The sequence below is a fragment of the Rissa tridactyla genome, chromosome 9 (genome assembly GCF_028500815.1).
Source record: "Rissa tridactyla isolate bRisTri1 chromosome 9, bRisTri1.patW.cur.20221130, whole genome shotgun sequence".
Taxonomy (NCBI): Eukaryota; Metazoa; Chordata; class Aves; order Charadriiformes; family Laridae; genus Rissa; species Rissa tridactyla.
The window spans coordinates 12,814,070-12,886,158 of record NC_071474.1 but is presented as its reverse complement, the minus strand read 5'-3'; the positions used below and the strand labels follow the sequence as shown (position 1 = coordinate 12,886,158).

General features: G+C 40.2%; 2 protein-coding genes across 2 annotated transcripts; one reads left to right on the top strand and one right to left on the bottom strand.

The window, feature by feature from the left end:
* The first annotated feature begins 42,220 nt into the window (after positions 1-42,220).
* Positions 42,221-50,778, top strand: SLC24A5 (solute carrier family 24 member 5). Its single transcript, XM_054214185.1, has 9 exons — positions 42,221-42,338; positions 42,620-42,799; positions 44,197-44,280; positions 44,372-44,475; positions 44,794-44,894; positions 45,679-45,962; positions 46,669-46,875; positions 49,799-49,900; positions 50,456-50,778. The coding sequence occupies exons 1-9, from the start codon at positions 42,221-42,223 to the stop codon at positions 50,776-50,778; spliced, it is 1,503 nt and encodes a 500-aa protein (XP_054070160.1).
* Positions 44,557-71,658, bottom strand: MYEF2 (myelin expression factor 2). Its single transcript, XM_054214186.1, has 17 exons — positions 71,379-71,658; positions 67,068-67,297; positions 65,786-65,838; positions 64,505-64,512; positions 64,315-64,408; positions 63,246-63,437; positions 62,412-62,565; positions 61,189-61,238; positions 61,037-61,100; positions 60,766-60,867; positions 60,514-60,564; positions 60,372-60,440; positions 59,978-60,076; positions 56,853-56,924; positions 55,603-55,811; positions 55,441-55,492; positions 44,557-51,658 (listed from the first exon to the last, which is right to left on the bottom strand). The coding sequence occupies exons 1-17, from the start codon at positions 71,573-71,575 to the stop codon at positions 51,495-51,497; spliced, it is 1,860 nt and encodes a 619-aa protein (XP_054070161.1). The 5' UTR covers positions 71,576-71,658; the 3' UTR covers positions 44,557-51,494.
* Between the last annotated feature and the right edge of the window lie 431 nt (positions 71,659-72,089).

Genomic DNA, 72,089 nt, shown 5'->3' with positions numbered 1-72,089 from the left:
TGATGGGTGAACTCTGAATTGAGTGAAGCTGCCAGTTATACTGGCATGAAGTCTAAGAAGATTCAGGCTTGATTTGTAGAAATATAACACCCTAAAATTTAGGATAACAAATTCTGCCTTTGAAAAAAATCAGTGATAATTTTCTTAATTTAATCTCACCTGTACTGTGTTGGAACAAAACAGCAGTTTGTACATCAGCAATGCTGAAAACAGCTTACAGATATGGGTAAGAAAATTCCTTCTTGGATGCTGTTCTCCTCATCTTGTCCAGCTGAGCAGAGCTGGAAAGTAGCTTTGCAAATGAAATGCAAGAAAGTGAATTGATTCATCTCAGCAAATATAAAAATACAACACTATTACATTGGTCAGATTTTCCCCCATATGCAACAAGCAATACATTCTATTTTCAATCTAGAGGATTTATTTCCAATTATGGAAAACAAAATGAAAAATACAGGCCCTGATATTGCAAGCAGCTCTATGCAGACAGACCACTGTGTCTGCATGAGTCTCCTGCCAGAATTACAGTCAAAAAGTGTGACAGAAAGAGTAAAACCAGCTTCAACTTATTCTCGGTCTGAGCTGGGATGCCTGGGAGAAGACCATCGCAAAAGACATCCCTGCAAATTCACCTAGGTTTAGATCTGCAGCAAAACAAAACAACCCTCTGCAAAAACACAGCCCCTCCCCACTCCCGCAAAGAAAGAGATTTTCTTTTGCTCCCATTTCTACACACACCACATATTCAGACAGACATAAGAATTCATCACTGCTCCAATTCATTGCTGTACATCACTGAGTGCTTTCATCCTTCATAATCAATTGTAGAAAGAAAACATCCTTGTTTGTCTCTTATGGTACCCAGTGTAGCCAAAAATCAATTCCTCTTGATCCCAGCAGCCAGTCAGTATGTGATCTAAAGCTCCAAAGAGCTTAACCACTTTTGCCTTTTAAGTTCAGTGAGAGACACTAGAATATCAAAACTTCTTTATTCTGTCTATCATTTGGTATCATTTAATAAAATGGGACCATCTAAGTGTTGTTATTGTACTAAAAGATGGCATCAGCATTTTTCCATGCAGTGATGTCCCATCACAAGAGCTTACCACTCATCCTCAACTGAGCAGCAAGCTGGATGCTTGATCATGACTGTCCAGACTCCTCCTTACAGTTTGGCATCTTCTGAAGTACAACAGAGACTGACACTTAAAATCAGAAAACCTCCATTCATCCAAACTTCAGAAGTGCAGTTAGGAAGCCTCAGCAGATAGTGAAGTTATTTAGAGAAGCAAAACCCAATCCAACCCTAACCTTCATGGAAGTAAGAGGCCGCTGGAGTTGGGCAAGATCTACATGCAGAGACAGCCCTGGACTTCCAAGTACTGCAACAGCCCATAACACACACTAACACACAGCATTAAGCTCGCATCTGTGGGGAGATGCACAGAGGTACGCATGCCAAAATTGCCAGGCAGGAGCTAGCTTGGCTGTGAAAATTACTGAGATGCATTCAGGGAGGCTGCACCCAAGCTAAACTGCTCAGAGCTACTTGTGCTTTCCTTGGACAGTCTACACAGATGCCAAGGAATCTGCTGCTGATGCTCAAGAGTCAGGTCTTTAGTAACTAGAAAGTACAGGAAGCGATGCTATCTTGATTTAGATTGCTTCAATATTTAATCAGTACCGATTGGCCTTAAAAGTCTCATAGACAAGTAGCCAGAATCTGAAAGCTTTGGATTTTAAGATCTGGATGCAGCTGATGATGAGGAAAGTATTCCTACATTCTTTTTCTTCATACTATCAGCCACTAAATTTGAGTATTCCTTGCCACCCACACACAATGGGTTTCCTCTCATCCGTCCCCACTGTACAATTGGATCAAAGATGACTTATCTGAATTATCTCACAATTGTAATGGGGAATCTCTCTGTTCTGTATGTGCATTTTGCAGTGTGACTCCAAGTTTTCAGTAAGTTTGTCCACAATGCCCATGTCAGTCGATAAATGATTGAGTGCTTGGGGGAGAGGGAGTGGCATGAAGAGGAAGACTTACTGCTTTAATACTGGGGTTATGTCTTGAGGCTTATATTAGCAGAAAGATCTTTCATTTTGGCAATATGAACAAAGTTAAAACGCTACCTTGCCACATTTTTCAGTGGCCATACTAACACAGAAGATGAAGTCACAGCAACACAGAGCACCTCTGCAGCAGTAAAAGTTCAACTGTATTATTCACTTCATGGTTCTATCAGTTAAATGGGGTAAACCAGGCCCTAATCTGCCCTTGGGTAAAAGGTGGAGAAGTGATACTGAGAAGTCCCCAGTTGGATATAACAGGTCCCCAGGGAAAGTCATCTGAGTCTTATCTTTAACTCGGTTGAACCATAAAATGGGATGAAAGCAGAACTGAACAGAAGACAGATTCTGTATCTAAGCTGCTTGTTATGAAATTCTGTTACAAAACTTTAATATCAATTTGTGTGTCAATATTTTGCAAAATAAAAGGAGCTAGGAGGAGGCAAAAAATGCAACTCAAATGGGATCAGAGAAAAACAGCTGCTAAAAATGAGATATTCTTCACTCACTTGTTTCCACAGACCAAATTTCATTAAAGATTTTTGAAAAATTTTGATTTTAAAAATCAAGCTCAGGTATATCATTATCAGTAACTTTACACTGATTAAAATCCGACTGATGCTAGGAAAGAAAAATAATTTTACACAACTTTCATAATCTGCTTGCATGAATCTGCTCAAGGTCTGGAGTGCAGGCTCTTATACATGTATCTTCTCGCATACAATTTTCTTGTCGGGGATCCAGTGGCATGGTCTAGTACTGTCCCAGGTGCTCTCCCATGCAGCTTAGATCTTGGCTAGATCTTGCAGGTTAGGTCAAGATATGCTACGTCTCCCTCTATCTAAGAGGTAGAGTTGGGGGTTTTTTGATGAAAGCTCAATAGTGGCTTCCTTGCCCACTGCCCTTACACCATCCACTAAGTAATCTTCTTCTCAAATGTGCCTAAGTGAAGTCAACTTGCATAAAGAACTTAAATTAAATGAAGCCATGTAGTCTAGAATTTTTAATATCATTACTTCAGAGCTCCACAATAAGGACTTAAGTCTAGACATGTATTTAAAAACACCCCCAAGGGCATAGCATTTCAAAAGGACAAAATCTGAAAGCAGTACTTGAGACACTTACAGAATGCACTTTCCCCAATTATCCCTTTGAGGCAATAACTGATGGTGCTCTAATGAAGACTACTACTTTGTTGACAAATTATCTGTATATTGTACAAGCCACATGAAGTTTTTGACTTTTTCTTCATACTGTTGAAAAGAAAACCTCTTCTGATGCACAAAAATGAGAACCAGAAGAATAAGCTACTACAAACTCTGTCAATAAATACACACTTTGAGAAATGGCTTCCTAGTTTATGGCAGATTTATAGTTCTTATCTCAAGTTTCCAAAGTTCAGCTGAATCTCCAATACAGAGAATTTCAATGTATCAGTAAATCTTTTAAGCCATGAAGAAAACTCACTCAAAGAAGCAATGTCCCTTATCAGTTGGAGAAGTGATAAATCTGAAATAATATATAATTCATGATGACACATATCAAGACATTACAGCAAACACTGACACAAGAGCTATTTATGGCATTGCTTTGCTAAGTGTATTCCCTATAGAACCATCTCCTCTCTTATTCTGAACCAAACACCTGCTTTGATAATGCACATCTCTTCAGCGCTGGGAAAAAAAGCAAATCTAATTCAGCAACCATTTCTCATGATAGAAAACTAGTGGCCCTCAGCCAGCAACATATAAAAAGTAAATGAAAATTTAAGCGCAGATCAAAAAGAAATGTGACACAGGATGGTTACTTTAAAAAAATTTATGACCTCAGACATCAAGCTATCCATTGTCTAATACATGCTAATATGAATGCTAAACTGTCCTTGGCTGGGGATCAAAGTTTTAGTTTGGTTCCCTCACAACAGCTTCCTCAATCTTCAGGGTTTGATACATACTTGGATTCCTGATCTCTGGAGAAATGAAGAGTCTTCTCAGATCTTTCTGATATGGTCCAGGGAGTTAAGGGTCACAGACGTCCTATTCAGGAAGTATTTACATTGCCACCCTGAAATTTGGAACCTGGAAATGCTCTGCAAATATTAACTAGGACTTGAAGCATCCTTGGGAGCAAGGCCACTACCAGACAAATTTGAGAAGTGCATTAAAATTTAGTGACTGCAGGTGACATGACTGGCGTAACGTATCAAGTGAGTCAGTATCACAATCCTTGAATAGTATAAATAGCTTTTGAATAGTTAAAATATCAGTCAATAAAACTACCAGAGATAATACAGTTTGAAAAAAAAGCATAGGTATATATTTGGAAAAAAAAAAAAAAAGAGAAACTATTTCCCTGCCAAGGCCATTACTGCAGTTCACCTTTGAATTAAAAGTAAAGTCATAAAAAAACAAAAGTAGCTTTGCTTGCACAGATGTGTCCTGAAGAACCCTGCAGGATAGATGCCATTTTCTCAAGACACAGAACAGGGAAACATATATTCCCCTAATCCTCCCAACACCATCAAACCTTGCCTCAGGCATTAGCCAAACAACATACAAGGGCTGGCAAATCAGAGTTAAACTAAGAAGAAACCAAAAGTTGGCACAGATGTTGCACAGGAGTTTCACACTATTTCACCAATAATGGCTTTCCCTCTCATCTTTTTAGGCAAGTCATACAGAATAATAAAATTCCAAATGTTAGTATCTTTGGTCTAAATAGAGAAAACCCACTGAACAGCTGCAGATGTGCTCCTTACAAAGCCTGTTCAGACCAACCTGTGAGACACCAGGACATTAGAAGAACAGACAGGGCATTTACAGACTAGACAGGATTACATTTTAGTGAAATGGCTTCCAATACATATTTTTAAAGGACAAAGAAAGTGCCAGGATGGGAGGTGCAGCAGGAACCACTGGTATGTCTACAAACAGGAGTGGAACAATAATCTTATGCATACATACATTTTATATATACATATATGCACACACATATATACTTGCCCAGTTTAGTTAGGTTAAGGGCTGATTGAATCTGACAGTGCTTCTCATCCCTTCCACCTCACCCACCCCCACCAAAAAAAAAGCATAAAATGATGATTCCCCAAAGACACGCTGCAAACACAACAAGCGGTCCAGCAATTCACCATGCCTCGTTCTATGTCAGACTGCCACTGTGAAGGTGAATTTTCTCCCTTCTTCTTCCTAAAGGCACATGTAAAACAGTTTAATTCAGAAATCTGCACTCACTGAGCATTTCTGTTCCCCGGTGCCCTGGGTTGCCTTGATTGCCTTATGCAGTGAGGAATCAAAAGCTCTGTGACATCCACTGTAATCCAGTCCAGTTTCCCCTTAAGCTTAGTGAAAGTTTGGTCATTTCTGGCAGGCTCTTGTGAAACACCTCCTCTGGCTAGCATGGGCCGCATTGATTTTTTTTTTCTATAATTAAAAAAAAAAAATGAAATTGACAATTCTTTGTCATCCTAATAGATCAACCTGCAGTTCTGGGGACATGCAGAGAAGAATCTCAGCACGAAGTTTTGGTCATGATATGGAAAACCAAACCAAAACCAATACATGTCACTACAGTAAGAAACACCCTGAATCTTGTTAGGGCAACATAACCAGACAACCCCATTCTCCTTTTTGATACTACAAAATGAAGCCAGACATGAAGGGTCCTTACCAGAGAAGATGGATGTTCTGACATTCACAGGTACTCAGGTTCAAGCCTCTGTTCCATCAAGAGGTGAGGTGGCAGAAGCCAAGCCACTACTCAGACCATGCAATGAAGGTTTCTCACTCAACCTTCCACCTGGGACCACCAGACCTTGGCTCCCCAGTCTGTTACTTGCCTGCAGACAGTCTAGGACTGGCAGTTTCAATCACCAACTGCTTTCCTATATTTAAATTCCATATTAATTGGCATACCTAAACTAGACATAGCTATTAGGTGACCCAATCATGGCCCTCAACCACTCAAGTGATCCTGTTTTCCGTCTTTATAATGGCCTCAGAGACAAATGGTACAAACAGTCCATTAGTAAGTGTGCATCATTTAGATTCTGTGATAATGGAGGTTGTATAATAAAGCTAAGATAAGAAGAGGCTAAGACATATGGCAGCAATGAAACTGCCTACCTCATTCAGAAACAGAAAAATCTCTCAGCTAAGTACATCAGATAACTCTCACTAAAACAAAAACATTTTCCAATGCAATTTTAACAGTAGATTGCAACTCATCCACTTCGATTTCCAGGTGTTCATAGTTTTAAACTGGCACAAAATTACCTGTATCAGTATGACCCACTCTACTTCTGTCAATGAACCATGAATAAAAGGGAACTTTAAACTGTAAAACCAAAAACCAGACCAGTAAAACTTGTGCGAACCAGCCCATAACCAACCTTAGAGATGAAGGAGAGGAACCCGCCCACATCTCCAGCTAATCTTAACCTATCCCTGGAGAAATTCACCTTATCGCCTTCTTCCTTAGTCAGCTGAACAATAAAAGAAAATAAACTTGCTCCTGAATAAAATGTATTCTGTATTCAAGCTGCTTTATATCATATTAGGAATTTTAAATATGAAACTATGCATCAGCATATTACAGAATAAAAGGAGCTAGAAAATGAGGAAGAAATATTCATCTGGCACCTATAGGAACAGAGGATCAAGTGACAGATGGAAAGGGGAATCAACTCCAAACACTGGATAACCTTGTCTGTCACTAGCCTCAGAAGCACAACCTGTAATTAAAGGGTTCTGAGCGGAAAAAAAAAAAAAAAAAATTGCACTAACAAATACAGTTTCATTGGCAGCAATAATTTCAAGACACAAACATCTAATTTTAGTGGTCCTGTTCCTTGGATGCATTATTCTATTCCTTCGACCTCTTTTCTTCCAGAATAAGCAGAGTCCAGAGAATCACCCCATAAATTACTGTTGTTATTGAGAGAAAAAAAAGATTGCAACTATTCTCTTGTCTGTCAGCAATAGAGGACTGACTTCTTACATATGTGGATGTGTCTAGTTTACTCAGTATGTATTCATGGATTGAAAGTTTGAGATCTTTATTTTATAAACCAGTTAAATATCATAAAGAATAATTACTTAATGCTTTACTTTTAAAGAATACTTTCCTTTTAAGGTTATGACAACAAATGACCTTTCCAGGATCTCTAAGGAAAACTAGCAAGTGCTGGAAAGGACGTTTCTCTGACAGCTCTCACCACTGTGTTTATGACTGAAAGATCATCCTTTCATGCAAAGCGTCAGGTAAGAACAGCTTGACGAGGGGACACATGAAGTGTTGTCCACTAGTGCTTTTGAAAAGACAGAGAGGTTTCATAAGACAGTAACATTATTGAGTTTCAAACTGGATGTTTTAAGGACTTTGTCAAGAGATAGAATTCCCCATCTCTTTTCTCTCAAAAAAACCCAACACACAAAAACTTCATAATAATTTGGTTAAAATGAAAGAACATCACCACTGAAATTGCTATGACAGATTTGAAATATAATGCTCTAAACCAGCTTAATTTTCAGCAAACATTGTGCAGATGCTACATAGATGACACATTCCTTACGCCATCATAAAAATGATAAAAGACCCACAATGGAGGTATTCAAACAAACAATAACAAGAGATCACCTTCACTAAAGACTAGAAGAGACCTTCTTTTTTGGACAGTTATTTACATGCAAGCGGATGAACTAAGAACTAATCTGATATGAAATAGTTTTGAGATAAGTACCACACTAAACAGCACAAAGACATTCAAGACATTTTCCTAAAGCATCACTAACGTGGGATGCTTCTCTTTCTTATTGACTTGCTTGTCCCTCTGATATAATAGAAGCTCACTAATTCACACTAACGACTGGGAGGCTGATCGCAAATTACCAGACCTTGCAAATTAGCAAGTAAGCAAACAAACACTATTAAAAAGCCCAGTCAAGGGTATCACAGCACATCATTTACTTTGTTCATATATTTTTCAAAAGTGTAATTTAGACTCCTAACACCCCACAGCATGCCAGTGAGAGCAGTGGGCAGAACAAGCACAAAAGCCCCCCACCATCAACGTCTGTTTATTGGTTTTTGCAACGTTTTCCACTCAACCTGTTTGAAGAGCTAAGGCTGTGATTCTAGGGACATTCAGGAGAATAAAATCATGGTGGTACCACTATTGTTTTCTGGAATGTGCACATACACGGTACGGCCACACTGAACATCTGCAGATGAGTCAGGTGCCCTGTTCAACCAACAGCAATCATTGTTTGCCACAAGCAATTAATTATTTGTAAAGCAGAAGTCACCACAAAGAGTTTAGACAAAACGATGTCAGTATAACTTATCTGTTGGTTAATTCTGATGGTGACTAAATCTAAAGAAAGATTTAAAGGCCATTTGCAGATAATCTGCAGCAGGATGAACAGGGTAGATTCATCGTATCAGTGTCTAGCTGCGTCTCTCCTGTTCTGATGGTTGTTTAACAGTAAAGGTAACTATGAACGGTCTTCTGCATGCAGTTATTAAGACTGCAGAGAACTGGGGCAATACAAGCAAGGGGGGTTGTGATACCTATCAAGTATGCTGTTTTACACAGCTGGAGGCATTTTCACAGTATGTGTTTTGTATCAAGGATTTAATCTTTACATTTAATTCAGGTAGTTTTGCTTATTTCTCCTCACAGCTCTCTGCTGGATTTTTTTAATAGTAAGAAGCTATGACATATGGTGTAATTTCTGGGTTGGTGTGTTTGTCAGCAAGATGGCTTGTACTGCTCAGCTCTGACTGCAGGCACATATATGCTGGCAGTGGGCTAAATATTTTAGCTGCATTAAGACACTGCCATAACACCTCAGGACAAACAGGAAATCTTTCGCCAGCTCTCCTGTAGATGGGATGAAGGAAGAAAGAGTGCCATTTCTTCTCTTTTGGTAAATCTAATGGCTACAATAGCCCTTTTAGACATCTATTCTACACCTGGATGCTGGAAATCAGGGTAGTATAGATCAGCCCAGCAAGCAGCAAAAAAGGTTCTTTGGATTGAGGACCTCTGAATTGCAAGTTGGCTCTTTAGAGGCACTCCCCTCAACTTGTATTAGAACCCAGGACTGAACCTCTCCCCTGCCCTGTTTTTTGCAGCTAATTTCTTGCACAGCAAATTACTATTCTGCACGCATCTTCTTTTGTGAATGGGCCACAGTAACCCTTCTGCTTTTCTCCACTTCCAGCATGGAGCACCTCACTTGAGGAATCCTACTGTGCACACTTCTGTTGTTCTGAACCTTTCTGTTCAGGGGCCCAGACCAAGACCCCAGCTGGTTTACAATTTCTTAGACCCTCCCAGGCAGGTGAGGAGCTTTCTTGTCTGCATTCCAGCTTCAGGAAAGGCAGCAAAAATAACTGAAGCCAAACTTTACTCCATTCTTTGCTGTCTCCCTCCTTGTTTCAGGGGTGTGTTTTTTGCCTCTTTGTATTCTCAACATGCTTTTTTTTACCTCTTTGACCATCTTTGGACCATTCCTCTCTTTTGACCTTCCCAGTGTAAAAGAAGATTTATTCTGTCGTCTTAGAGCTTTCACAACACTCATGCAACTCAGCCTTGCCTGCCCTCTATAGCCCCTATCAGAACAGGCAACTCCTTTCAGTCAACTTCCTACTGTTTGAGTTGACTTTTTAAGCTCAAGGGAGCCACTAGGAGGACTTACGAGCCTCAGGTCTCCTGGCCCTTCTTGACTCACGCTGCAATCCTCCACTAGTCCACTGCATAGATGCTAAATGTGCTTTAAGATCTATTTTTAGAAAAAAAAAAAAATTATGATAAGTGTTTTCCTTTGTGTCCTTTTCCTCCTCTTTAGATACTGCACTGCCTTTGGAGCACGTAACATTAAGATTCAAATTAAAGCATTTTAACACTGATTTGCACCACCTCCAGCAAAAAATAGCACCTGTAACCTGCCACACCACGTCCAAAAGCTAATAAATCTGGAATTTTTAGGACCTGGACTGAGGTCCATAAAACAGTATTAGGCATTGTCTCAAGTGAATAAAATGGGGGGTAGAGGTTAATCTGTCCATTAACCCAATCCAGTGAACTACTCTAAAATTCTGTCTTTTCCAAACTGATAGTATGGCTAGGATACAACTAACTGATATGGCACTAGAACTCCCAAGCAAAATTGCAACCCAGGAAGGTTTTCTTTATTTTTTCCTCTGGGTCTTAGTCTATAGTAAATTTTCTGCTGGATCAGAGTGGGCTGTTTGTAGCTAGAAAAGCTCTTCCCTAATTTCATTATCCATTAAGTTTGACCATATTTCCCCTACTCTGAAATAACTTACAACAAAGCAAAATTGGACAAATGCCAAGACGTATAAAACATTAGTGTTACTTTTGATGAAAATCTCTCCCAGTTCTGTCAAACCCAGAACTTCAGCATCCTTCCTGAGAGATTCTGGTGCGGATCCTCACTGTTTATGATGTGCTTATAGATATTTTTTTCTTATTGTTTAAGATTAAAATAAAATTGTCCTGAATAAGCTTTAGAATTCCGTCCTCTTTGTGAGGACTTGCAAAATAGCTGTAAAAAAAAAAAAAAAAAAGCAGCTAAGGGCAAATCCTGTACATTCTAAGACTTCTTAGGGGCCTTCTGTGCCCAAAGCCATCTGCCTTCAAAGATATTCCAGTGTGAAGCCCCTCTTCCCCGAGTATCTAGTGGCATACACTCAAAACGAGCTGCCACGTGCTTCCTATGACATCTCTTTTACACATTGCTATACAGTTGTCACTAAAGCCCTGCACACTTCCAAAACAAAACAGCCCTACATGATTCTGTCAAAGAAAGTCTCTTGCTATGATCTTCCAGAAAACATTTATGTCTCCTCTTTCCTGTTATTTGGTCCTGCAATTCACTGCATTTTTACATCACCAGCAATACCACAAGGTACCAAAGTTGAACGCAGCTTTCAGGGTGAAAGTATTCTCTTGCTTATTTCTCTTGTTTATATTTTGGTCACCTTAAAAAGAAAAGCCAAGAGGCCTCCTCTTTTCCTGCACCTCTCCTACGACATACAGTCACATTGCAGGGGCCCACGTGGGGAGTCGGCAGAAGGAGATTCCTAACCCACATGACACTTCATTCTCTGCAACTTCACTTAGATGTGAAACCTGGTTTTGGTCTTCCTCAAACTTTTAAATCTGCAAGCTTCTAGGCTTTCTTATTCCTCAGAAGCCTGACACATGTCAACAGGTGAACTGTGTTTTCTTCTTAAAATGCACCCAGGGACTCTACCTGTCAGCAAGAACTTTAGTAAAGAAATAGTATTCTTACCTCCCCTATACCTCCCCTATACTTCCTACCTCCCCACGGCCCTCTGAATGACCATTGTGGTTTTGTGCAGCTGTAAGGAGAAACCAGAACCTCTGGGAACTATGATAATATAAATTAATAACATCATCTATTTACTGTTCACAACATTTACACATATATACTATTATTATTATTATTATTAAAAGTAAAATCCAGATAGGGATTCCACCTTATAAAGGGAAATCTAAATTACAAGCAGCAGTTATGAACTTTGTGATCAATAGGTAAAATGGCAAAGACATGCATTTCTGGAGAAAGTGTTAAAATTAGCATGGTATATCATTGCAATTTAATTGGGCCAGATCCTTGGCCCAGTACAGCTGTACTGACTTAAATTAGTCTGTGGAAATGGGCATAGCTTCAGTTATTCCAATGCCAGAAGGGGTCCCTTATACGTGTCTAAGTCAGTTCTTTTTTATGACACATGCTTGAGGAGAATACCTATTAATTCCTTCATCAAGCCCAATAAAACGTTCTTCTTATACTATCCTAGAATCTGGCTCACGTGTAAGAGGTACTAAAATCTGGTAAAGCAAAAAGCTGATGCACTTTCCCAGTTTATATAGTGCGCTGCTCATGGTGTTGAACACTGGTATCACAGAAGGCAAAAGAGACAGTGACGGCTCCCAGCCTTTTCTCTTGAAACGGTCCCTGTGATAGTCACACACCTTCTGCCAGCCAGTCCTGAAGAGAGAAAACAGCAGTCCGCTACAAAAGGAGTCCCGACTGAACGAACCATGACTTCATCTCACCCCGCGAGCTGCCCAGCAGCAGCGTAGCTGTTGTGCAATTGTCTAGATTGCTTCTTAGGGGATGCCTGTAATAGATATTCTTTTTTAGCCATTTCTGCAAAAGTCTCAGGCTTTGTAACACAGCTGGACTTGCTTTGAGAGCTGGCTATTGATATTCCCTTGGAAGAAGCTGTGCTGCAAAGGGAGGCTCAGGATGCATGGCATCTTCTAGTCCCTCAGCACTACAGGCAAGGCAGGAACAACTGGGGTGCAGAGGGCACAATTTCGTTCAGCTCATACAGTAAATTGAGTCAGGTTTAAGGAGTGGGGTGGTTATTTTTGGAGCAGATGCTAGGATGATAGTGTAGGTCCTGCCTGTATGTTAAAGTCTGACCTATGGGTCTATCTTTGCAGGAGTATATTCATCTGACGTGATAACAATACTGAAGTCAACCAGGGAAAGTTTTTTAAATATATATTGGATTCCTGATATCCTTGAGGAAATTATTTTGACCTTATATTGCTGAAAGTTCTCCCACAGTTATAGTGCCAGAGCTCCTTTGTGGTATATAAGTTTATTAAAAAAAATGCCTGTTGCAGATTTTCTGATCAGAACCTAGTAATGCAAGTCAGAGGCTTCTGTTCAGCTGATTCAGTGATAGCTCTCTTCAGTAGGGAGAAATTACTTTTGTGTAAGAAGCAATACCCAGCTTGTTTCAAACCTCAGCCTCTGGCAAATCTGTCATAGCAGGAGACATTCCCTGTTTCTTTGACAGATTGGCCTGCGGCTGAAAGTTAATCTAACATGTCAGAAAAAGTATACAGAAGGTAAAGAAAAAAGCCAAAGCTAACCCTCAGCATTTTACATCAGGGCATATTTGAAAGAAATGCTCTTTTATAGACAGTAAAAATATTGCTCTAAGTCTTCAAATTAAAAGAAAAAGGTGACATAAAGATATGCTAGCAATAAAAAAATAAGGTTAAAGAATGAATGGACTGGAATCTGTACCTACACCAGGGATTAAAAATATACCACCAGCAGCTAAGATCCAACACTGCTCATTTTTGCTATTACAGATCAATTTTCTTTCTCCTCATCACTCCAAGTGCCAAATTAATAGCTGTCTTCAACTATCATGATGCAAAAAGCATGAATTTTGGTTACTACAACAATCCAGTAAAAATAAAAAATAATAATAAAAAAAAAATCACACATGCCACAGCTATCAATATGTAATTTTGTTGTCATGGTTCTATATATCACTTCACTCAGTAGCACAAATTTGCTTCAGTTTCTCTATTCTTTCTTGCTGATAAGGTCACTGAAGTCATACAAAGCATCATTCTTAGAGATGCACAAACATGTAAATACACCAAAGCTTTTGCTTTATACTGTACCCCAGATCTTAGACAAAGTAAATAGCATTGCTACTGGCTAGCGCTAGTCCTAGAAAGCCAAAGTGAGCCAGAACCACATTCTCTGTGGGAAATGTAGTTTTATCAAAAGTCTAAACATTTTGCAGGAATAGTTCAATGACTGAACTCCCTTGACGAGTACTGAAGCAAAAATTTTTTGTTATTTTGTTCCACTGATTTGATTTTTTCAGTTGTACCAGAACTGTAAGATTATATTTATGATTTTACATTAGTAAAACGAAAATACTGAATGTCTCAAAAATTACTTACCATTCAGTGAAAAACCTTAGAACTGGGGGGAGAGGGCTGGAGAGAGGGAAGGTCTGATATAGAATGAAAACACATTTAGCAGTGTGAGATTTTCCCAGGAGGCTGTATTTCCAGGCAGCAACATCTAGACCATTAAAACAGGATGAAATACTGCATACTTATTGCTATTCTAAAGATGTAAGGAAAATTTCATAAAAACTTCTCATGTTGCCAACTTTCTTAGGCAAAGCAACACTCCCAGTTCATCTGTAAAGTGTTTATATTAAATGGCTAAAACTTTGAGAAAGGAGTGTGATCATCTTTAATCTCCGTATCATTTTATAAGCTGAAAAGAATAGAAAGACTGAGGCAACACACCAACCAGTCTGAAAGTTGTGTGAATGCCCTTTCTCATTGCCACTTGAAGCATCATTTTCCACTTTTCAGGTTTTTAACTTCCTATTCCAAACCCTGACAGGTTTTCTCCTAATCCATTAATGCCAAAATAAGGGCAATTGTTAGAGCAAAGTGTGTTTTGTACCAGACGTCATTTGACGTAGTTCGGTTATTTTTCATTCCCCTGTGCGCTGCAATGGAAGGTGCAATGGAAGGTCAGCCCATCTCTGCAGCTCTGCTCCCTGCTGGACACTCCTGCACTCGCACAGCTATGGACAAAGCACAGTTCACATGCAATTTTTATTCTCAGCACAAATCATTATGCTGAAACAACAGAAGGAGCAGATCTGGAAGGAGGCAGAAGAGCCAAACCAGGAGATGAAGCAGCCGAGAAGGCAAAAGGCAGCAGAAGTACAGGGTCATCCAGAGGGGGAGGCACCAACTTAAGTCCCTTTACTGTTTTTTCCACCCGTGCACCTCCTGGCTTGGTGGTACTCTGAGTCCCTCCTGACCTCACGTGACAGAGTGGCTGCCTGCCCCACCACCTCTCCCTGCTCCTTAGTCCTAGGTGAAAGAAAAACTGGAAAATTAAGAAAGTGAGTCTAAAGCAAGAGTGATAGCAGAGTACTTTTGGCTCAGGCAAGCCTGGGAAGCCACTCCAGAACCCACAGAGATGGGAATCAGGCCAAGCTGGAAAAGGAGCAACACTCAGGACAAGCGTGTAACATCCCTCTTCAGCACCTTTCTCTTCCAGCCAGTTCTATCAATCACAGCACTTTCTGCCCTGCCACCTTCTCCTAGTGACTCTGCAACAGTGGATCAACTGGGCACCTCCCACTGTGTTCACGGATGTCAAATAAGGATGACAGTGGGGGCAAGGAGAAAGGAAGAAAGTTAAAACTGTTTGAGAAGCAAAGTCTTACTGGTTTCTACAATGACTAAATAAATTCTGAATTAAATGCTTTCTAAATAGTGCTTAAGCACATCTTCTGTATCTCTGCGGATGATTGCATGAATGGCTGAAAGCACCTTGAAAACATAAACCACAAAGCATTCTTCTTTTTATAACGTATGTTTTGAAAAATTGTCCAGGCTCATGTTAATCTAATAAATGGCAGCTTTCCAGCCTGATAGCTTCATAATGGGTATCTTGGCCTTTCAAGAGTCTTTTTTTTTAATCCCTCAGAGAGTATATATGTGCAATTGCATGTAAATTATCAGTCTCAGGAAGGAGGAGGTTCCAAATCATGCTTTGCTACTAGCAAGCTGGTTCTCCTAATGAGTGCACCAATCTTCATCCTTCCCATTATGATTTTTCAGGGGAGTATTTGTGACAGCAGGCATGAAGAATCACATCTGCTTTTGTGTGTATTTTGTTCCCCCAAAGTTTTTGGAGAAACTACAACATATTAAGAAAAAAAAAAGAAAAAGAAGTGAGATTTCTTCTTCAGATAAAAAGAGAGATATACAAGTACTAACAGTTACCCATCAATGTAGCTCCCATAATAGTCCATGCTTCAAGAGACAAAATTTCACAGACTTTAATAGTACAGAAAGTCAACTTCAGTTCTTCTTTTAGATGAGTTCTCCTGTGGTGCACTTGTAGCACTGGACTGACAGATGATTTGAATGAGCCTCTATCATAGAGATTAGGGATTCCTAAAACTTAATTTCATATGATTGATCAAAATAATCACTAAATACTCCATTCGTACTCCAAGCATGACAGTCAATAAATTTGACAGAGTCATCAGCAAGCAACAGGATCATATTATCAGCTAACCGTCACTGCCAAACTTCAGCATCACACAAGTGAAAATACAGGTGTTCCTATGGAGAGGACCAGACACTTCACACTAGGCAGAAGCCTTTGCTGGTCTGCACATGTATTCCTCACTGCTGCATACTGCAATAATCTAGGTGGAAGCCACTGCAGGGACAGGCATGAAAGTGGTGTGAAGAACAGGAGTTTGGTTTCATGAAGGGTTCTGAGCTTTCAAACCTTCGGCTTTCTGCCAAAACTGAATGGAAATTTATGGAACAGTTTCCCGTAAAATTATTACAACTCAATCTAAATGTCTGGTTTTCACTTCAGTTATATGCTGTACATGCACAAAAAAAAAAGCTTTAAAATGAAAAGCTGCTTCCAATTTAGAAGGAAGGAAAAAAAAAAGAAAGAAAGAGAGAGAAAAAAAAACCAACAAAAAAACTTTCAGTTCCCAAAAGGTGAAATGGGAATGACATCACCAGAATTTTTTCCAATTTTCTTCCAAAACAATGTCCCTAATCAACCTAATTTGGCAAGACATTTAATTCATAGGAAGTACTTACCCCAGGAAAACATGTTTCCATCAGAGTTTCGGACTATCTTTGGCAGGCCTACTACTCCCCAGAAAGAAGGGCCGATACAAACCTGTAATGAACACTGTGGCTGTTGGTTACTGGAGACAAGAAACCACGTGAGCTACATAAACCCAAACGAGCAAAAGAAATTAAAGTAAGACCCATCATGTAGAAGTTCAGTTAAGACACAATTGTTGGCACGCAGCCCTCCTGCTCCACAGGGAGCTTCCAAACACCAAATCAGAGGAAAAGAGAAGTTGTTGGCTAGGGAGCTACGCAGTATTCACAAATGCTGTAACACATGGGTGTCCCTCAAAGGACTAATGACTGAGTGCAACCTCAAAACCTAGTATCTTTGAGCCCTAATCTTCTACTTAGGAATGGACTACAGCCTCTGGCACTTTATGAACAAGCTGTTATCATTTTACACATCAGATATACAACAAGAACAATCTAGTTACTGTCTCCCACTTCTCCATGTGAGGCAAAGGGTCTAAAACAAACTTCATAAAGGTCCTTGTTCTTTTACTCAGAAATAGCAGCTTTCAGAAACTGCTGCCAGCTACAAAAGCTGGCATCAACAGAAGTAAAAAATGTTTCCCCTTAGGATACTGTTCCCAAACACTCTCAGCAAAAACCCTTTTCATCTAAAGGCTTCCTCTTGGGATGAACTAAGTCCAGAGCTTTGTCCACTGTAGGCTGGCATTTACAGCAAGAGCAGAGGAGCTCATATGACGAGTCATATGAGGAGAACAGGAGAACAGTTGCAGTGCTGTCAGCACAGCACATGTGATTTTGCATGTGTCTGAGTAGTAAGGTAGCAACGGATGTGAAGAAGAGATCACTGCAATGGGGAAAGGATCCTGCTTCTAGTCTGAATGCACAGAAGGTGTCACAATGCAGCTTGCCCTCTGTCTCGACACTCCTTGATTTTGGTTTCTAACATCACAGGCTAAATCAATTTCCTTCTTCTGGACCAGAGCTGGAAGAAAACGTTAAGTAAAATGTCTTTGTCATAAAGGATATTACTCCCCTGCAGTACCAGATGGGTCCACAGACATGCAATTTATCCAATATCAGGAGGTGAATATGGGGTTAGCAAAACCATTTTCTCACTACTCTCTTAAGCCTTTTTTGCTTTTGCTATCCCAGACTAAGGTTCATGATTTCAAGCTTTTCCCATATTGCAAGAATTAAAATCCTGAGCAAGTACACAGGACAGGAAGGGATGAACAACACATGCTGAAGAATATTAAACTGAATTAGCTTTCAAAATTGAATCATTAAACAGAGCCCCTCTGCAAACGCTCTCCATCAAAAGTAAGGTATTAACATACTTGCGAAGGGAACTCCATCAAATTATAACCATTTTAATTCTGTATAAGTAATTAACTAGATTTGCATGAGCTGAAAAGCCCATAACTAGCAGGGGCACCCAGAGGAAGTGGGGGAGGCTTCACTGCACTTAGGGAGGGACACTTCATTTAGGACACGGTATGGATCCACATGCAAGGGGTCTGCACCACTCAGAACCTGCCCAGAGGAATGCAGCAGCTTTAGGATCACAGCCATATGCCCCTAGAGAGAACAGAGCAGATGCTGACTGCAAACTGTCCCCTAAGACTCTGGTAGCCAGTGGCTTGGGCTGAAACAGGGAGTAGGCATGACTTCATCCAGGCATGGGGGGATTTTCACTCTCAATTGATACAGTAGACACAATTACTTTGCTTGAGTTTGTTTTGTTTTGTCTAACTCAAGGGCTTATTATTTTCCAGAACTTGCAGAAGACAGAATACCCATACGCGGGGAAGCATGACGTCTCAGCAGTATCAAAGAGCCTGCGCTCTCATCTGCACACAGGAGGAAACTGCACTGAATACTTGATGATATCAAGAACTGGAGAGAAAAAGAGGGAAGAGACTTTCCTTGGACGCCCACTACTGCAACAGGAATACCTCATCTATACTGCTTACATCAGCTCATCTTTCCGGCTCCTGAGAGCCAAGTAGCTTAACACCTTTCCCAAGCAGGAAGGTAACAGTCTTTGCTGTCTAGAGAGTCTAGAAAATTAAGGGGGTAAAGTAAAGCTATTCACTGGTTTGAAAACTGCCACACCTAGGGAAACACCAGCACAGATACTGTGGGGAGACACCACTGGGTCAAGCTTAGATTCCACCCACACCTCGGAAGGCGTTTCTGCATGTCTGAGGAGCAGATGTGTTGCTGTTAGAGAAAACACACATCCTGTGTGGGTAAATAGCACTCATCTGAATAAATTTCCTGCTCCTCATTGGCAGACAAAATGCATCTACCCCACTTATATCTTCACTGTTCTCCTGCCATTTCAGAAGAGCAGTAAAGATTTGGTGCACGCCCTGTTTAAGCCCCATTGTTTGCAAGTAATCAGAAGAACATCAGAAGTATCCTGACTAACCCAGTCCAGTTTTGCCCAGCCATTACATGACACTAATTAAATGCAGGGCCACATGCTTCAGCCTTCCCTCCCCCATCACAAACAAATATACTGCTCACACACAATAACATGATAAGGGGGAAGGACGGCAGAAAGGAGATAGCTAGGAGCAGGCTACCCCAGCTAAAAAACCACTTTTTTTGCCAACAGACCTCTTCCAAATTATCCTGGGAAGCTGGCCAGATTAATTACCCAGGTAGACCACACACAGCCCATAGGGTAATCAGCCTTTGCCTTGAAAAACTGACTTGAATTATGAAACACTCTCTTGAAAGCATTGTCAAAGGTGCCAGGCTTGAAAAATAATGCTGCACAACCCTACCTTCATTCAGTTGCTATGTTTTGAGTTGTAGTAATTTAGGATGCAGGCTAACCATGTTAGCAGACTGCTGTTGGAGGGGGAGTGCAGAGCTGTAGGAGGGGAATTACAAAACTCACCAGAACCTAGCCTGTTGGCTGGATGACTTCCAGAATACGGAGTCTGTTTTAATCACAGACACATGCATGCATTTTCCACCATACTTCGAATCTCCCTGCCAGGTCCACTTTTTATGAATGAGTAAGGTATTGAAAACAGCAGGAATCCTGCTTTCACAAGGTCCAGAAATGGGGGAATTCTTGTGAATCTCAAATCCTACCAGGTAAGAGAAGCCAAGGGACCACACAATGCACGCTAGAAGAGGACTGAGATTACTGTTAACTCAACAAGCTCCTGGGGAGACAGGATTTTGTCAGTCACACATTTCAGTGTTCATTTCTGGAAGCAGCCTTTGAATATCATGCAGAAAGGATTATAATTTGGCCGCAATGCAAAGATGTGCTTTCCTGGGGTGCCCAAAGTGCTAAATGACCTTGCAAGTATCTGAAGCAGCCCAGCTGTACTACCAGTGCCTCCCAAATGCCTTGCTATTGTAGCGAACCTGTGTCTTTACAGCCACACAGCCTACGGGCACCATATGATTTGGTATGGGTTGGAGCTTCTTTAAGGCGGACCTTGCCGTTCCAACCCTTTGTCCCTACAATATAGTTCACACCACATACATCCCTGCGTGAAATACATGGACGTGGATTAGATTGATCTAAAAGTGAATTGTTCTAAGGTGCTGTACTGTGAAACGGAGTGGCTGCATTCCCTTACACCAGCTCTGCTGCAGGAAGGGAACCTCTGGGAGAGGGACAGTAGCAAATCACTGGAGGACAATGACATCTAAATTGCTGCAGCTGTTTGTTCAGGCACAGAGAAGCCACAGCAGTCAGCCTTGTGTCAGCGAACAGCAATGGCTTTGATCACTCAGGAGTGGGCACTTCAGGCCACAGAGGGAGACTGAATCCAGCCATCCCAAGAAAGAGAAGTATTAAACAAAATCAGGGAATTTTAGGGTCCAAGAAGCAGGTTGGATGAGAGGATAAGACTTAGTCCAAGACTGTAACCTGCAAGTCTGCCATTAGTAAAAGGACTTCAGCATCTTCCAAGGTTGCCCTCTTAGACGTGGAAGAGGACTGCTGCTGGGGATATATGGACCGCTTCCCATCTTTATTTTCCGCACCTTTCAAGAATGTTTTCCCCCTGTCTATCTGAATTCATTTTCACCGAGTACTTGACAGTCTAGCATAAACTTGATATACTTAGTTTAGTTCTTGCTAATTACATAGCACCTCAGCAATTGATTGTACACTAGTCAAATAAATCCAGAAAAAAGTTATCTCAGTAAGAAATTGTTCACAGCAAACTAATTAGTAAAACTTTAGATCAATGTTTGTAAGACTTTTCCTATTGCTGCTGAAATTGCATGAAACTTAATTAAGACTATCTTGTTAAAAACTGAGCAAAATCCTCTGCCAGAAAAGAGGCTTGAAGGTGGGTGGAAGAAAGAACATGATATAGAGAAAGGCAGTACTGGCCTTTTGGCTACCTACCATGACAGAGTAGCAAGTGGTTCGGTGGAACAAATGCAAACTTCATAGGAAAAGGAAGTTTTGTTTTCTAATGACAAAACTTCTTCCCATGCCAGAAACATCCTCCAATAAATTCTTGCTTAATAAAACTGCAAATGCAGTGAAAGCCCCTAGTGTTTTCCTGACAGGGCAATAAAAGTCTTAAGTCATCAAGGAGAGTCACCAGAAAACAGCCATCACAGTGACTCTCAGCTGTCAGGACTTGAGTTAAAACAGCCCCCTTCCATCTCAGAACTTGAGTCAAGATTGACAAAAGCTGAACAAAAGGCTCAACAAATATAGCTCCTCTCTGGAATAAGGGGGAAGAAAACAAAACAAAACAAAACAAAGCAAGCCAAAAGTCACCAAGGTAAAAACCACAATAGAGAGGCCAAGCTAAGCAAAATGAGGCTCAACTTCAACCCTGACAACAGTCAGGCATGACCACTATCAACGCTACACACCTTGAACAATAACTGAAGCATTTGGCACCAACCCACCACTCAAGGAACCTGCTTTCACTGATCTTGAATGGAAGATTCCAGAAGCAATGAAAATAGGAGGTTCTTGAACTTCCAGCCACAGACAAGATGAAGAAACTCAGTAAAAGCACAAGTAAGTACAACAGTTCTAAAATAAGCTAAAGATATGGGAATACATAATTTGTTGTTGTTAAACATCCTTTTAAGAATATTATAAATCTTTATATTCAGAAGTCACCACCAAATAAAAGCCATTTTCTTTAAATACATATCTGTATCTATCTATCTATATATATAGGCAAATCTCTCTCTTTGATGTGGGATAATTTAGGAATAAGAAAGGCAGACATATATGCAAGAAATTTTAATAGAAAATGCACCTTAATATGACTAAGAAATACACAAAATCAGGACCTGGCTGTGCAACATACAGTTTTAGAGTTCCTCGCAAAGCTCTGAATGAGCTCAACCACCAACTCCTCTGCATCACATTGCAGGATTAAGACCTATTTTAAAAATCTCTAAACAAAACAGCCTGTAGTATAATCTCAACCAGAACCAAAATGCAACCAAATTTAGGTTTGAATAGTACAAGTATGTTTTTAGGCAGAAATAAAGGCGAGGCTCAGTTACTCATTCAGACATGAAATATATCACTACACATTAATGGTGGAATGAAGTGAAAACATATATCACCCCTGAGCTCTAGGATTGTAATCTCACAGTTAAAATCTGAATCCACATTTGTTGTTTAAAACCGTTGCTAATTCCACACTGTCTGGAGGAGTTAAAGCCATCGGAGCTGGTTTCAGAAATAGACACCAGCAGTAAGAACAAACCGTTCCCTAGACTGCTTAGTCACTGATAGCTAATCTCGTTTCCTATCTTTTTGCCTCCTCATTCTCTCAAATCTGCGCTTCAGAGGATGCAAATGAATCATTGAACGGGCTTCAGTACCGTTTTCTCCATATCACATTAAAACAGTGGTGTATCGTGACCTTAAAATGAAATGTTGTGCAACAGAAAAAGGATATTTATGCCCTATTACTACAACACTTTCTGTCCAGTTCAGAATTAATTTCCAAATATTAAAATATTTGATACAGCATTGGAGATTATTTGAGAAAAGGCAAAGACGTTTATGAAACATTGTAGATTCAATGGTGTTTTGAAACAAAATACAGTAAGTCCTTCTAAGTACATTACCGTGTGTTTATAGCACTCAGTATGTAGCATTTCAGAGGGACAATTCCAAACATGCAAGAGAAAACAGACCAGCATTTACATTGCTAGTTAACAAACTCAATACAAAGCATGCATGGGTTTTCCACTTAAAAGAAGCAAAGGATAAAATAAATAAATAAATAAATAAGCAAGCTAATAAATAATAATAAAAAAACCAAACAAACACCACAAAACTGAAACCACCACACACAACACACAAGGTTTAGAGCTACTTCTTCCTGCTTGGATACCCAAGTCTCCCAGACCACAGAGCAGTTCAGGGTTTTTCAAACTCAGGTAAGACCTTGTAAGAGACTGAGACTATTTCCTCAAACGTACACAACTGCTATGTAGATAACTAAGTGCACTGGTACCACTTTGGCCTTTTGTTAACTTTACAAAAGAAGGAACTTGTCCATATGTCTGCTGTAAATATTGACACAAGACACGCATTCTGCACATAACAGAACCCAACTAAGATCATTCTGTATTATGCAACTCACCAAACTGCACATACTTTCAAAGCAAAATTCTGAGAATACAATGTTTTTGATAAATTCAAAGATATCAACAGCCATTCAACTATTACAATTTATATTACAAGGGAAAAGAAATGCAAATAAAGCAAATGAATTACCTACCAATACTACTGACTGCTTCTGCCTTAAAAATGAATTCCCTTTAGGACCCAGAAAGGGTATTAGGCAAGTTCTGGCATGTATCCGCTGCTGCTGGCCAACTGGGAATTAGCAACACTTAGTAATCCACATCAAAAGCAGAATGGGGTTTTTTCCAAAGGTAAAGCCCACCGTTTAAACAAACTACAGTTACATTTTAGGTAACAGTACTGCCGCTGCTATTTGGGCTGTGAGTTTTTAATCAGTTCTTAGCCACTTACCTCTATAAGGAATCTATAAGGTGATAGCAAGCAATACTCTCCTGGAACATGTAATTAACAAAGCCCTGGTCCATCTAAATTACAAATACAGATTGTACAGAATAGAGAGTGAGAGTGCATGAGAGAGAGGGAGGGAGAGAGAGAGAATGAATTATAAATGCATCTAATTTGGCTATAATACAAGCTGCACACGTGGACAGAGAAGAGTCCATGGCCCACAGTGTGTAGGCTGTCACCAAATTGCATTTTGCTAATAATTCATGTCTGTAGCCAGCAAATTAAGCCAGTGATAGCTACCCAGGTAGCTATGCTGACTGTGTTTAGATATCAGTTAAACAGCTACAGCTTGTTTTTCTTAATATAGTTTCTTTTAAAATCTTGACAGCTGGCTGAATTCTCTAGTGGGTTTTAGCCAAATTATTGCAAGGTTTCAATTTTCATCTTAAACCCTGCAGATAGGTATGTAATCATATTGTGCTAATAAATAACCAGTGCTTTCAAGGTCAGCAGAGGAAAGAGATAAAAAAATTGTACAAATCAAAAACATAAAGAGTCTTAAGCAGACACAAGTTCTAATTTATTTCACATTGATGCTCAACACCGTTGGTCACATAAATGCTGCTTTGCTTTCATTTCTGCCATTCATTTTGATATCCTGAGGTATTGTCATCAGCAGGAGGAGAACATCAGTTGCGATGGAACATTTGCTTTCTGAAAGCTCTTAAATTCCCCAAATGTCCTCACTGTGTATCTGGGTATGCAATGGTAGAGATTATACTTGGAGCAAACAGAAACCTCAGAAAGACATGATCTCTTTTACATGCACAACCTTACTGTCTATTCAAACAAGCCAGTTACCTAAGAACAAAATATTTAAGAGTATCTGGTCTAGCAGGAGGTGTCCCTGCCCAGGGCAGGGGGGTTGGAACCAGATGATCTTTAAGGTCCCTTCCAACCCGAACCACTCTGTGATTCTGTGATCTGGCTGTGACTGTTTCTCTTTCAAACAGAGTATTATGGTAGTAAGTATCATTTACATGTGTAGATAAATTTCTAGATCCACAATGACCTAGAAACTTAAGTATTTTATTAACAGAGCAGATTATGTCTCTCCACAACTTGATACGACATCAGACATGGTTCTTTCTGCTGCAAACACACAGGACCTATCACTTCAGTTAAAGATGGATGTTCTCATAATGTCAGAGTCTGATACACACCTGTAGTATAAGATTCCATGCAACAGAGGATTCCCACACTGGTCAGCTTGTAAATCATATTATTGTCCAGACTCAAAAAAAAGGCTTTGCCATCTCTATTATTCCAATGTGGTTAAAAAGTCTGCGCTTTTTACTACTTAGGCAAAAAAATGGAATAACTTCAAATGTTCATAAGCACAGCTGCTGATTAATAACCACTCTGCTTGCACCTGAGATTTGTCTGCAGTTGGAAACTGCTCCCAAGCATCTGGATCTCTATTGGCTGCTTTGAGATTAGGAACTAAAGGTCGCCAGGATTTGGTTTGTAAAATTTTCTCTCATTAAATGTTTTAATTACATAGCATATCAAATTCAGTGCAGGAGAAGAAAATCAAAGTAAAATACTTGAATGCCCAAATCTGATCATCTTTTTTATTCACTATGTATATTCTATCTCTATAAAAAACGTACATCTGTAAGTGTCTGTATCTATATAGGTGTATTTATCATCAACATTGGTATGGAACTAAGAACTTATTTTTTTCCGTAAAACTGTTAACAATAATTAAATATCATTTGCAAACTGCATTTGTATGCACTCCAGTAGGGAACGCAGAATGAGGCAGCATGTGACAGCAGCAAGCTCTAGGGAGACAGGGTTACTCCACTAATAAATCCACCTGGACTTCAACAGATGCCATCTCCTGTCAAAGCTATTAGAAAACACTTGATCACTTGCTCCTGTTTTGTTTGTCATGTACAGCATAATCAAGAAAATTACTTCTCAAGTAACACTTATCTTTAGACATTACAATTTTCTACCCCTACACAGAACATTGACACTGTACTTGTTTTAAAGGCCATGGATATGGGAGGGAATTGCTAAACCCATCCAGCCAGGGATTAGCAGAGCCAATTAACTATGCCCCTGGGTCGCATCCAGCAATGGTGCATTTGTTTATCACGCTGCTCTCTGTGCTTTGCATGGTTGCGGTCTCCAGATAGCTGTGAAGTATCCACCTGCACACACATAGAGACTCACATAGCACATACCTGTGTAGCAGTTGTATGACAAAACACACAAGGAAACAGCGGGGTGAGCTGCCGAAAGGCAAGGAGAAAACAGATCTGCTCAGGAACAAACAAGATAATACACACGTGCTTGGAGCAAACACCAAAGGGCTACTACACAACGCCGCTTCAGAGACCCACTTCCCCCCATTCATGTGCAAAGTGAAGGCTGCTAATAGCACAAACCCTAGAAATCACAGCAGATGTAGAAGAGTCACAAGAAGTAGTATGAGTTATTATTTCTCCCCCTCCAAGTCATTGCAAATCTTCAATATAGAAAACTCTTTTCATCTCATGAACGTCAAAGTACACTAATTATGGTTACAGAAACATTCACCATACGCTGTTGCTTTACCTGTTGCAAGTCTCGACTCCCACCACTGGATTTTAAAGACATGCTTGGCCTGACTGCTCAACAAGATCTGGCTGAAGATCTTAACAACAGACTCATTCGGCATGAGTACCAGCTGAACAGAAATTGCAGCTACAGCACTCAGCCAAGCATGAGTCGTGCCCATCACACTGAGAGCTTGCTGCATTGAAAAAGACAAGACTGAAATAACCTTGGGCCTTTAAGACAACAAATACTAATCACCAGCTGACACCAGCAAGTCCTACTTTCTAGTAAAGTGCTTTCATTTTTGTACATGTCATCTCAAGAATCATCACATTTTTAATTGTTTCATACACTGCAATGATGGTGCCAAGGACCCTTATCTTGAACTTGTAAATCACTGGTCTTGCTATGCAATAACAACACGAGGAGACATTGCTAACCATGGCTAAACACTACTCACAGTAGTAAACAAATTTATTGAGAAAAAAGGAAACTGTAGAGTTTTACTGCTTCCATAATAATTTTCCATTATCTGATTCTTTCCTGTTTGACTGCACACACAACTGCCTATAAACATCAACAGGTAGTACATGACAATGACTTCGGGAGAGGGGGAAGTAACTTTCACTAATCTTCCCAACAGCTTTTAAAATTTTTCCCCTCAGTTTTGGATAATCTATGTGGACATAAGTTATTGGAAAACAGCTGTAGCCTTTAAACTCTCAAAATATAAACTGGTATGCGTTTCCTTATAGCAAAGGATACTACCTCCTTTAACTTGTTTTTAAACTAACATACATTGATGCCAGCAGATATTACAAAGAGGGCAGAAGATGCAGTCAGTAGCGTTAATGGGCATTAGGGAATTGTACAACATGAGGAAAGCACAAGTGCTCTATGATCAACAGTTTGTACCTAACCACAAACACCTGGATAAGAGATTCTCTCAACTCTGGAAAAAAAGATCACCAAAAAAAAAAACCAAACCCAGTAGAACAAACAAACAAACAAAAAGAACCCCAGCAAACAAACAAACAAAAAAACACCCACAAATCCAGCAAAGAACAGGGCAGCTGTTCTATATATGTACAAAGCTCAGCCTGTACAAAGGCATCAGAGGAAGGTGTCATCAAAAATACATAATCAGAACTGGAAGAGGGTGGTTGACCTGCATTGCACAGATGCGCTTGTTGTACAAGATGAAAACACTCACAGGACACTCTGAAAGAGCACACAGCTCACAGATGATACACTAAGGTCATCCACACCACTGGGAAAATTATTCCACGGTAGGTACCATTTCAGATTGATAACACAGCCAGTTATAAATATGTCTCAGAATTATCTTTTACTTCTCAATTACAATGCAAATAAAAATTTCAGTGTTTTCTAAGCCTATGACTGACACAGATTTCATGTGGGTCCAACACTCTACTAGACATGACAAAGTGGGAAATATCTGTATCACTTTACAAATATTTTGCATAGCTCTGCTTGACTGTTTGAGACAGATAGCTTGCTGTAGGTAAGATCAAAGAGGGGTGTAGGAGGAACCTGACAAGAAAAACTATGACCTAGATAAGGAGCATCCCAACAAACATTCAAACTACAACAGACAGGCTATTAGCTGCGAAGAAACAACTTGCCAGCAGCCAGCAGTTACATGGCTGCTTTTCCAAAGCTGAAGGAAGAGACACAAGATAAATAAACAAACAAACATAACAAAACATTGGTCTGTTAAAGGAAGGGATGAACAAGGCTGACACACTGGAACTTTCAGAGCATCCAGCAGTCAGCAACCAATCCAACCTGCAAGAGCTGGAGTCAGCTGGCATGCAAACTCCGCAAAGAAAGGTCAAAGATGCAGTAAATACAGAGGGCCCCTTCCTTTGTTTATGTTTTTACTATTGGGTGAAGAATTAAATTAATGGTTTAGGCTTTGTATGGATAAATTACTTTACTTACCCTACTGGGAACAACTGCTCTAAGCAACAGATTGCAACACACCTAGGCAGATGAGAAAGGTAGTCTTTGGTACAACACAGGAGCATATTAGCACTAGAGACAGCAACCGGGCTTGAGACCCAGAGGCAGTCCAGCCGTGCAGAGTTCAGCCACAGCCAGTTAATGTGAAATGCTGCCCTCATTTCACAGCCCTAATGTGAAATATGCCCACCAAGACTAGCCTGTGCAAGCCAGTCAACCCACAGCATGTCCCATGAGCCAGTCAGGAACCAAACCATGGTTTTAGACGCTCAGATGAGTCCTTGTAACTCTCTTCATATGAGCTGTCACAGAAAGGGGAGGGAAACATTAATCTCTTTTCTTACCCATTTCCAAGGAGATACAAGAAGCATACAAGCACTAACTGCTCTCTTCCCTACCTACCTAGTCCTGGTGGACAACAGGATGGCCATGAGCCAGCAATGTGCCCTCATGGCCAAGGCGGCCAATGGCATCCTGGGGTGCATCAAGAAGAGTGTGGCAAGCAGGTCCAGGGAGGTCGTGCTCCCACTCTACTCTGCCTTGGTGAGGCTGCACCTGGAGTACCGTGTCCAGTTCTGGGTTCCCAGTTCAAGAAGGACAGGGAACTGCTGGAGAGGGGACAGCAAAGGGCTACCAAGATGATTAGGGGATTGGAACACCTCTCTTATGGAGAAAGGCTGAAGGATTTGGGTCTCTTCAGCCTGGAGAAAAGACAACTGAGGGGGGATCTTAATCAATGCTTATAAATACTTAAAGGGTGGGTCTCAGGAGGGTGGGGCCAGGCTCTTTTCAGTGGTGCCTGGGGACAGGACAAGACGTAATGGGCACAAACTCGAGCATAGGAAGTTCCACCTAAACATGAGGAGGAACTTCTTTCCTTTGAGGGTGGCAGAGCCCTGGCACAGGCTGCCCAGAGAGGTGGTGGAGTCTCCTTCTCTGGAGACATTCAAAACCCACCTGGACATGTTCCTGTGCAGCCTGCTGTAGGTGACCCTGCTGTGGCAGGGGGTATGGACTAGATGATCTCCAGAGGTCCCTTCCAACCCTACCATTCCGTGATTCTGTGATTCTGCTTACCTTCTGCAATCATAAACACTTTATGCAATGACCACTTCATGCCTCCCTTGGCACAGAAGTAATGTGATGACTGTTATCTGACCAACAGGAGCAGTCAAACACATCCTAGAAACATCTAGAGTACTTCTCAATGCAGCGCAGATTGATGCTGCCCAGGGCAGTCAAATGTTTAGACAGTTTTATTTGTATGCAAGCTTGCATAATAGAAATTTTATAAAATGTTCTTTTTTTAAAAAAAAAAAAAAAATATATATACATATGAAGTTCTATTGGAATGTCCTTCCTTGTCATGTACCTCCCTTATCATGCTCTTTGCTGCTGGGCCCAGGGACAGAATGGTTCTGCTTTCCAGATTCCAATCTTGGTTTTCTCTGGATGGATATCAGAGTGAGCAGATTGACAAAGGACAACACAGTGAAACCCTCTTTTAGGAGGGATGAAGGTCAAAGTATTGCATGGCAGCAAGTTTTCTGCTCCGCCAGCAGTAGTAGAAACTCTGTGACATGTTCCGCATAGATAATGATTGCAGTTTATATTCATATACTCATATTTGCCAACACTGTCCTGGTAATATGATGAGCAACACATGCAGTTCCTCTCGATGAACTATGCTTTGAAAGTTGTCTTCTCTGAACAGCTGGAGGAATGCTGGTCTCCCAGTCCTCAGGCAGGCCATAAAACATAAGACTTACTGACAGCCTAAAAAAATCTCTGTTGCAGTACTTCACCACAGAGCCAGCTTCTTACAAGCCATTGCCAGCCCCATGTTGCAGGAAGATTTTTATGCTGTCAACTTAATAATGCAATAAAAGGCAGAGGAGAGCTTTAGTTGTAAGTACCAAAATATAAAATTCTACCACAGATAGTGCAGGGAAGATAAAGTCTCTTCCCACAGACTGGAAGTGACAGCTTTGCATTAGAAAGCAGCAGTAGATATTCAAAAGCTCCAGGAAAACCTGTAGTAAAGGCACCAAAAATCAAAGTGCAGCTGCTCTTTTTACTGTTTAAATCATTATATATTAGCAACAAATCTTGTTGTTGGCCAACACTCAGAAATGGCATATGGCCAATAAAAGGTTCAGTGGAGTTTTCCATCTGTCACTGAAATCAGCTATGGCTCCAGCTCATACATAGTAAGTTTAGTGTCATAATTATTTGTGTACTAGACGTCAACCATTCAGTCTAACATAATCATTCGACTACACGATTTGCTAAATATACTGCCCAAGCAAGGCACTACATAACCACATAACTGAAATGCATGAGATGTTATAGTATATAACACTAGCACTAACAAGAGATAAGCATGTGAATAGAGGGTGCTGTCTTGCCACAATAGGTTATGCAAATAGAAAGACACTAATGTATCTTCCTGATATGCAACAAAGACAGTAAGAGGCAACCATGCTCTTTTTAAAATCAAAGTCAATGCATGCAAGATAGCAAGGCAGTGAGTGGTCACTACATCTTTTTTTGTACCCCTGCTTGTTCATTACAATTACTAAGCATATGGATTTACTTTGCTGTCTTCACTGTCCTGCCAGCACAAGAAGGCTGACAGATTAAGCTTTAAACTATTTCGTTTCACTATAGATTCAGGAAATACCTTAGTAAGAGCACAGTCTGAGGTCTTTTAAAATTCTTTCTACAGCATTTTCCATTAGATTTTAGCACCTACGGAAACAACAATGATATTTTTTCTCCCTCCCTCCACAGCACTCTGGTGCTATGAATCCTGCACTGATAGGTCTTTAGGCTGTATTTAGATCTGGATTTTCCAGACACTGGGATTTATGTTTCAATCAGCCAAGAGTCACAGTCTGCTTGGCCCCAGATTTGGGCACAGGCACAAGCATATTTCTATTTTCTAGCTCACAGAAAAATGTGTAACATTCCCAAATGCAGAACTCTAACAAAGGGAGGGGGGGAAAGTGTTCTGAACTCTGTTAGAAGTTCAAAAGCAAGAACATTTTTGTTTGTGCAAGTTTGTAACAGTATTCTTTCTCTTCCCTAAGCCTCACTGCTCCACATCTGCTCCAAGAGAACTGCCAAAGTAGTTTAGAGCTACTGGATCTGACCTGTGGCTGGCTTTTAAGTTTTAGAACATGGGAAGCTGGGAGCACGGTAAAGAAGGATGCAGGAATTCACTGAAGATTTGTACAATATTTAATAATCCCTTTGTGGTTTGGACAGAGCTGGCACAACTTCACAGCAATAAGCTGATTTGCACAGAAATGGGCTCATGGCTCCAACAGATGACAGCAGTTCACAAGGATAATTTTTTATTGCAAACAAGGTCCTATCCGTAGTGCTGTAGAGGTCCGTAGAGCAGGGAGGAGAGTTTAAAACATATTATCTTTAAAAAACAAACAAACAAACAAACACAAACCACCTCAAATAATGACAGTAACTTAAGTGCTCACCTCAGATTCCTAAACATTAGTTATTTCGATTAGCAGTGGATCCCTAGAGTACCCAAGACATTCATGTGAAGACAGCAGACATAGCAGGACCTATTTCAGGGCAGCAGATGGAAAGCAGGTAGGAAACCCTCAAGTATCCAAAGGTCAAACACCCACAGCTATGTAGCTGGACTGTAGTCCATAACACATTCAAGTTCTTGGACAGCAGATATCCCATTAAGTAGATGCAGTATTCAATATCTAAAGGACAATTAAATTGAACATTTTTAAAACCTGTTTAAATTTGCATAATTATCTTTATTGCTTATGTAAAATTGAAAAAAAATATTTAAATCAGAAAGCATACGAAAAAAAGCATATCCAAGTAGAGCTTTTAGAAGCCTTGAATCTTATATTGCCAATTATTTGTCCTGTCTTGAAGGTTAGAGATTGTGCAAGGTATCTTACCAAGAGCATCAACTCATTAAAAAGGCAAGGAGATAAAACCAGAAAAAAAGTTCAAGGAAGTCCTTCAGGAGGAGACAGCTTTAAACAGATTCCAGAAAAGAACCGAAGACTACACAGTTTATGCTATAAGGACAGTGTCTCTCACCTTGAATTTGAGGGGTCTTCAAAACTAGGAACTGTTAAACTGAGTAGAAGAAACAGAGTGGGCACGCTCAATGGTCACTTAAAGAGCAAAGGGGAAAAAAGGAAAAAAAAAAAAAACCAGGCACTTTATTTACATAAAACATACCTAAATACACCACCACCACCCACAGAATCAAAACTAACATAGTAGGGAATTTAAAAAAAAAAAAAAAAAAAAAAAAAGGTAGCAGTTTCCACTACCAAGAAAATGACTGGTTCTGGGACAGCCAAATATTGCCAAATACTCTTCTACACTTCACTCGTTAGCAGAATTCATGTCAGTGTCCCTAAATTCCAAGGGAGCATAGATGTACACATTCAACTCTTCTCTAGGAGACACTGCTTCCTCCTTCATGTTGACCAGGGGATTGTATTTGATCTCTCAACATTTTCACGGGAAAACACAAGAACCCACCTAAAGCCACTCCTTGATTCCAAGTGATTTTGCCTTGGCTCCAGTGGGTGTAAACACCAGAAAAGCACAATGAGAGGCTCCACAAAATCTTAGCCCAGCCCAGCCCAAGCTCTTCAAACCTTCAAACACTGACAAATAAAAATGTATTTCCAGCTAATGGAAATTATATAGCTGGGGAAAGTGGAGGTAGTTCACAAAGCTGAAGCTGTCACCACTGCTTCTCCTCAAACAGAGGAGAAAATATGGTGAAAAAAACCTGTCCATTTAACAAATTTCTCAGTGTGGAAGATAAAATTCAGCAGCAACAGACTTGGGAAAGGAAAATACTATCCTTACATTTATAATCACCTCTGAACCAGCTATTCTTATTCCAGTTGAGAGCGCAGAGGGTCAGGAGTGGATGTAACAGATTAGAGCCAAAGCATCTGAAAGCAGATCCACTGGATTCACCAGTTGTCATCAACAGAGTGTCTATTCCATTTCTAGCTGACCCGCTTCCTTATTTCCCCACCTTTTTTTAATCCCTGCTGGTGGCTTCCAGCCTGTCATGCTGAATCAGCTATTCAGTCAGTCAAGCTCTAGCTAGGAAATCTTTGGCAGTGGACAGGAATGTCTAAAAATGATCCAGGAAAAGGTAAGATGGGAATTGTTTTTAAAAAATGTTTATCAGTGAACTAGGCAGTAATGAAACAGCTTTCTTGGAAAGAAGGAACAGCACAGCAGCTGAAGACCGCCCTGCGATTTCTATCCCCTGCTTACAAGGGGAATGGTCCATGGAAGAAGTCGTGTAAATTGCATAAACTGTGCGCATCATCTCCATGGTTGCTGATTAGGGTTATTAGTGACAACTGACCACAGCGAAATGATTTTTCTAGTGGCCAGGGAACAGATGCATAAGCTAGAAGATTTTAAAATGGGTGAGAAAACCCCAAATTATAGAGGGTTCATGATATGTGAGAATATGAGAAACCAGTTTTAGTGACATAAGGATATAATAATTGTTCTATCCTGAGGGGAAAAAGTTTCAGCTCTATCACGTCAGTTCCTCTGTCAGCACAACATGCTTCTTATGAAAGATACAGTGTTATCTATATATTCTGTGCTAGCAATTAAGACATCAATATGTTCATTTTTTAAGGTCTGATAAAAACTTAAAAGTTGCCTTAGAATATTAAAAACATTATGTTCCAGCATATACAGCAATGACAGAATTACTATTAAATGTGTGAGGTTTTAAATATTCTCCATTTCACTGGGGAGCTTTTTAAAGTTAACACTGTGAAGGAATAATCAGTAGTAACTCACCAGCAGTTTATGCGAGCTTGGGAGAAGCTAACTCCTCTGACAAAACACAAACTGCATTTCTGGTGATGAGATAGCTCATGAGGAAGCAGTGGGGGATTGCACCAAAGCTCTCTAAAGAGACACATTCTTAGAGTTTGCCGGAATGTTATGCTTCAGTTGTCTGCACTGCTCAGTTTGAGCAGTAATAGTTCTGTCATCTCTGCAACAGAACCAGGGAATTGATTTTGTTCCTTCATCCTCATGTAAAGTTTACAATGTTTCCAGAGGAAAGGCAGGAGTCTGCACACATGTATAACTTGCATGTTAGTCTGGATGTAATTTAAATGAACTCTACCCAAAGTATAAACTGAGAGAAACAATTTGTCAAGAAGTTCCAGCTGAATTTCAGCCAGTTTTCATAAACTCCGGGTTTATGGAGCTATCTCTCTAGACAATCTTTTTGGCATGCAGCCATCCAGCTATGTTTTATCATAAGTTTCTGCTCTTCAATTTGTTGCCCCCTTTCCCTCCCCGACTCCCTCAGTTGCAGAAGACACAACAGGCTTATGCTTCACAGTCTAGCCAGGCTGCCAAAAAGATCTCTGCTCCATCTCCCAAGAAAACTGTTCTCCACTCCCCTCTTTTTGCCTTCTCAGCAAAAGCCAAAAAGCAACCAATCTGTTTTTCCCTGCCGGCCTCACCCCTAAGGCTGCACAGGGGTGAGGGGAGAAAGTGAAAATTTCCAGGAGCACATCACAACATATATAAAGTAACAAAAGGTTTGCATCACAGATACTGCACCAAAACCTGAAAGTACTTTAAAATGCCAGGAGTCTCCTCTAGACTGACGGACAGTAACATAACCCAACCTATACAAGTAGTAATTTGCAACACACTGTCTTTTAGCAATCAATTTCTGAAACAGAGAAACATCCTCAAATCAACACCACCTATGACATTGTAAATAATGTTAGTACATGCTGATGTTATCTGGTGAAACAACTTGGTAGCCTGTAAGGTAGAATTAAATGTGTCTCTCCTCTAGTATGTCAATAATAATTATTTTTCTAATGCTTGTTCAGTTATAGGAATACATGAAAAGAAGCAATCACATTGGAGAAAACATGATTTGATGTTGTTTATATACAGACATTTATGTACTGAGAGTTTGTTTTATCTCCTGAGATATCACTGAGGTTACAGAACTTGCAGGCAATAACCGTAAGAATAATATTATAATCATAAGAATAATAATTTCCATTTTATTTATGTAGAATGTAAATTCCTAAGTACTTGCAAACTCAAGGTCAGCTGAAAGTTGCCAGAGCAGGTAGACTGTTTCATCAGCAACACAAGGAAAAACAGCAGCAAAACTTTAACAAACCCATCAGGCTCACTGAAACCTCAGAGGCTGTGACACATAGCCTTCAACACGCATCTTCACCTCCAAAACAGTTCAAGAAAAGTACACCGAAAGGATGGCAGGCAGCAGATGAAGCCAAGCCTCAAGACAGCCAGAGTGAGAGCTAAAATAAAAAGGCGTAGAAAACACAGACTTGAAAGAGTGGGAAAAACAAGCATATACTCCAGTGTAAGTACAAGCACAAGAGTTTGTTAAAGTGTCTGTGTCAACAGGAAGAGGAAAGAAAACAAGTGGAAGCAAAAGTCACTGAGAGAGACCAGAACTCCTTGGTGCACAAAACTGGCAGGAAATGACAAGCTTAGAAATTGCAGGCGAGGAAGCAGTTTGCTGCTCTTTGGTTCTGCTTTGTCTACAGAAGCAAGACCTTGCATATTTGCAAGGTGGGGGGAGGGGAGGGGGACGCGATACCAAACCAAAAAAACAAACCAAACCAAAACAAGCTTTTATGAAAGAAATATATGACTTACTCATTGCCAGTATCTACTCTCCCATATGTTTTGTGGTGTATTTACCTGCCCCGCTGATGTAACAGTGTATTAGAAATAGAAGAGGTGGCTGTGTATTTGGCCCATACACAAACTGCTGGAGGGATGGAATGGAGCAATCTCAAGTGATTATGGTGCAATGTTACTATTATCCATACGACTCCCCTCACAAACCTCAACATCTTGCTCCATTCTTTGGCTATCCTGCGTGCAAACACCTGACTGACATGCTTGAAGCATCCATTTACAGAACATCCACAGTTTTCTATCCTTTTTAGACTATGTGCAGCCTTTGGAGTTTCACAGCCTTAAGATGTTCTAAAGGCACTGGGTATATTGAGATACCAAATAAGAACTATACAAAGAAGCTTCTCTATAGCATTATTACTGGCTAGCAACAGGCCTGTTCTCCTGTTACATAGAGCTGTATTTATATATAGGCAGTATATACAGGTGTATCTATCCTTTGTGGTAAGATTTTCTGATATGATCAGTATAGATAGTCAACCACCACCAGACATTCAGTTTTGTGATACCACAAGCACTGATTTTTACAATACATTCCAATTGTCTTATAATGAGGACTTTTAACCAAAGAAAAGTAGTTAGCATGGAGGAGCATTCAAATACTACTGGAGAAGTTCTTTACTGACTTAAATCTTAAAATCATTTGATCTGGGACATGTTTCATTTTCAGTTTGAGAGATTCCTTCAGTGTCCTGACCAGATGATCAAACCACCCAGTGAGCAAGCTAAGGCCATGAAATAGAAATCCCCAGACACCCAAATGAACAGATTCAATCTTCCCCAACTACTAATAGTAGAGTCTCCTTTCAGCAGGCATTCACTTGAGAACAAGAAAGCAAAAAACCTTGCCAAGGAGTTTCTAGCTCTTTTGACATTGTGGGTAGCCAATAGCAAAGCTATGCCTTTGTCAGGTTACTATCCACACTATCACAGGGAATGAGGGAATGACTTTACTCCACAGCTTACTTGAGAAATACTCCACAACTACAATCCCCACAGAAGAGAGCAGCCTCAAGCAGCTCCCTGCCCTCACCTACCTCCCCTTGACTGCCTAACCTGAATATTTCCATGATCTGCCTGCCAAAAATAACCTTGTCGCTTGCTCTTCGTGACTGAAATACAGCTGGAGACAGCCAGACAGCAAAACTTGAAAGCTGGAAGCTTCTTGCATTAAACTCACAGATGCATTAACACTGAAGTCTAATTACAGACCACCTAAAAACACACACTGTTCACAACTTCTCAGCTTAGAGTCAATAAAAACCATTCACACATCAGCAAGGTCAGAACATTAAGGCCAAGATTTCTAGAATACATTTGACTCAGACAGGCTTGTGCTGGCTACCACACCCCATTCCTTCATGGCTCAACAGCTTTCCTGGTTGTCACCAGGGATTGCAGTTGAGTTGTATCTTCCAGTGATCTTCAGAGGTATTCACAGCATGGGCATTTGGCTCTTGTGTACTTCAGGGAGCTAAGGGTCTGAAATCAAATCCTTCCCTTTGACGTTGTTCTAAAGCCATGAATTAACCTACCACCCCTTCCTCGAGTCATGAGATTAGCTTGAAAATAATATTGTCTTGTGTTTCTTTGCCTGCAGCATTAGATGTTCGGATTCCCATTTTCAAGCTTTCTCTACAACCATTTATTTGAAAGAAATAGAAAGCAAGCTAGGATTCTTGTGCGGCTAATGTACATCAAGCTGGTGCTTTAAGAAAAACAGCAGCCATCATGAGAGTTGGCAACTCTCAAATCAGTGGTTATGGAGGAAAGAATATTAAACAGCTATCATCAATCTATCTAGATCCAGGAAGTGAGCCATGAAATGCTGACAAAGGGGAATATCTGGTCTGACAATGACGGTATATTTATCTTTTAAATGAAGAGTAATGGAGTTACACTAAAGAGACTCATTTTAACTTTGCAACAGTAAAGTATCTATCTCATCACCTTAGGGCGATATCTGAGCACCTCAGGGTAAGCGAATTTATTCTGCCAGCTCTTTTAGAGACCACCATCTTACACAGATAGTTAGTCTGGCCTCCAAAGAAGTCACACAAGCAGCATGAACAGAAGAGAGGGAGTGTGGAAACTGACCTTCTGAACAGTGATAGCACAGCCTCCTGTCACAGCAGTACACCAGGTAGTCAGTTCCCTTTTCATCTTTAGCTTCTTTTCTGCCAAATAGAAATAACACCAGACTGTCACAAGAATGTTGGGAGTTGTTTTGGGGTTTTTTTTTTTATGATGATGGAAACATCTTCATTTATTTTGTTTCCCAGCACATTAGGCCTTGTGACTGGGAGCATAAATGATGCATAAATGATGCACAGACCATCACACAAGAAAAGTCCAGCTGTGCACAGGGTCCACATACTGGGACATAACACTAGGTTACAGCTAACACCAAGATACACTCCTGTATCAGCCCTGGGGCTGTCTGAGCTTAGTCACCCAAACGCAGAGTGGCCTAATTTTCTACAGACCACTACCAAAAAGCCCCCAAACCAACCAACCAACCCCCAAAAACCAAACCACAAGGAAAGGATGATACAGACACTGAATTGCAATTGAAACAGTAGAGTGCTGCTTGAGTTTGAAGAAAAATTGCAATTGCACTTATAATTGAGAAAGCCAGAGAAACTCAGCATTCCTATACAGCTACATATGATCACGTATGCCTAAGCTAGATCCCTTACTAGGATCTCTACCTCCTTTTTCTTCCCCCAGCAGGACTGGAGCCCAGCCAGCACAAAAAATTTTTTGGGGGTTAAGTTAGTCATGGATTCATCATGCCATCCCCATATCTTTTCTATCTGAGGACTGGATCGTACCAACAAGGACTCATGCTCTCCTTAAGTTCTGATAAACTCACCCACTTTTTTCCTCACTATCCACATCCTGTCTGCTGACGTTATGAAGAAAGTGCGAGAGAAAATACTCAATACTCATTTGAGTATTTTGAGAAAATGCTCAAATACTAAGCAAATTCACTGTTTATAGTAGAACTCCTTCTTGGACTTGTACAGGAGTACTGAAGTCTTACCCCACTCAAAAGAAAATGAGTACCTGCTGTGTGGAGACACAACAGCTACTCCCAATGCACTTTCACCCACCTGCCCCCTAAATAGCACACAGCTGGAGTCAGACCTCTAGACAGCCCAACCTCCTTTTGCTTTAAGTGGAGGCAAAACCACCCCCTGTCCTCAACTGAACAGGGCATTCAGATGTATAGTAGCCAGTTCACACCAGAATATGGCCACTGGGAAAGGAGCTATAGTTGCTGTAGTTTGATGCTACCTCACCCTTTAAGAGGTTTGTGCTTGGGCAGCCATAGGAGCCTTCCAGCACATCCCTGTGAGTGGTAGAGCATTAGTGTTAGCAACCCAGCTAGCAAACAGCTGCCCTTCTCTCTCCTTCAGTAGCTCTGGTAAATTTATTTGTCTATTATTTTTACTACTGAGGAGAGTAGGGTTTTATCGTAACAGCAGCCAAAAAATGCAGCAGCACGCGTTAAATCTGCACTATTAGTTGACCCACCTCAGCCTTGCAGAATGCTCTCAGACTGAAATAGCCCAGACCAGACAGGCAGCCATGCCGAGGCCAAAACACGCTTTGGCTGTCAATATTTTTGCGCTGGGTCAAGCATGGAGATATGTAGCTTGTGGTTCCTTGTGCTGGGAGACTATGGGTTTTTTTCTGTTTGTTGCTCTCTCCAGGCGTGTGCTTGGCAAGGAGGACGTGAGTGCAGCAACCTCACTCACAACTTCTCAGCAAACTAAGTGGGCTTCAGTCTTCAGTAAAATCAAAGCACTGGCTTTGCTTCAGCTATGCATGGAGAGAGGGTGCCTACGGAAAGGAATTAAGAGCTTGAACACAGAGCAAAACCAGAGCATAGTGAAACCTCCAAATCCTGAAATCACATGACTGAGCTTTCCTAACTACACAGCAAGCATGTTGCTGTGCCAGAGAACTCATTCCCATCAGAACAGCAGGCTCATAAGTAATTTAAAGCGACAAAAGAGAGCACACCATCAACAAATACCGAAATTGAAATGAAGAAGCTGATATTAGAAAACTGTGCTGAGCTTTTAAGAGTAGGCAAATGATAAGCTGTAAGGAAGAGAGGTAGTGGCAAGGAAGCTGCTTACCTTGGTAACAAAACCCTTTCTGTTGATCTATGTAAGGAAAGAGCCACCAGTAATTCAGACAGGAAAATTTGTACTGTTTCACTCTAGTGGAAAGAGAGATTCAGAAGAAAATCTTTAAGTCTTTCAAGACCTGAATGATTTATTTTTTCCTGTAAAACAGGAGAAGCAGCAGCTGCCATAACTCTGCTGAAGTCTGCTTTTGAGAGAGCATGGAGAACTCATTTCTGGAAGTTAGTTGTCACCCCTAAAAATCTTGACCATTAAAATCATTCTTGCTCTGGTAAAAAGCATTCTGGGCCACAGAGGGGTCAGAAATAGGCAACAGCATTTGCTGCAAAATTTGTCGTTTCTCTGAGAGCAAACGTTCACATTCTAATGGCAGCTGTATGATTCTGTTTGATTCAATCCAGAAGAAAAATACTTACTTTTCCACCTTATCTCATCTGCTGCGTCCTAGAGAGAGGCTGATCACATATTAGCCAAACACCACACATGCAGGGAAAAAAAAGAGTTTAGAGGGATTAGATGCAATGAAGCAAAACAGTATTTTCCAGTTTGCACTTTTTTCTTACAAATGTAAGCATCAGCCCTGCACCTAACAAAGGATTAGTAATAACATGGGCACCTCAAAACATTGTTTGGCATAATGGGGTTTAAAATGTTTATGGAGACATGTCTATAAGTGATTCAATGGAAACACAACTCACTCTCTTTCTGAGAAACCAGTGACTGGGGAGGAGCAGGGGGAACAACTTTACAAAGCTGTCTTGTTAAAGGACTGTATTTTACTATTTAATCCTCAATTATACACATGACTTCATTGTGGAAAGGTCACCAGACAAAGAAGTTCAGTGAACTGGGTCTGAGGGGAGGGATTGTGTGGTAGCTCTCAGCCTTGCTCTCGCTGAATCATTCACCTGAAGACCATGAACATCTTCTGCCCTGGTAAAGGATGACCCCCATGCTTGCACAGCCCCGCACAGGAATTTTGGTGGATCAGTGAGAATAAATAAAACTGTCACAGCAGAAAACAGATAGAGGGGAGTAACCTTAAATTCACCTTATAGAATCATAGAATGGTTAGAGTTGGAAGGGACCTTAAAGATCACTCAGTTCCAACCCCCTGCCCTGGGCAGGGACACCTCCCACTAGACCAGGCTGCTCCAAGCCCCATCCAGCCTGGCCTTGAACACCTCCAGGGATGGGGCAGCCACAGCTTCTCTGGGCAACCCGGGCCAGCGTCTCACCACCCTCACAGGAAAGAATTTCTTCCTAATATCTAACCTAAATCTCCCCTCTTCCAGTTTAAAACCATTACCCTTCGTCTTATCGCTACACTCCCTGATAAAGACCCTCCCCATCTTTCCTGTAGCCCCTTTCGGTACTGGAAGGGGCTCTAAGGTCTCCCCGGAGCCTTCTCTTCTCCAGGCTGAACAACCCCAACTCTCTCAGCCTGTCCTCACAGCAGAGGGGCTCCAGCCCTCTGATCATTTTTGTGGCCCACTCTGGCCCCGCTCCAACAGGTCCATGTCCTTCTCATGTTGGTGGCCCCAGAGCTGGAGGCAGCACTGCAGGTGGGGTCTCCCCAGAGCGGAGCAGAGGGGCAGGATCCCCTCCCTCGCCCTGCTGGCCACACTGCCGGGGATGCAGCCCAGGATGGGGTTGGCTTTCTGGGCTGCGAGTGCACATTGCTGGTTTCTACCTCTCCAAACACTCACACAGCAGCTGGGTATCGCGCTCAGCAGTCTGCACTAGAAGCACGCTCGTGATGGCCAAAACCTTGCGTTCTCCCCACAAACCAAAGGCGGAAGATGACGGCAGCACCCTGCCTGCCTCCTCAGCCACGGTCCAGCCCCGGGACCTGCTGCCAGCAGCCCTGAGGTGAAACCTGCCCTCACGCCGGGCGCAGCGGCCGGGCTGGCGGGACCCAGGGACAGGGGGGGACTGAACAGAACCGCCCAGATCCCCTGAGGGAGGGAGATCCCTGAGGGGGAGCCGAACCCGCGGATGCCCTGAGGGGGAGCGGCCGCGGGAGGGGGCACGGGGGCGGCCTCACGTGACCCTGCCGGCCCTATCGCCGCCCGCCCGCCGCCCGCCCTCAGAGCCGGCGAGATGCGGGCGGGAGCGGGGCGGCCGGCAGCGGCGCGGCGGCTGCTGGTGCTGGCGCTGCTGGCGGCCTGGCAGCCCCCGCCGCGGGGAGCGCGGGCCCAGCGCCCGGCCCCGGACACAGGTAGGGAGCGGAGCCGTCCCGCCGGGCGGCGGGGCCGTGGGGGGGGGTCGCTGACAGGCTGCACAGCCCGTCCCGCCGTCGGGTGATGTCTTGCCCTCCGCCCTCTCCGGGTGTGCGGCGCTTTGAGGACATCGCGGCACCTGTCCTTGTCCCCAGATGAAAAATAGATCTATTTGAAAGACAGAAATCCACTGCAGCCATCCTCCGTTTATAGTTCTAATCCACAGCCTGGAAAACGGAAAGGGATTAGGATGTGTAACAGTTTTGTGCTCGACTTTCAGAAAACAGGACGGGTTGTGTCCCTTCTTCTTCATCGGAGTTTCCTGAAGGATTTTTTACACCGCAGGAGAGAAAGGATGGAGGAATCGTTATCTATTTCATAATTATACTTTACATGTTTCTGGCCGTGTCCATTGTGTGCGATGATTACTTCCTACCTTCTCTAGAGATCATCAGTGAATGTAAGTGAACATCCTCATCTTTTTCCTGTGAAAACTAAGCAGCTCGGTATAGAACATTCTCTTTAAGAAAGCTTCAAAGTTAGAGTGCTCTGGAGACAAAACTAAAGTAAGTTTAGGGTCTCCTCTGTGCATAGTTAGACTTATCCATACAATATTTAATTTGATACAATGTATCAATATTATATTGAAAAATCAGGCATTCGTTTAAAATTTGCTTTCCTTGTTTCTGGAGGAAAATCTTAAAACTTCCTCAAAATTAATTAAACTGACAATGTAACTTTGGTGTGAGCAGTAGTATGTCCAGGTTCCTAGCAAAAGCAAAAACAAATAAAAATGGGGGTGGAGGGACACAACACCAAACAAAGAAACCAAAACTCTCCCTGTATTAAAACATGGCAATTAAGTACCTTGCTGAAGTTTCTATACTTCTCTCAAAGTAGTGAATAAGTATCAGGATAAGCTACTGTTTACACACTAAAGGTATGACAGAGGAGAAAGGAATACTACGGTTACAACAGTTCTATGAAATCTAATCAACCTGTAATAATTCCCCTGGCTTTTGCAGACCACTGAAATAGACAGTCTTGGCTGAGAGTTCAGCTTTTCATTGCCAAGCGTATAAAAAAACTCCCTTAGGGAAACTCATCCCTGAACACCAGAAAACATTCTCCAGACCAGAACACTTACAGAAAATGTAAGCTTAAACTTTGCTGTAGAGCTGATATTTTTTTATTGATGGTAAGTAAGCATTTGTCAGACTTTTTCCATAGTTAGCCATACGTCCCTGTTCTTGGTGCGCAGAACTTGATCCGCAGAGTGAGGAGTGAGTTACATTTCAGAAACAGTCAACTTACCAGAACAAAAATCTCATTTCATTCAAGCAAGACACAGGCTCTTACACTGTCCATATGAAGTGCAAATTTGATTTTAAGATCGCAGCACTGGTTTGAATTTAACTAGTATTTCTGGTATGTGAAGACACAGTAGCATGGCTTTCCCTGGAAGACAGACAGACTTGACATGGATCATGTAGCAATGTCATACTAGAGTCCATGGAATTTCCCCACAATTATTACCCATATGAAACAGAGTTAAAGCCCACATAAGTATGCCTGTTTTAAAATCATACCCAAATCTCTTGTATTATCAGTCCTTCTTTTCTGGTATTTAAACTAATTTATTTATTAAAGTTAGAAATAAATCAGCCCAATAAATGAGGCTATGTCTTCAATATATTATGTTACCAATTTCAAATAAATGCATTAACTGTTATGAAAGTAAGCAAAGTTTATTCTATTAAACTGCAGTAGCTTCTAACATTATATACTAATGCAAGTAATGGGTACAGACTAATGAAGTATTTATTTGTTTAAGCAATTCTTTTGCTCTATCCTCAGGCCTTGGCCTCTCTCAGGATGTTGCTGGAGCAACTTTTATGGCTGCTGGAAGCTCTGCTCCAGAGCTTGTCACCGCTTTTCTAGGTGAGAGAGATATGTTTTGACTCCTCAGAATCTAGAATTCTTTTTCTTGCATACCAAACTGAAACATACCGGAGAGTCATTTTCCTTATAGGAGTCTTCGTGACAAAGGGAGATATCGGCATCAGCACCATCCTTGGATCAGCAATCTATAATCTTCTCGGTATTTCTGCAGCTTGTGGGCTGTTATCCAGCGTGGTATGTATCAACTTTGATAGTTCTGCTCCTAAGAGCCAAATGGTTATCCTTTCTGATTTGCCAACAAAAGCCAAGAGAGACTTACTATGACAACCGTCAAGTTTATTATTTAGTAGCAAAACCAGATGTAATCAGTTTTAAGATAACTTGCTATGAAAGTTTTTAAAAACACTAACTTGTTAAATATCATACTTAAGTCATTCCTAAGAATCTTAAATTTTTACATAATATAGAAACAACATATTGATGCAGCATTTACAGCACTTAGTGAAAGTATTAGACAAGTTTAAGAAAAGTAAATGAATCTGTGATCTGCAGGTTTCAAGGCTATCCTGTTGGCCGCTGTTTAGAGACTGTCTGGCATATACAATTAGTGCAGCGGCAGTCCTTGCGATGATATCTGACAACAGAGTTTACTGGTAAGAGCGCAAGTAGTGTTGAATTCATGTTGACTGGAGATTAGTGAGACAATGTTTTGAAAAACAAACAAACAACCCAAACCCCCAAACTTCAAAACTAAACATCCTGTTGCTTTAAAAACGCAGAAAGTCACAATCCTTGTAAAGATTATTACCTAAATATTCAAACCCTGCATATTTATAAATTTGATCTGCATAGGTTTGTCTGTACAGACTTGACAAATTCTATCATAACTGTTTTGGCATAGCAAATAGTCTTCGTAGCTTACTTCTTTTGAGCCTTTTCTTTGATAGCATCACTGTTAAGAAAAACATTTGTCTGCCAGAAGCAGATCATGAGCCTCTGATGTTTTAACTCTCTTCCATCAACACTGAAACTCCTGTTGCCTCAACAAGTCAGTCAGGTCCAGCACTAAGTGTCTGAAATTTCTAACTCAAAATAGCACATACTATCACTCTCTTCAACCATCATATGAAAACTCAATTTCACAAACATCAGTAAGATGTTCTATCAGTAAGATCCCCTGGAAAACGTGCAGCTATACAGTACAGAAACAAGATTCTGCAGGGAAGGGAAATTGATCAAATTGCTGAAAAGATATGGAGACACTCATGATCTTCCATGACACTGGCCATACAACTGCAAATAGATGCTTACGTGTGTTCTCCTTTTGCTACTCATGCAAATTTTCTCTCTCCATTTTAACGCCATGCCATTTTAATGAGTTAAAGAGTTGGGTTTTTTTTATATTACACGTTATGTAAAATCTATTTTTCATTCTAGGTATGAAAGTGCATCCTTATTATTGATATACAGCTGTTACATTCTGGTACTATGTTTTGACATTAAAATCAACCAATATCTCATGAAAAAGTTCAGTCCCTGCTGTACGTGTTTTACAAGAGCTATGGAAGAAAATGCTGAGCAGCAGCCACTGGGTGGATGGCAGGAAGAGCATGGACCTCTAATTCGTAAACAGTCAAGAACAGATAGCGGAATTTTTCAAGACAAGCTGGACTACTCTCAACTTTCAACAAGCTTACATGGGCTTGATGAAATCTCTGAAGGTATTATTACAGTTGTCACTAGCACTCTGCACGTCTTTCTGCATCAGTTCTAATAAAGAGTACATTCTGAGATATAAATAAGATTTTCTTCACAAAAAACTCCCGCAAATCATTATTCTTCCCTGGATTATAACACTAAGCAAAATCAGAGTTAATTGCTAGAGGAATGTTAGCATAGTTGCTCATTTGTGTCATATTAGAACAGAAGACTTCCATCAGTCTTTGTTGTGCACATTTGAAACTTCCCAGCAACACTGCTTGTAAAATGCAGCTTCAGCTGAAAGACTCACTCGTACTGTACTAATATACACTGTTTTCTTATGACAATGGCAGGTTCATAGCCCAAAATATGCATTAAATCAGTAAAGGAATAGCTAGGATGTGAACACAGATTATCAGCTTCCTCTTCACTTTAGCAAAAAACAGCAGTTGGTACTTACTCTTGGTAAATGCTCTGTGTACACCTTTATAGAAAAGTTCATTTTTCATCCACCTTAGCTCTCTCCTAGTGACATGGTAATAAAGAACATTTGAGTTCAGAGTTTTGTCCAGTGTCATGTAGGTACTGGGTAAGACTACAGCTAGAATTTGAGGAAGTATTTTTTACCTTTTTTCAGTGTTCTCAGAAGTAGAGGCCAGCAATATGACTGTATGCTATGGATTCAAGCTTAATGCTACAATTTAAAATTTGCTTTTTCTTCAACAGATCATCCAAGTGTCTTCACCATGCCTGAAGCAGATGTGAGGAGAATTTTGTGGGTGTTATCCCTTCCAATTATTACACTACTCTATTTGACTATACCAGATTGCAGAAGACAGTTTTGGAGGAACTGGTTCATGGTGACATTTTTCATTTCAGCAGCATGGATTTCTGCAATAACTTACGTTCTTGTATGGATGATAACAATAGCAGGTAGGTACCTAAAGTGCTGCTGCTATACAGAATCAACCAATCAACAATCACTGAAAAAACAGTTTTCTTCCTGTGAAGAGTTTTCCTTTCCACAATTAACAGTCAGTTTAGCAACACATACTTAGCTGTAAAAAAAACAACAAACAAAACCAACAAAAACTTATGTTTGATTGCTTAGTTTGCCTCCCTCTAATGAAAACCACTTTAAAGTTTAGCTGCTTCAGACTGTTTACCATCACATGAATGAGAATTTGTTTACATAGCTACAAAAACCAGCCTGTATTTAAAAAGAGACAGTTTCACTAAACTGGTTCATGAAGTGAAACAATTAGATACACAGCAATAACCTTGTCAAGCTGAAGTCTGACAAACACGTAATCCACCAAGACTGGAATTAAAGGTTCAGGGTTCGATAAAAGATCTATTATTCCTATACCTATATTTTTCTTGAACGCTATAGTAAAAGATTTGGCATTAAATTAACTGCCAAAAAAACCTCCCAAATTTTTGTACTATTTTATTTCAATGATAGCGTCATGTGTTTATTAAACATTCTTGGTGTGTGTGTGTATGTATACCTCTTACAGATCTGCATCATAAAGTGAAGCAGTAAAAGAATTGCATTGAAGTGAGAGAAGGGGTATGAACTTGTGCATAAAAACATTCTCTTAAAAGTATCTTAAGGTATTAAGAGTTTCCTCATTTCACTGTTTCCCCAGTCAGGTTAAGAAAAAAAGTTTTTAATTTTAAGAACAAGCAGAAAACAAATCTATAAACAAGGAAAAATGTCACAAAGCTTGCCATTTCCACATTATAGCTCACTAATCCTACTCAAGTATTCTGCTAGTTCAGCATCCTAAACTTGTTTTCAACTTAATTTCAATGAATAACTCCTTGTTCAGTGCAAAAACAGACCTACACATTTGGTAAACCTTTGAGAAAATACTATTGCTGGATTTAACACCCACCAGGTTCACTCCTTGGTCAAATAATTTTCCACTTGTATGTAAAGAGCAAGGGTTTACTGTCTGAATGCTAGGAGCCTTTGAAACAGGATTCAAATTAAAGTTATTGCTGTTCTACTAGTCAAAGCACTAATTCATATGAAAGCAGGTACACTGGAGATTCAAATAGTGTATTAGTGTTAGTTCACTTTGAAGCCATCACAAGCAGTACTGGGGTCTTCAGCCCACTACTTCTAGGTCAAATATGTTCTATTTACACGTTAAAATGCTAAAAATTACACACACATTATAATCAAGTCCAAGTTCTTTCATGAAGGGGAACTCAAAGATTCTATCGTTGCATAAACAGCCTATTAGAATGTCACAAAGGTATCAGAGCTAGGGACTAAATTTTGATAGTCAAGAACAAACCTAACTTAGTACACTTTTCTGTTGCTAGCAAAGAAAGTTTGACTACTTATAGCAAGATATTGCTACTGATACACAAAGTTAACTAAAGGCTAGAAAAATAAAACCATTCTCTCTTTATGGTCAGTTGCCAGAAAAAACCCCTACACATTAAATAGAAGATAAATTTATCTAATAGAACAAAAAATTAGATTCACCTGAGTTTAGATTCTATCTTATAACCTTCAGAGGGCTAGAAACTACTGTTAGGTACATAAGGCTGGTTCATTCATATTTCACCTTGGTTTGCGTGGCATGAACCATTATTTTCCAGCCTGGATGATTTATAAGAGCTGATCTTGTTGGTCCCTCATCCTACAACTCTCTTACATTAGGAGTGATGGAAGAATAAATACCAGTACAAATTCTGCAACAGGATTGTGTTAGTCCCTTTGAACCAACAAGTCATTTCAAACACATATTTACTGGGCTGATCTAGACTAAGCTGGTATGTACTAGGCCAGCACTGCTGACCTAGCTTAACAGCATACTGCCTCTTATTTTAAGAAAACTATTCTTATTAGTGTCCAAATATTACAAGTAGGAATTCAGACTTCTAAAAAAAATACTAAGATAGTTTTTCTTAAACTATTTTCTTTGCTAAAAAGTAATTAATTGATAGTTTGAATAGAGGTATCAAATACTTCAGCATATTGGTGCTTGTGAATGGTACAACTGCTAAAACAGTTTTGAAGATCTGATTCCCTGTATTTTAAGTGAGAAATTAGTAAGCTTACAGGACACATGGGGCTAAAAAGAAAGTGGTGAAAAATAAGCTGTTGTTTTAATAACCATTTAAAACTTTTCTTAATTTAAACCAGTATTTACGTAAGGAAACTCTCACTTTAAAGGATTACTTGCACTTACAAGTCTCATAAAAATTCTGCATTTTGATTCCTCCAAATTCAAAAGAATTTTCTAATTGAGTGAAATGGTAAAGCCATGCAGTTAAGACAATACTGTAGTAATGATCCTAATGACCCTCCTCATAGAGAAAATTCATGTGCTTTTTTCCTCCCCTTTTAAAGAGTGGGTGATTATAAGAGTTATTGCTTCATGAGACTTTTGAGCACTAACGATGAGATACCCCCAAACACAGACGACTTATATTTCACAGAAATTGAGGGGAGAGAAAAAAAAAAAAAAGGGAAAATTGTTTGATATTTAAATTTCTACTGTATCTGAAAGAAAAAATTCATAATTGGTATTGTCTTGACCACTGGAGACATTCCACTCAGGTCTTTGAAAAACTTGTTAAGATGGTTACTACACTACAATTCCGTTTTTATTTGATTGAAGAACAAGGACAGGATGGTATTTCTTTGTTGTTGTTCTTAACTAATTCATGGTTCAGTCACTTCATATTTAGTCAAGTTAGCTGACAGATTCCTTTTGAAATTACTGTATGATTTACTCATCTTTTCTCCAGCAAACAAAATCTAAAGCAATTTCTTTGGATGAACCTTAAAGTAAAAATACTTGCATTTTCTACCATTATTTATCAACTGCAGGTGAAACACTGGGAATTCCAGAGTCAGTAATGGGTCTCACATTACTAGCAGCAGGAACAAGTGTACCAGATACAATTGCAAGTGTGCTGGTGGCTCAAAAAGGTAACAATTTTAGTATTCAGGCGTGTTCCAATGGATATGTTTAAAAGGTACTATGAAAAAAGAATTCTAATCAACATTTCCAGAAATTCAAGGAGTAAGTTCAAAATTTTTGCTCCAGCTTCTAGAGCTTAAGTTTACTAATAATAAATAAATAGCTTACCTGAAGAAGCTGTGGCTCAGACATTTAAAAACCTCTCGGAGTATCTCAGAGAAGTATTCTAGATTGGTTTGATTTGTTGTTGATCAAGTGTTACAGTTTTACTGCAAAACACAACTGTAGGTCTTGGTATTTGAAACATGACTGGATTTTATAATAGCCTGTGTAGTTTTAAGTGCAACTGTGCAGGTGCTGGTGATTTAGGGAGACTTTTTTTTTTTTTATGCTTGTGGTACCCAAACCCATGTTCTGTAGAATCATGACTATTGTTCTTTCAATGAAAAGTCTGAAAAGGGTGCTCTCTGAGAAACTGAGGGCTGACTGTCTGTTCCTCCAAAACAGTTTGGCAATTTTATACAATACCATTAAGCAGACTTATTGTATTTCTTCTTTTACAGGAAATGGAGATATGGCTATGTCTAACATTGTAGGATCCAACGTATTTGATATGCTCTGTTTGGGAATACCCTGGTTTATAAAAACTGCCTTCATAAATACATCAGGACCCATAGAAGTGAGCAGCAGTGGTTTGACATACACAGCCATTTCTCTCATCTGTTCTGTTGTTTTTGTTTTTCTGGCAGTTCACCTGAATGGCTGGAAAATAGATAAAAAATTGGGAGCAATTTGTCTTGTACTGTACTTAGTATTTACTGTATTATCAATTTTATATGAACTTGGCATCATAGGGAACAATCCTACAAGGGTCTGTGGTAACTAGTTTTAATCAGTGATTAGACTGATGAAAAAAAAATAAAAGCAGGAGAGAAAGATCAGTTTCTTCATTTAGTCAAAATAAAAATTTCAGAACTCCCATTGGGCTCTAAATCTTATTTACAGAACTAAGTCATGTCATTAAACTAATATTAAGTAGAACGAAAACATCACAGCCTAATTGGAGCCCTTTCTTTTAAGAGTCAAGAATTACAGTATGACTACGACGCACATATAAAAACAAAATTCTGAAAAAAAGACATCTAGTTTTTACATTACAATGCTGATACACACTGGGGAAAAAAAAAACAAAAATCAAAAAACACTAAACAAATCCCACTATGCAATCTTGAGATTAACAGAGAAAATGGCTTATTTATTAAAAACAGTATAACCATTCATTTAAACTGAATGACTAGAGACACTTGGCCTAATTTTCCAAAGGCGCTGAGCATCCAAAGCTTCCATGGTCTACAGGGACCTGCAGGTGCTCAGTGCCTCTAAAAAAACAACAAAAATCAGGCAAATTGTCTTTAAAAACCAAACATAGTAAGATTCAGTTAACAAGTATCACAGTATATTAAACACTATACTGTTAAAGGCTGGTGGGATTTAAAAGTTCCTTTTTACAGCTTTTGTAAGCATACAATGTTACTAAAAATGACTTACTAGGATAGAGAAGCTAAACAGACATAGGAATGTTCCTGAACACACAGTTTTAAATTATGCATTGCGATCCAAGCGTACATCAATTTCTCTGCCACTGATTTTTATGCCGTTCATTATCCTACAGGCCTTTTCAGCAGATTCTGGTGAGTCAAATCTGACTGTTCCACAGCCCTTTGATTTTCCATTCTCCATTTTTATTTCTGCAAACATTACATGACCTGAATAAATAAGTTAAACAGCAGTTATTTCAAGTCTTCAGTGCACTAAGAACTTAAAGAACTCATCAGAAGTGATAAAAAAGCATTTTTAAATACAGTCTAGTGGGACATACGAAGTTGGCGCTTTCAGACTGATGGTACGTTCACTCATTCAGGGAAAGTGACATAGGTCAAAACAGCAGTGAAGAATCCAAATTAAGATCCACTGTTTCAAATCTTTCCTTCACATTAGCATAAGATGAAGTATGCCTGTATTTGACCTCAAGTTTGAAACAAAGTGCCCTTAGAAGTCTAAGGGAAAGTTCTGTGTTTCATTTACAAACACTGCCAAGAGCACGAGGACTGACAGGCATTAACTGAATTACAGTTCAATCCAGTCTACCATGTTCATCACAGCAACGTATCAAGCAATGGCAACAATTAAGCGATTTTGTAAAGCAGCTGCAGAGCAAAATTAGAGCCTTTAAAACAGTAAAGTTACCAGGTTAGGAGTGGTGGAAAAGTAACACGCACTTTTTAATTCCTGCAGTATTTTCTTGAGGTTGGACACAACTCATGAGGCAACATTTTTATGTCGATGTCGTGGTACCTCAGAGAATGTGCAATGCCTGGAGCTAGCAAGTTTTCGTTTGTGGCGTGTTGTAGCACACCACTCCTGAGCCCGCAAATGTCACTAGGAACAAGAAACTCTTCCCTAAAATACATAGGTTTTTATTTTAAAATATCATATAATAGAAGACTGGCCTTTCATTGAAAGAAAATGAACATATGGAGACATGGTCTTTCTACTTCCTTACGATATTGGCATAAATACAATATGTTGCTTATATTTGTGCTTAATCTTAAATTAGCTTAATCTTAAATGCTTAATTCTTAAAACCAATTCAACACGATTGCTACATCTGTTAGTTACCGAGGAGATAATGGAAAAAAAAAAAATTCTGAAATATCTGAAAGTTGCCCAAGCAGTTAAAAAAAGAGCGAACCTATATCCTCCTATATATCCTCAGCTACAAAAACAAACAAAAAATATAATATGAACACCTGAAAATTTTTCATAGTTGAATTGCGAATTCAAATTTATATCAGATCTGCAAATAGCTGTATGAAGACTGTCTTCGGTATCACTAGTATGTTTTAAATTATTTGTCTTTTCTGTCTCTCCAAAACAAGAAAAGCCATCCTGTAATTCATTCGAAACCTCCCATCCTGAATGTGCGTTTTCAAAACAAAACAATCATGTATTTCTACACCAGAGCTTCATTTTTCATTCACTTCTGTGAAAAGACAACTTTTCTGAATTAGATAAAAAGAATTATTGGATATTTGTAGCAATCCTTCATCTTACATAAAAAGGGCCTTTATTTCTTAACATAAAGGAGAAGCATTACAGCCTGCAAATATGCTAATCAGGATCATCTATTTGCATAAAAACCAATCTGCCACTTTGGCAAAATTACTAACTTTGATTTGATGCAGCACCATTTCTGGAAGTAATGCATAACCGGGACAGGCCCAGGCCCCTGCATGCATTTGTCTCAAAATAAATGCTACATTATATACTCTGTGTTGGCCAGAGGATATGCAATACCTGCTTCAAAAAAGAAAAAGCTCAAAGAGTATGCAGGGATGCAACGAGGGAGGCTGGGGTCCACTTGGAATTAAACCTGGCAAGGGAAGTCAAGGACAATAAGAAGGGCTTCTTCAAGTACATCAGTAGCAAAAGGAAGACTAGGGAAAATGTGGGCCCACTGCTGAATGAGGTAGGTGCCCCAGTGACAGGGGATGCAGAGAAGGCAGAGTCACTGAATGCCTTCTTTGCTTCAGTCTTTACTGCTAAGGCCAGTCCCTGGGAACACCAGACCCTGGAGGTAACAGGAAGAGCCTGGAGTTAGGAACACTCCCTTGATCGAGGAGGATCAGGTTAGAGATCATTTAGGCAAACCTGACACCCAAAAATTCATGGGCCCTGATAGGATGCACCCACAAGTGCTGAAGGAGCTGGCAGATGTTATTGCAAAGCCGCTCTTCATCATCTTTGAAAGGTCATGGAGAACAGGAGAGGCGCCTGAGGACTGGAGGAAAGCTAATGTCACACCAGTCTTCAAAAAGGGCAAGGAGGACCTGGGAAACTACAGGCCAGTCAGCCTCACCTCCATCCCTGGAAAGGTGATGGAACAGCTCATCTTGGATACCATCTCTAAGCATGTAGAGGAAAAGAAGGTTATTGGGAGTGGTCAACATGGATTCACCAAGGGGAAATCGTGCTTGACCAATCTGATAGCCTCCTATGATGGAATGACCAGCTGGGTGGATGAGGGGAGACCAATGGATGTTGTCTACCTTTACTTCAGCAAGGCTTTTGACACTGTCTCCCATGGTAGCTCCTGATAGGTAAGTTTAGGAAGCATGGGTTAGATGAGTGGACGGTGAGGTGGACTGCAAACTGGCTGGATGGCAGAGCTCAGAGGGTTGTGATTAGCAGGCGCAGAGTCTAGTTGTAGGCCTGTAACTAGCAATGGGTCAGCACTGGGTCCAGTCTTGTTCAACATGTTCAACAATGACCTGGAGGAGGGGCTAGAATGTACCCTCAGCAAGCTTGCTGATGACACAAAACTGTGAGGAGTGGCTCCAGAGGAGCTGCGAGGAGAGTCCAGAAGGCTGTGCCTCCATACAGCGAGACCTGGACAGGTTGGAGAGCTGGGCAGAGAAGAACGTAATGAAGTTCAACAAGGGCAAGTGTAGGGTCCTGCACCTAGGGAGGAATAATCTCATGCAGCAGTACAGGTCACGGATTGACCTGCTGGAAAGTAGCTCTGCAGAGAGAAACCTGGGAGTCCTGGTGGACAACAAGTTGACCATGAGCCAGCAATGTGCCCTTGTGGCCAAGGCAGCCAATGGTCTACCAAGGTGCATTAAGAAGAGTACGGTCAGCAGGTCGAGGGAGGTCCTCCTCCCCCTCTACTCTGCCCTGGTGAGGCCACATCTGGAGTACTGTGTCCAGTTCTGGGCTCCCAGTTCAAGAAAGACAGGGAACTACTGAAGAGAGTCCAGAGGGCTACAAAGATTATCAAGGAAACAGTGCACCTTTCTGTTAGTAAGTAGGGTCTGCTTAGCCTGGAGAAGAGAAGATTGAGAGGCGATCTCATCAATGCTTATAAATATCTAAAGGGCGGTGTCAAGAGAATGGGGCCAGACTCTTCTCAGTGGTGCCTGGTGACAGGATAAGGGGCAACGGGCACAAACTGGAACACAGGGAATTCCATCTCAACATGAGGAAAAACCTCTTTACTTTGTGGGTGACAGAGCATTGGAAGAGGCTGTCCAGAGAGGCTGTGGAGTCTCCTTCTCTGAAGATATTCAAAACCTTCCTGGATGCATTCCTGGAAGCATTCCTGGATGCATTCCTGCCCAACCCGCTCCAGGTGAACCTGCTTTGGCAGAGGGGTTGGACTAGATGATCTCTAAAGGTCCCTTCCAACCCCTACCATTCTGTGATTCTGTGAGTAATTTTATTAACAGAATGGGGTAAAGTCTGTGGCAGATGACCACTCTGAGCCATCTGTACACATAGGCCATACTGTACCCTGGTATCATGTCTTATGTCATGCCTAAAAATTATTTATATAACTCAGGAAAGGTGGGGGAAGTAAAAGAGATTAGGCTAGCCAGACTATTATTCAGGATAAGGCAACAACCTTGTCTTCCTGTCCTTATCTAACAAACACCATATAAAACATGAAATCGATGGAGCTGAGCAGGGATAAGATTCGCATACATACCACATTGACTGAACTTCTCCTTTAGCTTCTGCCAGGTCAAGTCAAAAGGAAGCTAGAATAAAAAAGCATTATTAATAACAAAATATTACGAAGAGAAAAACAGTATATAATCAAAGATGCACACAAAATAAGCTCATGGGTTTTATGCATTCAAATGCTTACATTTCTCACAAATATCTGGTTGCCTTTAGAGCCTAATCTCTCTCTCATGCCACTTCCCATTGGGCCAGGCACAAATCCTCGATCAATATCGATGTTCCTGTCCAGGCCTCCACCCATAGCTGGTCCCATTCGATCAAAACCAGAACTCATCCGCTCCATCCCCATTCCCATTCCTCCAGCCATACTGTTCATACCACCCATTCCACCACCTACACAGAGAAAGAAAAACAGGGTAAAATATCTTTTTAGTAATAAATGCACAATTATTTTATAAAAAAAGAAAGTCAGTTCTAAAAGTAAAAGCCAAACTACATCAAGCTATTAGTCACACCATCTAATGTAGTAAAACGTTGAACATAAGAATTAAGATTTAAAAAGGCTGTCCAGTCTAATTAATAAAGATTGGATACCCTACACCAAAAAGAGATCAATAACTGTGACAGTGTTAAGATAATTTGACCATATATATACACTATTATTTTTGCTTCCTGCATTCACATTCAGTTATACTTAATGCAGCCACACTTAAAAAAAAATCTTCCAGAGAAAGCACATTTTGCAGAGAACAGATGTTACTGCAAGTACTGTGAAGAGCTCGGACTTCCCTATGATACGTGCAACGAAATACATTAGTGTGTATTATACAAAGAAATAAGATCAGTGGCATTCAAATATCCTATTATAATCTTTCTGGATTCATAATTAAAAATTAACATAAAGCAAAGCTATCAAGATGAGGGACCTTCTCTTTAAGCCTTATGCCTCTCAAGATTGCCACTAGCAAGAATTTAGTTTCTCATCTGCTCCAGCCTGAGGAACTCACAGTTGCTGCAATATAAGCTCAGTATTGGAGCTTTACACAAAATTCAAGGCTGATTTTTTTATTTCAATTACAAGAGATTACTGAAATTCAGCTTCATGAAGTTCACACAAATAACTGCTTATTTGTCTTTTTTCTGGAACGCAAGTTTACTTGAATCACCTCTCCCTCCAAACCAGAAGTTTAAACCATTTCAAAACTAAGATCAAAGGAAAGACTGTATTAGCAAGTGTTCCTCTGAACTTTTACCTCAACAAAACAGCTTTAAAAACTATTAGATTTGCAGTCGCATGCAACAGAATTCTACTTCTTCCAACACCAGCAAGACACGACGCTACAATACAACAAAACCCTCTAACACAATTATATGTACACACCATGTCATTACATTGCCTATGCATTTACATTCTATGGAAACAAGATAACCTACTCATTCCAGATCTCACTGGGCCCATGCTAGGCGCTCCCATTCCTCCTGCAAAAACACCAATCATTGCACCACCTAAACAGAAAAAAAAAAAGTGAAATACACTGAAACCATCAGTTAGAGACAACAACAAAGCACACGCTAATGAAGTGCACGGATCTCGATGTTACCTGGCAATTCTTTTCTACAGAACACTTTAACCTGTGCCTTTATTATTCAAACTGAATAGGAAACATCTAGTAACATTAGTTCCTCCTCCTCCATTATGGGATTTAAGCTCCTCTGATTTCTTTCTAGCTTTACTCCCCTCTGACAGTGTGCCAGCAGCACAAACATCTTAAAACTAAATGAGCCATTTCCCACATTGGGAAGAACAGCCTCAAAACTGAAGGCTTCATCTTATTTGAACTTCATAGCATAGAAATGGCTTACTTTCTCCCATTTTTAAGAAACCAATGCAAAAGCTGGGAACAGCTCTCCCAGTGTCTGTCTTTACTGCATATGAAGAGTGAATTGATGGAATTTGGTGGGGAAAAGGGAGAAAGGAAGGAAATCAACGCTTAATAAGAGCTATTTGGCAGAACCATGGCATCTCCAGAATGGTATCAGAGACTGGGGTAAAAAAAATTATTTCATCAAAGTGCTAATACTCAGGAAAGTAATCCCAAGGGAGCTTCCGGAATTGTAGAAACACAACTACATTCCTGTACTGCAGAACAGAGTGGAACTGTCAGCTGCATTTTTCTTGCTTGATTTTCATGCCTAAATGAAACAGCTCAGTTTTCACTTATGGTAAAATAGATCAGTAACTGTCATCTTTAGGCTGGACACCATTGTTTTAATATCTACAAAAAGGTCACTGCTGAGCCTTACATTAAATTCGTTTTCCCCACACAGTTCAAAACAGCAAAAATTGTTCCCTGACAGTCTCTTGTGGGAAATATTTGTCTCCTCTGAGACAACATGCTGTCATAGGCATACAAAGACCTCAAAAAATATGGACTAGCCTGTTTAAAAAAAACTATCAATTTTCAACACCAGCAGGATTACTCACGGTACTTCAGCCAACAGTTTGCATATGAGAAAAATCTTAATATTTATTCATTAGGCCAGAGAGAGTCTTGCAATGAAATATCAAGTCAAATTTTGAGATTGCTGTCAACGTGACTGATTTTGCCCTTAAAAAGAATTGTGAAGAAAAAAACCCCACCCATTTTTCCAGAGCTAGAAAACTTCAGTTGTTTGTGAGTGCATCCCAATTACACCCACTCTTTTTTAAAAGGGAAAAAAAGTCTCCCCAGCAGTCTAAGATGTACTTAAAAAAAAAACCACAAAAACAACCAAACAAAAAAATAAAAAAACCAACCTGAAAGCTCAAATAATCCTAAGTTAAATCAAAACAAAACAAAAACAACCAAGCAAAAAAAAAAAAATACAAAAAAACACAACTGGAAAGCTCAAATAATCCTAAGAAGCAATATTGCAGCTGTTTCTCACCTTAAAAGAGATACTTTACCTGTACTTTTTCAGCCACTTGCCTTTCATCAACAAAAATTACAGGCTCAGAGATGCTTTATGACACAACCTTTGATTTTTTTGGGTACTTCAAGATTTTGGCAATTTAAACGGCAACTCCAACGATTCTGCTGCAAACCAAACATCTTCATTTCCACTAATTGATGCCATAGCCCAATCAAAGACTGTCTTAAATTGCCCTCCTTGAAACTGGCAGGGTACCAAAGCCAAATATACTCACAGCATTTCCTTTTAAGATAACGTTAACCTAAATATTGTAACAGGAGTAGACTAGCGTCTTCCCTGACTAAACTAGATCTATTGACTACTATATTTGTAAATTCCTACAATTTCCTTCCATTACTTAAGGATAAGTTGGGAAACTCTTATCTTGGTTCTCAGAACAGTATTTAAATGGTAAGATTGCTGAGAGGTGGTAAGTTGAAGCTTGCTGGATCTACTGAACGAGTGACTCCTACATCAGTTTCTCACAGTGGCCATGTTCATGCATATCAAAACCAATGCGGGTTACCAGAAGACTCGGAAGTCTATTGCTTGCATGAACATTTATAACTGAAGTGGCTTTTGATTTTCACTTGGGAAACAGATGTTTATCCTATGTTGCAAGTAGAGAGGGTCTGAAAGCATACACTTGATTTCTAAGACATTAATTCCAAGACATTAACACTAACTCAACTGACAAGCTTATTACACTCTTATCACTTCTACACAATTACCAGTGCTTGAAGAGAAGCACACAAGGGTTGCACTTTGTTACAACTTGCCCAAATTTAAAAAAAGAAAGAAAAAAAAAAAAATCAACTTTTAGACCAGATAAACCTTATGTTCTTAGCAGCTCTCCTCTTTCACAGCGGGGAATTTAAGGGAGGGGGAAAGGGAGAAAAATGGGAAGAAAGGGAAAGAAAACCTGTCTCCTGTAATGCATTCATCCAGGTAACAGTATAGTAACAAAGCTAAGTAGGCTGTACTGTTAAGCACTTCCAGGCCTCTTAGAATAGAAAAGTATCTCATTTGAGGGAACTCAAAAGTAACAAAATGAATTCTGTCAACAAGACATCACCTGTAAGCAAAACAAAGCTGGCTCAGTTACAGAAGAGGCCAATAAATCCCATTCTGAGCTGCTTGAACTGAGAAGGCAAGAAAAGAGGGCACCAAAATTCACCATTCCTATCTAATGCTACCTGATTTGCAGTAAAAACAATTTTCCACCATGCATTTGCAAAAGCAGGCTCCTGGAACTTACAAAGGTGGTACACAGGCAGCTCATTCAGGATTACCAGAAGCATATAGTTTAATATCCAAAAGACTAATACCTCACAAAGTTAACAGTATGAAGCCAAATGCTTTCCTCAGATCACTATTTTGTTCATATTTTACAGATGGGAAAAAAAAAAAGCCACCCACACTTTAACCTCCATCCTAAGCGATGGCTATAATATACACTCAGATTACACCCCTATAGTAATGACTTGGGGAGAGGTGACAGAGGAAGACAACCAAATGAAAGCAGGTGTCTTCTTGATTTTTCTTCTAGTAAAACTCTTCCAATACTATGTTGCAATTTACCACAGGAAATTTAACAGTTACCATACCCATCCTTCCAAAAGAATCTCCAAAACCACGGTTCAATGCCATTTCACTACGAGCAAAATCTCTGTCCATGTTTCCTCCCATTCCTCCACGGAACATTTCTGTAGAGAACAAAGAAAAAAAAAAAAAACAAACCCAGAAATATTCCATTATATACATCTAAGCTGATGTTCATACAACACTTGTTTCACAGCTGCTTATTTAAACAGAAGTGCGTTTAATGCACAAGTCAGAGGCGGCCATTAAATATTTAACTCCCATGCCAGTTCCTGTGCTTCCACTCATGCCAGTGACTATGTCCTTTGAACTCATCTACGTTACCCATCCCTAAAGAAAGGGCTTTTAATAAATAAATATTAGCAAAGTAGTAAGTGTACAGGAACAGTGTTCACCTACCTCCCATTCGGTTAACTCCAAATCCTCCCATATTGGGCATTCCTTCCATTCCACGAAATCCGGCAAGTCCTGTAAAATAAGGAAGAGTGTTTTCTACACAATATTAAAAAATACTTAATGCAAAGAACTTCACTGTACGTACCGCCTCCCATTCTATTCATGCCGCCAAATCCTGGACCATCTATTCCCATACCTTTAAACCAAAAAGACAAACACCATTCAGAAAACAGGTAAGATCCTAATGGATTTTAAAAAAATGCAGAGACAGTTAACATCTCAAAAGCACACTACACGAGCCTTGCTTTGTCAAGAGTATGTCATTATTCCAAACACAGAAATAATAATTTTAAACTTAGAGCTCTGTAAAACTTAATAATGAAGAACACAGATTTACCTCCTGGACCCATGCTCCCCATTCCACCACCCATGCTCAACTGTGTTGCACTGATGGGCTGTCCACCTGGTCCAAGTCCCATACCAATGCCACCAAGACCACCTTGTAAACAAAGATAAGCATCAACAGAAGAAAGATTTTCTTCTGTATCATAAAGAGACCACAGTAAGAAAAAGCACTACTAAACTATTCCAAGACTCTTTATCAACATATCCAAGACTCTAGAACAAGATATATTAAGTGCAAGGAGCAGAAAACAGTGTGCACTCACGAGGTAATTGTGAGGTTTTGCTGTCTGCACCACGGAAATCTTCATGGGGAACTGATTTGTCATCCTGATAAAAAAAAAAAGGATGTTACACTATGATCCTTTCAATGTTTTGGCAGAGACATGTAAGGTAAAAAGAAATGTAAGCAGCTTACCATTTTTACATGCATGGGTCTATCGAACAGGAATTGTCCATTGAACATAGCTGGAGAAATGCAAGTCAAGGAATCTAACTACAGAAGACAATTTAACTATTTCAGAAGAACCACTGTGAAAACTTATTTTATTTCTGCACCATTTTTAGGAGTCTTGTCTTTCCTTACCTAATCTTTAGAATGCCAATTCAAAGGCCAGAAGGGATTATACAAGCTGTTCGGTATTGTCATGGTTTTGGCCAGACTGGCCAATCAGAATGACAGATGGCCCTCCCCCCGCCTCTCTCCAAAGAGAGGAGAGGAAGAGACAGAGAGATTTACGAGTTTAGAAAGAGAACTAAACTATCTTAATGAAAATAATAATAAATAAGGGAATAATAAATAATAATAAAATAAAAAAGAGTATACCATATATACAAAACCGTATCCAGCTCCCAAGATGACGATCGAGTCATCAGCAGGCACAAAGAAAGTCCCAGACTGGAGTCAGCGACAGACAGGAGCTGAATTACGGATCTGGAGTCAGGAATGCTTGGATCAGGATCAAAGCAGACGAACAGACAGGGTCCTCCTCCGACATCAGCCATTGAAGAAAGAGACCTGACCTTTTGATCCCTTTGCTTTTATACTGAGCATGATGCATACGGGATGGAATACCCTGTTGGTCAGTTTTGGGTCACCTGTCCTGTCCGACCCTCCCTACAGGTGGGACCCCTCTATGCTTTTCTGCTTCTGACCCTCTAACGGGGCAAACAGCAAAGTGAGCTGACCTTAGCTGTTATGGCAATAAGTCTAAGCGAGAGCCTCTGTGCATACCATTCCTTGGTATAACCAGGTCTTATCACTCTGAGAGTGAACAGTTTCTGAACAACGTGCTGTTAATTTCTGAGTTTAGTCAGTTAGAAGAGGCCCAGCTAAAAAGTAAAATTACAAAACAGAAAATTGGTTCTGTTTTACTTCAAACCAGGACAGGTATATAAAATTTAGTGTCATATATGTCACATTCCTACATATTTTAAGCTTGTGCAACATTATCAGGAACAGCTTTTCAGACTCTAGCACTAAATTTGGTCACTATTAAAAATGTAATCCCCACAGTATTACACTCTAGTCCCTATATACAAGCTACAAGGCAAATAAGCACCATTTGCAAAACTACACTATCAGAAGCTGTTAAAGACCAATCCATATTTGATCAATTGTTTTTCAAAAAACAAGGATACATATTGCTTGAACAGCTTCAATTGCTTGTTCAAAGGTAACTGTTCCCATTCCTCGACTCTTGCCATCTTTATCTTCTTTGATGTCTGCACGCTTTACAGTTCCAGCAATGCTGAATACCTCCTTCAGTTTCTTCCAGCCAACTTTAAAGTCAAGCTTACACATAGAAATACATTAGTGATTTCAGTGCACATTTCTGTTCTGCCATTATATTTGGAAGAGATTTTCTGCATTGTTGTAACTCTTCAGCTTCCCAAAATGCTTGATATATGTAAATAGCCAGGATTTTGTAATATACACACACTGCAAACAAGTCCAAAAATAACTAAAAGCAACAATTTATACTACATATACGTATTTTACTTTAATTAACATACTAACACTGAGAAATGGATGGGTTCTTGTCAGGAGTAACTGTACTCCCACAAGTCCCCTTGCAGACACAGGGCAAGGGAGGGCAGCTAAAGAACTTATGAAGTAAGCACCTCCAACAAATATAACTGTTTAAGTTAGTCTAAAGTAACTAGCAAGATAAACTGAAGTGTATATTTAATTAAAAAGAAGAAATGCAATTGCAAATAGCTAGCAAAAAAATGTGTAAAATATTTTTTTAAATCAACAGATGACTGTGCAATGATTAAAACTGCATGTCAGCCTCAAGAGTTTAACATTTCTTTCATGTCCACAGTCTGAATACACACACAGCATTTTTAGTTGAATACGCTAATTGTGAACGTTTCCAATTTCCTCTTTATATTAAAATTGAATTATGCAGGAATATAAGATGTTTTACAAAGATCAAATATTACAGTTGTAAAATATAGTTTTAAACTTACATTAGCAACAAAAATAGTGGACCCAAGCCTGCCTGCCTGCAAGTTACTGATAACCTCAGGAGGAATGTTTGGATTATTGAGAATAGAAGGTGGTAAATTCATTATTCCAGGTGCCACATCAGGTCCATGTCCTCCTGGAAACTGTCCTCCCACACGCTGTAATGCCCTACGAGCATGTTCACCTTCAGGATCCTGAAACATGGGCAAAAATAAAGCAAGCTTAATCATCAAGAAGAGGACTGGCAACAAATAAAAAGGTACTATTTGAAATTCTACATAAACCCATCAATTTTATCAACTAATATCCTTGTCCATGTCAGAGGGATCAAGAACTGAATTAGCATGGAGACCTAATTCCCTCACCTCTAGAGGTGGGTCCTTTCAGATGAGGGTTGAGGCATATTGGCAAAGCACTTGTTGAGGAAGCGTGCACTGCCACTTCACATGCTGTACCTAGCCTATGGACAAGTAGAAAAGATTTCAATCTAAAGGACTGTCAGTCTAGCATGTTCTTCCAAGAACTGAATTAATTTAATTAGTTTTTTTACTATTATTTATTAATACCATTATTAAAGTTGTAACAGGACAAAAAGAACTGCATCAGACACCATCATATACTACAACACTACAATAGAAATGTTGACATTATTTCTCTTTCCAGTCAGCACAAGTTTTCTACTTCCAGCTCCATTTTTGGACATATGTAGTAGCCTGATACTCAGCTCGTTCTGCATCATATTTTGAAGGAGGGAAGCAATGTAAACAGAGAATCATTTGGGTTGAAAAAGATCTGATGACACTAAGGTAAGAATATGAAGTTAAAGATAAAGCTGTTTTAAAGAAAAACAGCATTAGATTATTTTGACTTTAGGACACACTTTTTGTCAGTTCACTTGGCATAGCATCAAGACCTTCTGCAAGCCAACAGGCACTTTAGCCCATTAAGAAAGCATCCTAAAATAAATTAACAGGACATTACACAGTTAAGATGCTCAAAACACTCTATTGTCATCTCAGTAGTTAGAGTATCTTTGCTATTTCAAATTAAAAACAGCAGCAATAACCATACCTCTTTAATATTCAGGGGTCTTCCACTAAGATCATATTTGTTCATAGTTTCTAACGCTTTCTTAACAAATTCTTCATCTTTGAATTCAACCACGCTTAGAGGGAACAAAACAAATAAAGTTTAAAATTTTAAAATTAACAGAATGTTTGGATAGTAGCATGTTTCTACACACATAGAAAAAGAAACTTACCCACAACCCTACATCCATGATGAATTGTCATCATATGTAAAGAAAAAAAAAAACAAACAGTCAGTCAGTGCATTTGATAGAGCAGTTAAGATTCCAGTTAAAGATCCCAGCTCACTGTTAAATAACTACTCAAGTTATTTTCAGCTTCAAAATCCATCATACATGCTCTTTACTGGTAGCCAAGCTGAATTTCTCCTACTTTCTCAACATACATACCTTTCAAATGCAAGAGAATACATTATCTTTTATTCTCTTTGAGCCAAACCAGAATTGGAAAAATGCCACACAGATCCATGTAAGGACAACTGGGGAGAGGAGGTGGGGGAAAAAGGGTGGAAAGAAACAAAAACCCAAAAACGTAACCAAAAACCAATCAAGACACTCACTGTGTCATTAAAAGCTGCTCACTGACTACAAAATTCAAATCTACCTACATCAAGTATACCAGTACGATGAACAAGGCGTCTGCATACCTCTTCAGTATTACTAGCATAATTGAGAAATTACTTTGCAAGAAAATAACCTTATTGACTGCACCAGAATCCTTCTAATGAAGCAGAGAGTCGAGGATTGCTTTAAGTAAAGCAAAGCTGACAGCATGTTTTAGTTTTAACAAATGTTAAAGAAAGTCATTTACTACAATTGATACAACCTCAGTTAAGACTCAAACCTGCATTTCTCATGTTCTCACTGCAGGTTCGGAGCTACTATTGGCCAAACTTTTGACTATTTTTAAGACGACAAAGGAGCTTTAACAATCTTCATTCTTAGTGCCTCATTGCTGGCACTCTGTTGGCTACCAACCATCTCCATCCATTTATTTTTAAGAAAGCAAATACACATTAATCCAGTGTTTAGAGTACCAACCCTGCAAAGCTGTCAAATCAGGCGCTTCAAACAGTATATTCTTAGCTAACATTTTGTACTCGTTGGCCCCAAGAAGAGAATACTACGCTAACAAAATTTAAATAAAATCAGTGGTTTATTGAACGCCCTTTATATGAAACAGATTTGTACCAAAACAAAGATGTTGACTAAAAAGAAGAATTAAGTAAATGCCATCTGTTAACATTTACAGAAGTATTTTGTCCTTTACAGCCAGCTAGTCTGAGTTGCATGAAAGTGTCAGACTACTTCTAATACAAAATCCTCAAGGCTACCTTAATGAAAATCAGTGTAAAAATGAAACTTACTTTCCAATAACTGGTACAGGTATTATACAAAAATAAAACTGCTGAGGAACTTTTAAACCTCTAGCAGATTGTTGCCCGCGGCACTTACCCTTGATTTTCCTTCAGCATCCTTAAACAGCTCCACGTATGTAACCTCACCAACTACATAAGACATACAAAGGGAAAATACCAAGAGACAATGCATTTAAACACCAGTATCTTTCTTTACTGTGCCCCTGTGCACAACTCTACAGAGAAGCACCTATTATTCACCAACAATCAAAACCAGACCAACGTACCTCCTGTCAATGGCTATATAATTTAGCTAATTTTCAGAAATATGCAGCAGCCACATTCTCAAAAGCTAAAAACAAACAACTATATTTAACCTAATTCATACTACAGATCATATTTTGGCCAGTATGATATAGTTGGTGAACAAATTCAGATATACGCAGTCCCTTCACCTAACAAATGAAACGTCAACGTTCAACTGGAAAGTGTTACATTTATCATCCTACTCACAACACCTGTTTTAAGGTGACTTTCTACCTGAATGTCTTCAATCATAAGTTTGCCTTCAGTAATAACCAAATTTACACGTCAAATATTTCACAGCAAGCCACTCACTTTCTAAAGTAGGAAGTTTCAGTAAATAAACCAATCAAATAGTCACGTCACCTTACAACAGATAAACCAGCAGTTACAGAAGGGGAGTTCTGGCATTTTTCACAGCCTAAAAGCCAAGTGTGCTTTGCATTACTTTTGAAGAATCAATTTTTTCAAGGAAAACACAGAACTAACTTTTTACAGAATTCAAATATTAGCATTATTTTACCCCAAACTTAAAATAAAACATTTGGGGTAGTAAGATTACTCTATCAGAACTGCAACAAAAGTAACAAGCTTTTAATACAAACCTCCAGACAAACAGTCATGGCAGTAGTGACAATGCAGACAAAGTTAATTCCACAGCCAGATTCCACCAAAGAAATACAAAACAACTTTTGAAAGACGTCCTTTATTATTCATGTTAACACACTAAATGTGTTGCTTAAATACAATAACCCTTAAAAAAATAAAATCTACAAAGACTACAACTAGACGAAACACAATCTCTTTAAGAAGTCATGAGGTCATGCATATACTCTCTACTGTCACACTAGAATGGCAGAAGATTGTAAGCACTTCATTTACCCATCCTACCCTGCAATGCAATTGTCTCAGATGAAAGAGGGGGAAGGGAGATAGATGAACCAAGTAAAGGCCAAAAATTAAAAAAAAAAAGTAAAAAAAGTAGTCATATCAAATCTGTGTGGCTCAAAGGACATATACGTTGCATTTAAAGTCTACCCCTTTCTATGTGAAGTGTATTATAAGGAATAAGTTACCTTTCTCTCTCATAAGATCTTTAATAGCTTGCCATTTCATGTCATACGGGATGTTACTAATAAAAACTCTATTACGATTAACAGTCTTCTTCTCTCCAGTGCCTGCATTCTTGTCCTTTGAATAGGGGTGGAATCTATTTTTGTTTCCAAGAGAAGGGATTGCCTTTGGTTTTGCAACATACTTCTCTTTCACAGGTGCTTTCTCTTCTTTTGCTGTCTCATCATTATCCCTACATTAAAAAAAGAAAAACAAACAAACACCCAAACAAAAAAAAATATTAGTCTTGTTTTGGATCATTAGACTATTATACCTCCTATGTATACAGCTGTACACCTCCTATGTTATTAAGGGGTATACTATGCTAACTCCCAGGATGTTAAATGCTGCTTTTTGAGTTAGGAAAAATAAATTCATGTTACCAGTCTAATTACAAAATACGTTGCTTTATCTGGAACAAAAAAATAATGTTATAATAGATTTATTCACTACTGTAGCAAAGAAAGCACACCTTGCTACTTCAGTTACGTTCGATTTCCATTATGTCCACCAAGATTCAGCAAGATGGTACTATGGAACTGCTACAAATATCAAAATACGACGACTCAGATGAAAAATAAGCTACAGCATCCACGCTTCGGTGCTTCAATAATTTTCCATCAGTCTTGGCTAACTTACACAATATTCACCACAGAAGTGACAGCTGAAATGGTCTAATTTATGGAACAGCTTGATATACTTCATTCAACGTAATAATATATAAAAAGTAACTCTAATAGGTTGTAAATCAAATTAATTTTGTTTACCACATAAATAATTTTTATTCACAACTTGTGCCAAACTGCTTTTAGACAGAAATTAAAATTAAATTAAGAAGAAAAAATGCTCTTTCACTTTCATTGCCTAACACTACTAGAATTTGAAAATTTGCTACATGCACAGAAAACAGGTGTATCAAGACATCCTCTGCATCTGAAATTAATTAAGTCACCAGGTATTATCCACTAGAAACAACAACAAAACAGACTTCTGGCCCTCGGTCTTTCAAAAATTTAACAATAGCAGCTGCTCTCTTATTAAAATGTTTTCATTTTTTAGATGAAAATGCAGGAAAATTTGCTTCCTCCCTTTTAAAGCAGCCCAAATCTCAACTTTGACAAAACTATATACTTTGAGCAGAATTAGATAAAATATCCAAAACTCTTCAGCGCTCTTGATAGTGTTACTAGGTGATTCAGCATACTAACAGAGGACCAAGATTACTGATTTTGATTAATTGAAATTAATATTTTCAGCTTTCTGCATAGTTAACAAAACAGTGAGTGAGTAGCAGTCTTGCACTCAAGAGCACACACAAAAAGCCCTTCAGGAAGCTAAACCAAGCTTGGGCACTTTTCAGGGAGGAATACATTCAAATACATCCATATTTCTCCCACGACTTTTTCCCAAATTTTGAAGTCCTCATATGATATGAACTTCACAGTCCTTGTGTTCACAAGTGGATTAAGAGAGGATTAATAACTGACAAATGTGTAGACTCCTCTGGGCCAAGTACTTGTCAAATTTAAAACATTCAATGTCAACACCACGTTATCTGGTTCAAGCATCCTCCAGCCTCCCTCTGCATCATCCCTCCTCCACACCATCCTGTCTGTTGTGGCAATATAATTCTTGAGTGGCTCTGTAATGAAGTGAAACGGGGGGAAACAATGCAGGGAACTGGATGGAGCTGCAGGGAGACGGGAGGGGAAGCGCAGAGTATCAGGTTTTCCAGTCAGATCAGTTCCTTCCAATCCAGTCCCATTTGCGAATGCAAAACTCCTGCCCAATGAGACTCCTAGTAAAATCCGAGTTCTTCCCTAAGTTTTAAGATTAGAGCAATGGATCCTCTTTAGCCTTTTAAGCTCTTTCCTGCTTAAAGGATTATGAAACAGCCCCTGGGTGCTCAGGAAGAGCCAGGTCTCCAAATACGGAATCCATGGGCTCTATAAGACCTGGCTGCACAAACCAGTGGAGAGCACAGAGGATATGAGTCTGGCATAAACTCTTAAATCTGGGAAACAAGATGACACTTCACTTAGTCTGGGGATCACAGACAGTCTCCTGAAAACAGAGGATTAATTAAAAAGCAATCCTTCTTCCAAAACTCATCTGCCAAAACCAACAGGCCAGTGAACAATCTGGAGCCAGAGATGCTTCTGTGGGTGTAAGTCTTACCCCCCTCCTTGAATATTAAAAATAATTTCTATCAAATAATACGTTCAAAGCAATGACATGTTAGTCATCTATACAACAAGAAAAGAGTCTCATAAACTATTTTCTTGGGAGAAAAACCAATAGTAATTTCTACTCTTTACCTTTTGTATGAACTAATCATTTTATACATTTCATTATTATTTGCCTGTGAAATCACTAGCAGATTTCTAGGGTTGAAAAAGAGATGTCTACACCAATTTCTTTTAAAAAAGCACATCCTCGTTGACTAAAAAGAGCAATTTTTACCTTTTGAAACATAATGCCTTTGAACTTCCATAAAGTTTTGGAAACAAAAGACAAGGTTTCCATATATAAATACTAAACCAGAAGCCTAAAAAATAATAAGCACAAGATAAATCAACATGAAAGCCTTAAAAGCTGCTTGGGGTTTTTTTAACAAACTTCTACTTCTCTGCTCACTAGCGTCCATACAAATAATAAGACCAGCAGAGACAGAAACGCAAGAAATCCACAATATGTGATTCTAAAGCACATAAATCAGTTAAGCTTTGCTGCAATAAACAGCTCCCCTGCTCAAAACAATGCACTTAAGGAAGTGTGAAAGTTGAGACCAGGATTCCTCTCCAATTTAATCTGAGTGCTAAGCAAACCTGGTTACTGAAATACTTTTTTTTTAAGTAGTACATTTCACCTGCACACTGACATTTTTATCTTTCACAGAAGTGTTTTGGGGAAGACTGGAAACTGCGTGTGAAAGAGTAAGATTAGAAATTCTATTACCAAGAACTTTGCATTATTTTCAAATGTAAAGTTGTGATTTCTACCACACAGAATGACTGTGATTTTTCATTTGTTTCTGATTAGTCTCAGAGGGAAAATAAGGAAATTGCTGACAGAAGGAGGGATACAGAGAAATTAAGTCATTATTTGAACAGCAGCAACTCCAAAAGGCAATAAAACGTTACATGCCTCAAAGGTGCAAAAGGGTCACAATCTTCCTGTGAAAACTCAATCAAAATTTGTGTAGTTTGGAAGCTGAGGGCCAGGCCCAGGGGAAAAAAAAAGAAAAAAAACAACCAAACAAACCAAACCTGTTGGTTTATGGTAATGTTAAATCTATAACTTGTAAACTATTTGAATTTCACAGGGAGTCAAGTAAAGGCATGAAGTATGCTTTTATTCCTCCAGCTTTATATCGAACTTGATTCCATGTGCATTTTTTAAACCCAACAGTATCACACTGGGCTGCTTAGAACATGTCAAAACTTCACAGATCTCAACAACTTTGATGTACTGCAACAGCAGGCCCACTATAAACGTATTTTCTCTCCAAGATGTGAATGAGATTAGAAGGGATATTGAAATTCCAATGATATGAAGCCAAAATCTAGTTCGTGTAAAGAAAGACGACCCTCGAAGCCTGACATCAAGAACAACCAAACCCATAAAAGGTTATTCACGGCATTGTTCTAGAGAGCTGGCACTTCTGGCTCCCTTACACTGTGTTCCTTTTAGACCTGCTAGATAAGACACAGTTTACATGTTCCCTATAGGATACTGTTATATTTACAAGAAAAGCTTGTGCATGCATGTAGGAGTTTGTGTTTGTTTTTAAAAAGTGAATCACTATAGGGCTGTCTTACCATTCTCAGGTAAACATAGATCAAAGGCGTCGCAAAACACACCACTACGATAAGGAGTGGAGACGTAAACAACCCCACAGAGGATGCAGAACGCTCCTGGAGCGGGATGCTGCGAGGAGCGGCCTGACCTGAGCCCGTTACAGCAGCCCTGCGGCCCGCAGCCTCCACACCGCCCGCGCCCGGGCTCCCCTCAGCGACCGCCGCTCCGCCAACAAACTTCACCTTCCCCCGCTCCCGGCCCACGGCCTCCTCTGTGCACCCCGCCGGAGGGCACCGGGCCGGCAGACACCTCCCTCGCTACCCGGCCACCCCTCACGGCGCCCGAAGGGGGCGGAGAGGGCCGGCCGCCTTCCCCGCGCCGCGGCCTAGGCGGGCGAGCCGCACCCCCGCGCTTCCCCGGCCGCGCTGCCCCCCTCCTCCGCCCGCCCCGCCCCGGCCCGGCCCCGCACACACATTTTAACGCCATTAGCGCTGCCCCCGCCGCTCTTGGTTGCTGCCGCTGTCGCCGAAGCCGCCTCCTCATCCTGCGGCGGCGGCTGTGGCTGCTGCTGTTGTTGTGGCGGCGGCTGGCTTGCCGCGGCGGCGGCGGCATCCTCGGCTCCGCGCTGGGGCGCGGCCGCCGCAGCCTCCGGCTTGTCGTTCTCCGCCATTTCGTGGCCGGGCCAGGGCCCCGCTGCCGCTGGGTTTGAAAAGGGCCCGGAGCGCCTCGGCCTCGCCGCGCCGGGCCCGCCAAGTCTCGCGAGAACGGGGTTTGCGGCGGGGAGGGGACGCGCCGGGAGGCTTTACGCGTTGCCATGGCGACAGCGGTGGGCCATCGGGCCTGTGGCCGCGCCGCATCCGCAGCATGGCGCGGCCCGCCGGATCCGCCGCTCGGGACCGTAAGCCAGCGGCCCCGGGCGGTGACAAAGCCTCAAGTGCCTCTGCCCGGAGCTCGGGCCTGCTCCCGAGGGTTTAGTAATTCTCACCCCGGACAGGCCATCTCCCCACATGGCACCACCCGCCAAGTGCAAATTCCCCTGATTTTAAACCAACCACCTCTTGCGGTGGCCAGTGACCCCCGCCCAGAATGGCCGCAGGGTAACTGAGCCCCAAGAGAAGCGGTGGGCAGCAGCACTGGCACCTCACACAAGGCAGTGGGCCTAGCACTGACCAAAGGCGTAACAC

Coding starts and splice junctions, on each gene's coding strand:
- SLC24A5 (XM_054214185.1), top strand. CDS start 42,221: ATGCGGGCGGGAGCGGGGCGGCCGGCAGCGGCGCGGCGGCTGCTGGTG. Junction 44,476..44,793: donor GTGGGCTGTTATCCAGCGTG/GTATGTATCAAC, acceptor TGTGATCTGCAG/GTTTCAAGGCTATCCTGTTG. Junction 45,963..46,668: donor GCTTGATGAAATCTCTGAAG/GTATTATTACAG, acceptor TTTCTTCAACAG/ATCATCCAAGTGTCTTCACC.
- MYEF2 (XM_054214186.1), bottom strand. CDS start 71,575: ATGGCGGAGAACGACAAGCCGGAGGCTGCGGCGGCCGCGCCCCAGCGC. Junction 67,298..71,378: donor AGCGCTAATGGCGTTAAAAT/GTGTGTGCGGGG, acceptor TTTTTAATGTAG/GGATAATGATGAGACAGCAA. Junction 61,239..62,411: donor TGAAGCTGTTCAAGCAATAT/GTATCCTTGTTT, acceptor GCATTTCTCCAG/CTATGTTCAATGGACAATTC.